Source organism: Corticium candelabrum, chromosome 2, assembly GCF_963422355.1.
Source record: "Corticium candelabrum chromosome 2, ooCorCand1.1, whole genome shotgun sequence".
NCBI classification, from domain to species: domain Eukaryota; kingdom Metazoa; phylum Porifera; class Homoscleromorpha; order Homosclerophorida; family Plakinidae; genus Corticium; species Corticium candelabrum.
In genome coordinates, this window is record NC_085086.1 from 8,066,127 (window position 1) to 8,138,215 (window position 72,089).

The 72,089-nt window shown below is 42.5% G+C and overlaps 5 protein-coding genes, 1 long non-coding RNA gene and 1 pseudogene across 6 annotated transcripts in view; 2 read left to right on the forward strand and 5 right to left on the reverse strand.

Moving 5' to 3' along the window:
* Positions 1 to 23,940: 23,940 nt before the first annotated feature.
* LOC134176454 (uncharacterized) lies at positions 23,941 to 24,636 on the reverse strand (annotated as a pseudogene).
* A 1,445-nt stretch (positions 24,637 to 26,081) lies between these two features.
* Positions 26,082 to 28,121, reverse strand: LOC134198499 (jerky protein homolog-like). The gene has a single exon (XM_062667911.1). It carries the CDS (start codon positions 27,968 to 27,970, stop codon positions 26,288 to 26,290), a length of 1,683 nt encoding a protein of 560 aa, XP_062523895.1. The 5' UTR covers positions 27,971 to 28,121; the 3' UTR covers positions 26,082 to 26,287.
* A 6,662-nt stretch (positions 28,122 to 34,783) lies between these two features.
* Positions 34,784 to 35,471, reverse strand: LOC134176261 (uncharacterized). The gene is made up of 2 exons (XM_062642939.1): positions 34,969 to 35,471; positions 34,784 to 34,907 (listed from the first exon to the last, which is right to left on the reverse strand). Exons 1-2 carry the CDS (start codon positions 35,299 to 35,301, stop codon positions 34,872 to 34,874), a joined length of 369 nt encoding a protein of 122 aa, XP_062498923.1. The 5' UTR covers positions 35,302 to 35,471; the 3' UTR covers positions 34,784 to 34,871.
* A 3,270-nt stretch (positions 35,472 to 38,741) lies between these two features.
* On the forward strand, positions 38,742 to 40,248 carry LOC134176147 (uncharacterized). The gene is made up of 4 exons (XM_062642824.1): positions 38,742 to 39,033; positions 39,096 to 39,240; positions 39,310 to 39,386; positions 39,454 to 40,248. The coding sequence occupies exons 2-4, from the start codon at positions 39,216 to 39,218 to the stop codon at positions 40,000 to 40,002; spliced, it is 651 nt and encodes a 216-aa protein (XP_062498808.1). The 5' UTR covers positions 38,742 to 39,033; positions 39,096 to 39,215; the 3' UTR covers positions 40,003 to 40,248.
* Positions 40,249 to 42,368: 2,120 nt separating this feature from the next.
* On the reverse strand, positions 42,369 to 51,908 carry LOC134198080 (thioredoxin-related transmembrane protein 1-like). The gene is made up of 7 exons (XM_062667413.1): positions 51,742 to 51,908; positions 51,326 to 51,441; positions 49,813 to 49,858; positions 49,623 to 49,751; positions 49,508 to 49,553; positions 42,814 to 42,915; positions 42,369 to 42,757 (listed from the first exon to the last, which is right to left on the reverse strand). The coding sequence occupies exons 1-7, from the start codon at positions 51,894 to 51,896 to the stop codon at positions 42,575 to 42,577; spliced, it is 777 nt and encodes a 258-aa protein (XP_062523397.1). The 5' UTR covers positions 51,897 to 51,908; the 3' UTR covers positions 42,369 to 42,574.
* Positions 51,909 to 51,927: 19 nt separating this feature from the next.
* LOC134198081 (uncharacterized) lies at positions 51,928 to 52,495 on the forward strand. The gene is made up of 3 exons (XR_009972765.1): positions 51,928 to 52,033; positions 52,097 to 52,184; positions 52,242 to 52,495. It is a non-coding gene; the product is annotated as an uncharacterized LOC134198081 (long non-coding RNA).
* A 14,920-nt stretch (positions 52,496 to 67,415) lies between these two features.
* Positions 67,416 to 72,089, reverse strand: part of LOC134198079 (soluble scavenger receptor cysteine-rich domain-containing protein SSC5D-like) — an 8,852-nt gene continuing 4,178 nt past the window's right edge. The window contains exons 5-8 of the mRNA XM_062667412.1: positions 70,091 to 70,417; positions 69,314 to 69,382; positions 68,887 to 69,252; positions 67,416 to 68,824 (exon numbers count right to left, since the gene is read on the reverse strand). Coding sequence (XP_062523396.1) covers positions 67,830 to 68,824; positions 68,887 to 69,252; positions 69,314 to 69,382; positions 70,091 to 70,417 — 1,757 coding nt within the window. The 3' untranslated portion in view covers positions 67,416 to 67,829. The remainder of the gene's footprint in view (positions 68,825 to 68,886; positions 69,253 to 69,313; positions 69,383 to 70,090; positions 70,418 to 72,089) is intronic.

A 72,089-nucleotide genomic window follows, 5' to 3' on the forward strand; every position in this document is an offset into this window, starting at 1 on the left:
GATTTCGCCGTACCTGCTGAGTCGCTGGTTTGCTTCCTTCTTGAGCATCGGAACTCATTAAAAGTCATACTGATGACATGCTCGGAGGAGTGGAACAGCAGGTTATAGACCTCTACCGATCTCAGTCCTTCTGTGTTGGTAAAATTGATGGTAATGCTGCCCCTTTATTGACCTCGGGGCAGGTCGATCGTCACAAGGCGTGAATAACACGTACATGTCCAGCGTGAGGTTGGCAGGGAGTAGGTAGCGGTGCTCCACGGCGATTACAAAAATAAATGGCCCTTTTTTCAAGAAGGATACGTCTCAATAGTTATGGGAGTAGCCGCTTCTCTGTGCTGTGCACGTTGAATCTCGTGGTTGAAGGTGATGAATTTGTCTGTCTTCTCCTTTTGACCGAAGTTGGTCAGGCGTAGGAATGGCACGTTGAGGTGGAGAAAGCATTCGACAAATAGTTGGGTGGGGGCAGGGTTTGTAATCCCTAAGGTCAGGTAGTCCTTGTCCCCTTCTGAATGCACACACATATGCCCCTGAAATGAAAAGAAATGACAAACATCTTCCTTCAGTGCGTGCCTTTTTTAGTCTCCAGTATGGCTTGGTTGTCGGCCAAGATCGATGGTTCAAAGTTACTTCCCGGTATATCGATCGGTCGCACTTATGATGACGGTCTGTCCGCAGAGACGTTGTCGAATTTCCGACAACCCCTGATTCACTTCAAGAGTGAAGGAATAGTAGTCACCAGTCCAGTTCACTTAGCTCGCAGAGAGCTTTGAATTCGTTGATGTCGTACGCATCCATCAGTTTTGGCTGTCGCTTTGAATTTCCTTGCTCAATTTCTACTGTTGAATTTTTGTCGAGCCTGTCTGCTAATTAGCATTTGTTACCTACCAATCCAAATATTGATTTACACACGCGCGTTCACACACATCCACCAACTCACACACAGCACCTGCAATCCATGAAAGCATGAGGACCAAAGAGACCAGACTGTTACGCCACACCCTTGCCAGAGTGGGTGGATCAAGCCTAGTTCAGCTCCATTTGATCCTCAATCAGGCTTGCTTTCGTTGCAAAGGAAAGCGTACGGTGAAAGTCATTATCCTTTATTACTCTGAGAAGGCTAATACGTAGATGTGCTTTGTGAGATGTTGGGCAAAACGTTTGGTTGTGCAGGTTTCTACCAGTAGTAGTTCATAATTTTGTACATGATAGACTTAGTTACCATTGCAAGTGCACAGTGTACACGTTTGTATGCGAATATAACGTTGAACCACAGTTGTGGCACTGCTGAGAAGTACAGCTACGCAAGGTATGTTTTAGACCGGATCACAGCGTCTGTGCATTTGCATGGTCTCAGAACTGCATGGTACTTAACAATCACCAGTCGTCATCGTCGTCATGTACGAACTATGGCACACGTTGTCTTGATGGCCAGTCGTGACACGGATCTTTCGTGTGTAGAAATCTTTGCGTATAACTGGTAAATGAAGCTGTGTTTACACTGTCGCTTCAGAGGTACGCGCGCGCGCGCGCGTGTGTGTGTGTTTGTGTTTGTGTGTGTATGTGTTTGTGTTTGTGTGTGTGTGTGTGTGTGTGGGGGGGGGGGGTTCCGTGATGAAATACCTCCGAAGTGGTGAACCTTGGCCGTATGCGATGTGCAACGTCATAATTTGTAATATGTATTATTTCACTAACAGTAGTTACAGAATCAATATAAACAAACACACACACACTAATTAAAAATGCAAAGTAATATTCGTGGCGTAAAAATAGTTACTAACGTTGCCTTTTCCTTTTCCGTTTCCTCCTCCTGTCGTGCTGCCATTGGAAGCTCTTCTCGGTGGCTTTCCTATATCTCCCTTTGGTGTTGGTCCAGGCCGCCATCTTTTGGAGGATGTCGTCATTGAAGTAGAGGGAAAAGAGGTCGAGAGGTGTAGGGTGGTTGTCAGGAAGGTTGCTGGATAGATGGACACCGACGGGACGTGTGGGTAGACATATGGGAGGGGTGACGACGACATGCTCACAGTCATGGTAGTGAGTATCCAGTGCCAGTAGTCTCCTACAAAATGCATGTATTTATTGTTACCTCGCCAGCCAACTCTATTATCTGATTATTCCTACACCTCTTCTCTTCAGGTTTGGATTGTGGTGACGTATATTTACAACGTTCACTGTTTCTATGAAGTGCGGTATGAAGTGCAGTATACAATAGTAAAACATCCTTTCTCTCACTCACTCTCTCTCTCTCTCTCTCTCTCACACACACACACACACACACACACACACACACACACGCACACACACACACACACACACACACACACAACAGCAACAACAAACAACAGTCCGATGTGTTTACTTCCTCTTCATACCACTTTTTACCTTTCTCGTCCTTTACCGTCCAACCTCTGTAACTCCATCCACACCTTCACTGCCTTTTGTGCTCTTAAACCTACCAACACGCTCTCTGTCCCTCGCAAACTGATTACTGTCTCCCCCATTTCTTTGGTCTCACATCAACACTCACTTCAACATGTCGACAGCACATACACTCATCCACGTCCCCTGTTAGTGTCGTCTCCTCCAACTCCAACAACTCTCCAGTCTAGCTTCTTCTGGCTTTGTCAGGACCATTTCATCGGTCCCTTGTGATACGTTTGCTCTTGTTTCTTTGGTTGTTTAGGGATCTTGTTTTTCGAATGCTATTGAATGGTTTGGGACGTTTGCAGTACATCCTTTCTTTAATAAAATTTGTATAATGGAATTGAAGCCTTTATGCAGTTCACCAATTTTGGGATTTCGAGAGTCAACAAGAAATATTGTCTTATTGGAGGTTTAGAGTAACTATAACGCAAACCGAGCGTGAGCTTGGTGTCAAGGTGCGCTTTCGCGTATTGAAGCTGAAAGCTATAAATCTTTTTCCTCGTATGTTTCATTAAGTTCGCCAGTACTTGGTTGACTTTAGGCGGTCGTGCATTCGTGATATTACTTTACCACAGCGAAATTATATACAGTACACACAAGCACAGAAATTCAGATTAGAAATAATCATCCGAATGGCAATTTTATGAAAATTGTTCCATGCAGCACAGCTAGCCTTTCTACTGGCAAGCAATCTCGTCGGTCTTTCTCCGACTCACGCTACATCTGCGTAGCCCTTCCTTCAAATAGAGCTCGAATGGCATATGCAGCTGTCCTGTAGTACTTTGCTTTCGCAAAACAAAATCTGCAATACATTTATTATGTAACTGAATAGTAAACAATCAATCTGGGTTATTTGGCAATGCGATTGTCAATGTTAATGAATGTACATGTTTATGCTTTTTGATTTGACATTTCAAAGTTAGCTACACTTAGCTACATGAAGCATGCCGTAAAACTGGCCACAGATGTTACTCAACCGCATTGTTCCCAATTACATATATGATTGTAAAGCAAACAGAATTGTACAAGTTTATCAAATAAGCTGTATAATACGTTTGCCGGATTGTATTATCGTTAGTTTACTTTATATTAACGTCTTGTAGTAGGTGGAGCATCTGTGAGGGATATGTAATGTCACATATATGTATAGTAAGCTGCCATGAGTAGAACAATACTTGTAGCCAACATCTCTCCACCATTTCCTTTGCCAATACCATGCCTTCGCCAACTATTAGAGTATAATCTTCTTCACCAGACAGAGAAACAAGTAGCGATGGCGCCACCAAAATTTTAGTCATCAAGATGGAATCCGAGAGAGACGTGACTACGGCAGATGCTACATAGGGGAACGTGGCGTGTGCTTGGTTGTCGAATTTTACCGAAATTGCAGTGTAGCAACCTCAGTTTGTGGTTTTAGAAGTAAAATTCCGTGAACTACGTCTAAAAAGCTTAGAATTTGGCTACCAGAGTCACGGTCTAACGCAACGTCATCTTGCAACGTCTTGATCGTTCCAATTCAGGCTATAGAGAGACTTCAGTTACTTTGCCTTCAGTGCAAATATGAGCCTCTAAGTCGTCGCTCGCGGTTACTGAGTGTTCGAAAAAGTGCACTCTTTTCAAAGGGATACAGTGCGCAAGTCTGAGCGTGACCCTGCACCTTAGCAATGCCTAATACTGCGAACGAAGGTTTGTCTTTGTATAAACACTTAGTCAAAGCAGTAGAGGATGCTGAATCCTGTCAGTGATGATGAATTTTCTTTGTCTTTTAACTTCTGTATTAATTTCTGCTATGAGTCTCCTGGGTCAATTTCTATGACATCATCATCTATACTGACTGAAAAAAAGGGCAATTGGCTTTTGTGGAAGTATTGAATTACTGGCTTGATTTTCATCTGTACTTGTCTCTTTTATGGGTAGCTCGATTAATACCTGCAACGTATATGAATGTAGCAACTGATCTCACATTTAAGTAGTTATTGCATGTAACCCACCTTTGCTATCCATGTTCTAGCAAGAGGTATGTGTGACTAATCAAGACACGAATAAGCAAATATAGACATGAGACACAAAAATAGTTTGATACTTGATGAAAGTTGTAGGGGATTCCCAGCATTTGATATAATGAATACTATTAACATACAAGCCTTTAAGTGACACTTTGGAACAAAGATTGATGAATTCCTCACCAAACATACAAAGACTCCGCAGTCCCATCCGTTGCTTTGGGTAGGAAAATTCTGTTTATAGTAAGTTTATCGTATTAACATGGGAGAGGACATGTACAACATAAGCTACTACATTGAAACCTGTCTAAATGGAACACCTTGGAGTATTACAGTTAGTGTTTCATTGACAGAAGTGTTCCAATTACAGAGTTTTGGGTTCCATATAACGTTCTAATGTCTTCTATAACAAAACCGGATTAGTAGTTTTTGCTTACCATGCACACTGTAATCTAGTGCAAGTGGATGATAATGAGCACTTGTTTAGTGTTTTGTAGTTATTAGAGACTGAAAAGAGTCAAGCAACAGTGCAGTACAACACTCTAATAGCTTTACATGATCATGAAAGAGCTTTGAAGTTCTTGCTGCTGAAGGTGAAGGTATCCCAAAATTTGAAGTTGGCAGGGAACCACAAATACTGTTCCACTTAGAGAGGTGTTTCAATGACAGAGGTTTTCCGTGTCACAGGTTTCACTGTATGTGAGTGTGAGTGTCAATAAACAAACCTTCAAGTTTGCATGGAATTTGGTCACTAAAAACCACTCACCATCTTTTTGCTTCGTGCTTGATGAACTCTCTGGTCAAGAATATTGCAGTGTGAATTACTTGACAACTGTATTCTGAATATATACCTAATTCGCAATACAACTTTCTTATTCTGTGTATCTGGGCTTAGTGAATCCAAATACAGCAGTTCCAAAATCTGCCTCAAAAGTCGAAGTAATTAGAAGCGAATTACAGTGATGCAAATTAATATGATACACTTATAGCAACTGTCCAATGAACTGATGAATGAATAAGAAATATGACAATGTTATACTCAAACATGTTAGTCAACTGTAACAACCACACATGAAACAAAACAATTGAAACAGTTCCTATCATTTAATGACGGATACCTAAATTAAGTTGCATCACACTTCTTGCAAAGTTATTGAATAATGCATGTCATTCCAAGTGTAACTGCAAGCTTACAGGTATTACTGTTTAATATTTGTCTGTGTGGTTGGGTGTTATTAAAGTCTCCGTGTAAACTGTTATTGAGCAGGGGCGTAGGGTGTCATGGGCTAGATCACGCTATAGCCCCAGAATTTGTAGGCATGGTCTTGAATTTTACAGACTATACTGCTACAACACTATACGTAATGCTTGGAAATGCGTGGCGGGTATCAGTTCAACTAATAAAGTGGGCATGTTTCTAGTTTGTGAAGTCTATTCCCCTCATTTGTGGAGGTCACGCTATGCCCCTGTATTGAGCTGTGTGTGAAAATGTTACAGCAAATATTTCATTAACTCAAAGGAGGAGAGTATTTAGTTCTAAAATTGACTAACATATCTATTCATGCTGAAATCTGGTAGGGGTCTTACTCGTTTCCAGTGCCATGAAGTTGTTGGATGTTGCTTTTTCAAGCGATCCAGAGATGTGTAAAAATGTACTATATGCTATTACCTCCCTCCCCCCCTACACAATTATCAACAAAGGCAATAGAAACAATTGTAATTGGGGAGGCTAGGTACATTGATTCACTTGTTTACTGATAGTAGCAGTAATAATTGCCTAGAAACAATTGATTACCTTTGTAACATAACAATTAGATTGTGTTTAGTCAAGCAAAATGGAAACTTACTGCGCTATTAAGCCAAACGCCCTTGCAACAATGTCGAGATATCTTTATTGGTCAGGTATTGACCGTCAGGTGTGCAGCGAGTAACAGAACTTTCATCAGCAGATGTTAACATGGCTTTAATCTTGGAGACATAAAGAATCAGTTGACATAGATACATTCTTAATTAGCACCCTAAACTATTGAACCTAGTCCCTATCATGGCTGCTTACTGCCATCCAGGAAAGTTTATAACTATTGTTGGCTTAAAGGATAAATGTACTATTAGTAATTCTCGTCAGGGATTAGGAACCAATAGTACATACTATAATCATGATCAGCCACTGTGCCTATCACGAAGAATTTTCATTAAGTTTAAACAAACAACAAGCAAATCGTAATCACATTTACCTTTTGCAAATACCTTGAGTACTATCTCCATATCTGATGTAGAATGCTCTTGGATTGATTCTATGACAGTCATTATTTGTTTCAAAGAAAGTACATGTGTGTGGACAAGTGTGTGTGTGTGTGTGTGTGTGTGTGTGTGTGTGTGTGTGTGTGTGTGTGTGTGCGCGCGCGCAAGTGTTCTAATACCATAGTTGTGGCTAGTCCCAAAATGCTCTGACAATGACATTCGATCCTGCGCAACAGCACAACATGAAAAAAAGGAAAACAGCCTTTGAAAACTTACCGAATTATTAGAAGAAACTGACACATAATGACTCTCCCCAATGTGACCACTGTAGATGTCTGAAGTTGATGGTTTTCCGTTTATTGGAGACACCTGACTGCAGTCGTAGTGGAGAGAAGACTCGACAACCCATATTCGTGTACTATAGACGTTTGCATGTGCATCTAATGTCAAGTGGTCACCCCAGTTACCCAATGTTGACATGTCTTCAACATAATTATGGTAACCAGTAGTCATGAAGGGTTTATATCTAGCACAGCACCTATATAATGTTATGCCTCCAATGCAACTTCATCACAATACCACCCTGTGGTATCACCTCTTTCGAAACTTGTCCATGTATTAGACGGCCTGTTTACGAACTATATTGTGATAGATATATGGTGTCTCCAAAGATTTGATGCGAAACCGATTGAAACTGGCAGTTTCCATTGCCTTCTACATCAACAGGTGTTAAACCTAACGAGTGAAGTCTCTTCTGTAAACGTCTTTTGTCATCATCACAGGGCTGTGTCTGCTGTAGCAGTGTATTTGGCTGACGTTTCAGCACTAACTGTTGGCAAGACATAGAAGAGATGTCGATGCGACCTATAAGTAGATGATAGTCAACAAAACAAGACATCTTCATAACAGCATTTTAGAATTACGTTCAGAAATTTTTTTAGGCAGTTTGAAACTAATGGCTCGTACGACTTGTCATTCTCTAGTAATGCAGTGTCATCTCTTTGTACATTGATACTTTTCTGATTCTGATTAGCGCGTTGTATAGCTATGGGGCAGGCCATTGCTTATCCAAGAGAAAAGCGTTCAAAACGAACCTCTCCTCAATTAATTTCGTCTTGAGTAACTGTCGTGGCACACTGTCGCAGCGAGGATCGGATAGCAATATTACTTGCTTACAAACAGACGAAACAGCCTTGCTAGTACCCGAAGACTGTGAACGTCGAGCTGCTCTTTTTTTCTTCCACTGCATTGCCAAGAACGGGAGCGACTGCGTCCAAGGCGATCGCAGATCTGAATGATACCTGTAGCTCTCACCCTCGCCCAAAGTCGGACGAGATTTCTTGTTCGGGCATGTTGAATGGCGACCTTCGACGAGCTGGTGATGTGTAACTGGCATCCGAACCACTGGTTTCAGAGGTAGTGGCCGATGCATTTCGATCTCTGTCATGCTGTCGAGCGACGGATTCGTCCAAGGCCGAGCGAAACTGTGGGTGGTTGACGATATTCCTGACTAATTCGGCAACATCCACGTCGCGTGGGTCGACTCTATCCGCCATATCGCGATCAGGAGGCAAGATCGCTCTAACAGATGGCAAAGAGCGTCGAATGCTGTGCTGTGGAATGCCACCGATGTGTACTCAGGTGCCCCATACATAACAGCTTATACCTTGATCACGTGTTGCGTCACCTGACTCGTTGTTCACGTCCATGTCCGCTGCTTGTAGCCCTCAGTCTATAATAAATTGAGATGATTCATACACATACACCACGAAATGCAGATGGCATTTGCAGTCTACTACCATCCAAAATACGGTAAAATTCTACCTTGTACTTGGTTGGAAGGTTGAGTTGGCACGTGCATCTACGCACCAGCACCAGAAACGTCGGCTTCATCAGCCAAACTAGAGTCGAACTTGTCGATGTTCTCGTTCGTACCAAGACCAATTTCGTCGATTTCGCCGTCAGAGTTACAAAAACCGCCGTGGCAACGCCATAATGAGATCACGTGACAACACACGGCAATCAATACAAGCAAAGAATGCATGAATCTTACCGTCTTGGGGTTTTCTATTATATAGTCTAATGTTAGTGTAAACCACTGCTATTTCGATGTTAGCGAAGGCGCACCAGTAGTGCGTACAGGAACATGTTTTTATTTCCGTTGACGCATAATGACCGCTCCCGAGCGATTCTTCCCATCACTTCTTGTTTCAATTACGTCAACCGTTGCGTACGTCATAAACTTACTAAGAAATAGAGCGTCGGAATTTATCTTATTGGTACTAATTCGGTTGCATTACGCAAAGTTCCGGTTCTGGCTTTCCAATATAGTACCAGTTAAAATTCCCGGATGCTGTTAGGCGAAACTAGATATCAATAGTATTCTATCCATAGCAATGCACATGGTAAATTTAGCTTGATTTTCCCGTATCAACGCGACAACACATGTACTGCGCGTGCTCAGAAGATGCGTCTGTTTGACCCCTTGGCTAATAAAGGGTTAAACATAATTATTGCTGGTAGCCAGAGGACACTTGTTTGACAATGAGTTTGTTGACATGGAGTCTGGTGCTCTCTCTGCATTGTTCTTTGGGCTGACAGTCTTTATTCGATTCGAGCGCACGTTAACTGGAGTCTTGGTCCGCTTCTTAGCAATAGACCACGCTGTCGGAGTTTTGTCCATTGTCAGGAACGTTGCTGAAAACACAGGCGCGTGCAGTTGGCTGATGGCATGGTGCTGCTTGACGCCGCCAGTTGCCTGAAGCACGCATCGCACAACAGCCAGTCTGTACCGCTGTGGCACTGAGCCTCGTGCCGTACTAAACGTAGATACATTCATTAAATGACGAAGGATAGCAGTGTGAATGCTGTGAAGGAGTGGATTGAGGGGATCCTACATGATAGGGCGCTCCAATTGCACCTTGGCTTTGTTGGAAGTAACTTCTGGCCTGATCTGACCCAACTGATGGTTCTTCGAGACAATGACTTCCTACATGCAGCTGAAAGTCTCCTTGTAACTGTCTGTTCGCCGCCTTCCTGTTAGGCAGTGCAAGACGTTCAAGTAAATGATCCTCCTTAGCTGATGTTGACCGTTCTTCTGCCTTTTCCCAACGTTTTCAACCATTTCTGCACTTTTCCATTAAACTTCCATACCAGGCTTGCAATTTCGCGATGAGACCAGCCTAACTGATGGAGAGCTCATATCTTGCATTTCTAGCGTGGACTGAGTTGTCGTTCGTTTGACTTTAAGAACTTTACGTAAGGGAATACGGCGGTAAAACTCGGCGGTAAAATACGGAGGGAATCAGCTCAAATTGACTTTGCAAGAAAGATCATGTGATTGGAGAGAACAGCTAACCGTTTCTCCTAGAGTTCGCATTACGATATGTCCAAACAGCTAATTACCACATTAGTTTACTCTTGCACATTAAAATGTAATCCGGTTCTCGTGACTTTTGATGCTAAATCTAAATTGATGATACCTCTGAGGAAAGTCACATCTGCATTAGCCTCGGAGCCAGACCGCTTTTGCATGTGATGGGAGGAAAGGGCGGGTAAGAGAGCTCTGAGGATAAAGCGGTCTGGGGACTACGCTATTTTAAATGAGTTCGGAAGTTGGCGCAACGACTTAATTTGTTGGATTTGGAAAGGTTTCTCAGTCGTCCGGACGCCATGTTCTGTGTTTACCGGACATCTACGCAAATCGGGCGGACATCCTTTACAGTTCCCCATAAGGGTATACTGGAAGCTAATCATTAGTGTGATTATCATACTGGCATTTGTGTGAGTATACGTGACTCTTGCGCACTTTTAATGATTTCCACATGTAATGATTACCACAACATACAGCTCTGGAAAAAATTATAAGACCACCCTTCAAATTTTGGGTTTAGGGTTACAAATGTACCACATTTTGTTGATACCAGGGCTATCACTGTCATTTATAACAGTTTGGTTCATATACTAAGATGCTGTAAGACATGCCTGTTTATATGCTTATATTAATCTGAAAATGTATCAACCAAAAATCTACCAAATTACATGACAATTTGTTAGAAGAAGATTTACTAAATAAATAAACATACAATAAGCAGTAAATAACAATAACCAACATTAACAGCAATATGCAACTACAAAAGTACGAAAAACACTCAATATTTTGTGGCAAAGCCCCTGTTTTTAATCACAGCCCGAATTCGACTTGGGATGCTTTCCACCAGCCTCTCACATTCATCTTGAGTGATCGTTTCCCACTCCAGGCGTAGAAAATCAAACAACTCTGCTTTGTTTGAAGGTTTGTGATTCTCCATTTTGCGTTTCATGGTATTCCACAGGTTTTCTATTGGGTTAATATCTGGAGATTGAGCTGGCCAAGTCAGGATCCTGATGTTCTTTTCTTCCATCCATGACTTTACAGACTTTGCTGTGTGGCATGGCGCATTGTCTTGTTGAAATATCCAGTCATCAGAGTTGGGGTATAACATCTGAGCTGATGGAAGTAGGTCTTCTTCGAGAACAACCCTGTACTTGGCTTGGTTCATGCGTCCTTCGCAGAGTCGGACTTTGCCAGTTCCTGACTTACTAAAACAACCCCATATCATCACCGATCCTCCGCCGTGTTTCACAGTTGGGGCAAGGCATTCTGGTCTATACGCTTCTCCTGACCTTCTACGAACCATCAAACGCCCTGGAGTGGGACAAAGCTGGAAATTGGATTCGTCAGAAAAGATTACTTTGCTCCAGTCATCAACAGTCCAATCCTTGTGGTCTTTTGCAAACTTGAGTCTTTGCTTTCTTTGTCTTTCATTAATGAACGGCTTCTTTCTTGCTCTGTGGGACTTCAGTCCTACTTGAAGGAGTCTGTTGCGAACAGTTCTGGCTGAACAGTTGACATTGCACCCAGATTTCCACTCTTTTTGGAGGTCACTTGAAGTCAGTCGTCTATTAGAGAGAGACTTTCGGATGAGGTAGCGGTCTTCCCTGGCACTAGAGAGACGTTTTCTGCCACGGCCTGGTTGCACTTCAGTTGCTCCAGTTGTTTTCTTTTTCTCCTTTGTCTGGTGAACAGCAGTTTTGGAAATCTTGAGTCTGGAAGCAACTTGTCGCTCGCTGTAGCCTTCCTTCAGCAGTACCAGGATAGCTGTCTTCGTTTTACAACTCAATTGCTTCTTCTTCGGCATGGTAGTATTAGTTAAAAATAGCATTTAACGTTACTCCATATATAGTACAGAAATGAAACTTAAATTGTGGGTTTTGCATAGCATGTAGTTATACTTAGTAAAACAATTTCAGACCAGGTAATGTCTCTGTAACTTCTTTTGCTAAAACGCTATTTTTATTGTTTTGTCTGCATTTCATTATCAAAAATGTAATGGTTAAATATTATAGATAATCATTATTGCTCAATCTGATTTGTCAAACCACTTACGTAGTCAAAATGCATCTGGTCTTATAATTTTTTCCAGAGATGTATATTAATTGCCAATGTCAGTTGTCTAGTGCCACTCGGTTGTTACAAAATCACAAGGAGATAAGGCAGTAGGACTTCGAGTGTCTTGATCCAGAGTGCTGGTGCTTTTCTCTGATCTAGACGCAGTCATGCATGCAGTATAACATTCACACGCTATAGTCCGCCTCAATTCACAGCAAGCTTTGTTGACTGCTGTCTTACCGTCTGCGTTTTTCTTTTCTCGTGCAAGTTGTTATGTGTTTCCTCAATTGAGAAAGAGGAAGAAGAGACTTGCAGTTTGATCAATTATTAACCAAACCTATATCTATTCATGCTTGATGCATGCAGATAGCCTTACTGTCCGTATAGAGTACTTTTTCATGTCCTCCTTTGTAATGTCTTTTTGCAGTGGCCGTATATACAACTTTGCTTGGTTCACAACGTCCTTAAGAAAAGGCACCGTCATCCCACTATCAGGCCCTTCTATTTCAATCATATGGTGGGAGTTTTCAACAAAACGCAAAGCGTATACCCCCACAAGCTTCAGTTTTTGGGAAAAGAACTTTTCCAGTAAGACGGTGAATGTGCTCCGCATCGCCATCTCTATCGAATAGCACTTTTCCTAAACCATCCCATCTTTGCTAGCTCAATCTTCTCTTCGGATGAAGGTTTCAGCAACGGCTCTTTATCGCAAAGGTAAATGCAATCCTTCTTCCACGTACTGATGCTGCACCTACGTCAGGCACCACGAACGTTATTGGTCCTCTTGCCTTTACCCGTTGCCGGACGATAGCCAAAAAGACGTCGGTGCTCTTCCATGCCAGCGCTTGCACCTTGACTAATTGCTTCTGCACATGTAGGTGTTTCAGCGCTTCCCAATCCCAAGGTAGCAAAGATATGACGTTTGATCGCTGAGGAGCTGCACGACTCTCGCGAAGATTCTTGTTTCGCTTTCTCGGCAAGCGATAACACGGCATCTACGGCCCCGATCAATAGGTTCTTCGCTCTGTCAAAATCAGACATACTTGCTAATCAGAGACTTGCATTTCAGACTTATATAGGTATGGCGTGATATATATGCGACCAACTACAGCAACTGGTCAGAAGTTTCAAGACATCCAGTTTTCAAAGTCTTCTACAAATGACATGTTCAGTGATATATGATTTGCTGTGATTGCCCTAAGCCCTAAGTTGTGTATAATGAGCTGCTGTGGCCTGATCTAGTAGTTGCTAATGAAACGATAGCTGGCACTAGAATCTACAAGAAGTTTAGTTGTGGGAAACACGTAAAGTATCTACGCAAACAACCGATAGTTGTACACAGTGCAACTGGACAATCAATACAGTCACTTTCAAAGTAGGATATAGAATGACAAAGATAATGAAAGCTCATTGTAAGCAGGATATGGTGAAGTTAGAGACAAGTGATACATCATTTGCAAAGTCATCTTGAGAACGTGGCCAACTAACATACCTATCGACACACCTACATGCAGCTGCCTCTAATTTTGGTAGAACAGCATGTATAATGAGGCTGCAGCTGGGGACAACTGTTAGCCCAGAAAACCGCGATTGGCTAACTTTGAGATAATTAATTAGGCGAAATCTTTTAAGTAAAATTAATTAACTAACAGCGCCTGGCGGGCGTATACCGCAATCTACCAGTAATGTCGTTCATGTTATGGATATCACGTATGGGTTCACCCCATGTCTCGTCTACCTACTTAGGAAGATCATTTTCAAGATGCAGAAAACAGGATGAGTCCACAACTTGCTGTGACTAGCAAGAAGCTATAACCAGATAGGTCCGGACACAATATCCGGCTATTCCGCTAGCAGTCGAACAAACGGCTTATTCAACCGGACATTGCCTGTAATTTCGAGCACCGGCAAAACTGTTGGTATCAATGCTGTCATTGCATTGATTGATGATGTTTTGTTCCGTGGTGATAGGGATCTTCTTTTTCAAGTGTCATTGAGCAGTTCTGAATTATTTGCGGCGTTCGCTGTTAATCCTATCTTCCTTAAACTTTAAACAATGTAATTCAATAGAAGATCAAAGTAATTGATTTACAGATCGTTTGCGCAAATTCAATGCGAACAGTGATTTTGACAATATTTCATTCTTGACAACATTTATCCAAGCTGACGTCGTTACCATGCCCCTCCATAAACATCACAGTTCCAACTATAAAGACTTGGATTCTAATAAATACTTGGAGCGACTAGTCGACGATCTTAGGGTCAGGATTAGAGATGGTTAAGCTATGTATTCGTTGTGGTGGGAGTGACCACTCAGCGATCTTAGTGTCAGAGTTAGGGAGGGTTAAGCTATGTATTCGTTGTGGTGGGAGTGACCACTCGGCGATCTTAGGGTCAGGGTTAGGGAGGGTTAAGCTATGTATTCGTTGTGGTGGGAGTGACCACTCGGCGATCTTAGGGTCAGGGTTAGGGAGGGTTAAGCTACGTATTCGTTGGGGTGGGAGTGACAATTACGGCGATCTTACGATCAGGGTTAGGGAGGGTTAGGGAGGGTTAGGCTATGTGTTCGTTGGGGTGGGAGTGACTATTCGGCGATCTTGGGGTGAAGGTAAAGCGTGGGGTTCTGTCGTGTGTTAGTGGATGGATCGAGGGACCGGTGGTACGGTGTCCGACGGTGTGTCGTCTGGTTAGATCTAATGGGTGTCTGTCTGATCGTTCAATCGGTTTATCGTCCAACTACCGGGTAGGGACAAATTATTTATTGTCTGTCCGATCATTCAATCGGTTTATCGTCTGACTAACGGGTATGGGAAATTATTTATCGACTGCCAGAGTCGGTGTCCCGTCTGTCTCACTATTCAGTCGGTCCACCGTCTGACTATCGGGTAGGGAAAATAATTTAATTTATCGACTGTAAGAGTCGATGTCCCGTCTGTCTAGCTATTCAGTCGGTCTATCGTCTGACTATCGGGTAGGGAAAATAATTTATCGACTGCCAGAGTCGATGTCCCGTCTGTCTAGCTATTCAGTCGGTCTATCGTCACTATCGGGTGGGGAAAATTGTTTATCGACTGTAAGAGTCGGTGTCTCGTCTGTCTCACTATTCAATTGGTCTATCGTCTGACTATCGGGTAGGGAGAATTATTTATCGACTGTAAGAGTCGGTGTCACGTCTGTCTTACTAATCAGTCGGTCTATCGTCTGACTAACGGGTGGGAAAATAATTTATCGACTGTAAGAGTCGGTGTCCCGTCTGTCTTACTATTCAGTCGGTTTATCGTCTGACTATCGGGTAGGGAAAATAATTTAATTTATCGACTGCCAGAGTCGGTGTCCCGTCTGTCTTACTATTCAGTCGGTTTGTCGTCTGACTATCGGGTAGGGAAAATAATTTATCGACTGTTAGAGTCGGTTTCCCGTCTGTCTCACTATTCAGTCGGTCTATCGTCTGAGTAACGGGTGAGGAAAATTGTTTATCGACTGTAAGAGTCGGTGTCCCGTCTGTCTTACTATTCAATCCGTCTATCGTCTGACTAACGGGTGGGAAAATAATTTATCGACTGTAAGAGTCGGTGTTCCGTCTGTCTCACTATTCAGTCGGTCTATCGTCTGACTATCGGGTAGGGAAAATAATTTATCGACTGCCAGAGTCTGTGTCCCGTCTGTCTCACTATTCAGTCGGTCTATCGTCTGACTAACGGGTGGGGAAAATTGTTTATCGACTGCCAGAGTCGGTGTCCCGTCTGTCTTACTATTCAATCGGTCTATCGTCTGACTAACGGGTATGGGAAATTATTTATTGACTGCCAGACTCGGTGTCCGGTCTGTCCGACCATTCTATATCGCCTATCCAACGAACAGGAAGACCGACGGCCCGTCGGGTGTAGAAAGTCGACGCGAGCCCTGTAATAGCGATCCAGGTGGGCTACTTTCCTATTGTGTGGGTTCCTACATGTATGTTATGAGTTGTGTGTTATGTTGTCATGGCGTGGTGTTTACTCGTGTGCGTTGCAAACGCATGCGCGGTGTATGTCAGTAAGGCGTGGTGTTTACTCGTGTGCGTTACATACGCATGCGCAGTGTCTGTCTGTGTGCGTGTGGTGTGGGAGCTCACCTCGTGTTCCATGGTGTCGGTGTGTCCTTCGTGTCTTGGTGGTGTCGGCGGCGGTGGTGCCGTCGTGGTGATGGTGTGGTCGTGGTGTTTCGATTCGGTGTGTTGGTGGGTCGTGTCGGGGTGTCGTGTCGATGTCGGTCGTCTGGTCGGATGGTGATCGTCCGTCTGTGTCCGGTGTGTCGATCTCTCTCTACCCGTGTGTGGGTGCGGGTATGTCTGTCTTTCATTCGTGTGTGTAGTAGTGTTGTATCGACTCTTTTGGGTACGTGTGTACGTGTGTGTTTTTTTTCTTCCAGGGCTCTGGGGCATCGCCAGGCCTCTGTCGGTATTCGTACCGTACGAGCGGAGTGTGGTGTCGATCTCGGTCGCGAGACGTGTCTCCAGCGTGGGAGGAGGAATTGTCGGAAGAGTCTGTTTGTTTGTTTGACTTTCGGACGTCATATTTCATATCTGTATCGAGTCGGTATCGTACATTGCGTATACGTATACATATATACAGCGGCGAGTAAATAGAGAGAGAGAGAGAGAGAGAGAGTGCGTTAGGCTCTCGTACGAAACTCAGGTGCGTGTGTGTACACGTCTCTGCGCATGCCTTCTATTCTCATCGGGTTTAGTGAGTCTATTCTGTCTTCGGTCGGTCTCGGACCGGTCCGGTGGTTGTGTGTACCGGAGTGACGGCGAGTCCACTGTCATCGGGCGGTGTCGCGGACTTGATCGTCGTACAATAGTGGCGGTCGTTGTCGATGGACGTCGGCGACTCGGAGGTCGTTTCGGTGGTTGTCGGCAGCGGCGGCGGCGGTACCGGCGCGGTGCCGCCGCCGTCAGCCGCGTGTCCGTTTGTGTTGCGAGCCGCCTTGTTCAGGCCGAAGCGACCCGTAGTCTTGAGTCGTCTAATCCAGTCGGCTTCGAGATCCAGTCTCCTGGCGTGGTCGGTCTCCTGTTGGTTCGGCGTGACGTGCCAGACTCCGTGGGGGTTGTGGTTTCTGTCGTTGCAGTGTGGGTAGATCTACTTTCGGTCCCACGACCGGAGCTTGTTGCGGTGGTGTCTCATTGCGCGCTCTGAGCGTGTCGCCCGTCTGTCCGACGTATTGTTTGTGGCATCCCGCAATGGCGCAGGTGATGACGTAGATCACGTTCTTCGATTTGCAGCTCAGGCGGTCTCGCCCTCGTCCGCCTATCGGGTGGGATCGGCGGGTGCTCGTACTGCGCACGGCGCAGCTGGTGGTCATGGATCTGCACGTCTCGCATTGTGCGTGTCCACACGCCGTCGTCTGTGGTGTGAACTCGAGAGGTGGCGGTGCCCTCGAGTCATCGTATACGTCCGTCTTTTCGGTCTCTACGGTAACGTCTTTCAGACGGGCACTGGTGATGTGGTCTCTAATGTTCTTTGCTCTCTTGTAGGCGATCATCGGTTCTCGACCGAGTGTGTGTCGGAGCACCGCGTCTTGCGAGAGCATCGTCTGCCACTCCGTGCGTACGATTTCGCCGGTGTCGGGAAACCACGGTGAGTAGGTCGTAACGAGTATCGATCTGTTTTCGTTCTCGTGGGCGTCGGCACCGTCGCCGTCATCGTCCACGGCGACGACGTCGTCGACACGATCGCGTTTGCGCTTTCGTTTCGGTCGGGTCTGTCCTCGTCTCTGTCTTTCTCGTTGTCGTGGCCGTCGTGTCTCGCATCCCTCCCGGGTCGCGCCGATTGCGGCGGCGGCGGCGGGATGGGTGCGTCGTTTATGCGGTAGTCGTGCGAGTAGGCTATCCGTCTGTCTACTCGGGTAGCCTTTGCGGGCGAGTCTGCGTCTGTGGTCCGTCAGGGTTTGATCGTACTCGATCGGATCCGACGTCGATCGGAGAAAGCGATTCGCCTCGCCCGACACGACGGCTCGCTTCGTGGCCGCGGTGTGGCACGAGCGTGGTCGAGGTACTGGAAGCGGTTTGTCGGTTTGAAGTGTGTCTTGGTGTCCAGTATACCCCCCGTGGCGCGGAAGCGGTCGCTCTGGTAGGCGTGTACGTCGAGAAATATCGCTTCCGTGTCGCTCTTGTCGTGTGTGAATTTAATCGTCGGGTGTGTCTGGTTGAGTCTCGCCAACATGGCGTCCAGGTGGGCGTCGGTGTCCTCCCACACGACGAATATGTCGTCGATGAAGCGCTTCCAGAGGCGCGGTTTGATCGGTTCGTCTTCGATGAAGCGATCCTCGAGTCGCGCCATGAATAGGTTGGCGAGCGTGGGCGCGACTCGCGTGCCCATGGCGACGCCGAAGCGTTGTCGGTAGATCTTACCGTCGAAGGCGAACACGTTGTCGGCGAGTATGTGGTGTAGGAAGACCTCTGCGATGCGGGCGAGAGCCGGGTCGTCGCCGTAGTGTCGTCCTAGCATGTCGACGCATGCACGAATGCCCTCGTCCTGGGGTATTTTCGTGTAGAGCGACGTGACGTCGATGGTGACCAGTGTGGCGTCGGGTGCGATTCGTGTGCTCTCGAGTGTTCGGATGAAGTCACCCGAGTCCCGTATGTAACTGTTCTGTTCGAGTACTATCGGCTTCAGTAGATGGTCGATGTACTGGGATATGGCTTCTGTGAGCCCCGAGCTTCCGGATACTATCGGTCGATAGGCCACCGTGTTCTTGTGTACTTTGCTCAGAAAGTAGAGCTGTTGTGTTCTGACGCGGCTCGGCGTCTTGATCAGGTGCCGGAGCGTGTCGCGGTCGAGGAGACCGTGCTCGTTTATGATCGAGATCGATCGATTGATTCGACTCGTTATGGCCGGTGTCGGGTCGTTGTCGAGTCGCTCGTACGTGCGGGCGTCGTCCACGTGCCCGAGGCCGTTTTCGACGTATACGCGTCGGTCTTCGACGACGATCATCGATCTCTTGTCCGCCTTCTTCATGACGACGTCGGTGCGTTTGCTCAGTCGCTCGAGGGCGGCGCGTTCGGACGCGTCCAGATTCTGGAAGATCTTGTCTCTCGGCCTAGACTCGGCCAGAGCTCGTCTCGTTCGCGTTATGTACGCCTCGAGGGCGGCGTTTTTCGTGGTCGGCGGCTGCCATTTCGAGACCGTTCTGAACGGCGGCGTGGGTAGTCGATAGGCGTGTTCGTTCGTGACGTCGTCCGGAGGCGTAGCGGTCGGTGTGACCGAGGCGTCTTCTCGGGTCTCCCATCTCTCCGCGTGTAGTCTCAGGCGGAGTTTGCGTGCGAAGGCGTCGAATTCGTGTAGCAACCTCTGTCGGTTCGGTCTCGTCTCTGTCGGGACGAAAGTGAGTCCTTTGTCGAGTACGCTCAACTCGGCGCGCGTGAATGTCGTGCCGCTTCTGTTGAAGACGAAGAAAGCACCGACGCGGTCGTCTAGGCGACGAGCGATAGTGGTGGTGGTGGTGGGCTTCTCGCGGGTGAGACTCCGAACTCGTTCGTGTGCTCGGTCGGTACGTCGTCTCGATGCACGGTCTCTATTGCATTACCATCGTCATTATTTTTGATATCATCTAGAACGTCGACATCGTGTTCACCGTAGGCGGTGGTGCTATTCGTGCAATCAAGGTAATTATCGTAATTATCGTGATAATCGTGTTCGACTCGCGGTCGGTGCGTTCTCGTAGTGTTCAGAGTACGTCGTCTAATTCTTTGCTTTCTTCGTCGTACGCTCGTTCGGCTCGACGTCGTCCTCGTCTTTAGCTGCGTCGACCTAGACGGTTCGGACACAGACAGAGATGCGTTATTATCGTTAGTGTGCGCATCCGGGGACTTCTTGTCGTCCCAGATACGGTCGCTTCTGTTTTTCTCGTTAAGCCGTCGCCTCGGGAGAGACGGAGGGAGGAGGAGGAGGAAGAGGAGGCGGCGAGTGGTCTTCTAGTCGAGAAGTAGTCGATGCGTTCTTTCCGAGTGGCGATGGCGCTCCCTTTGAGGATCGATCAACCGTGTCGTTCGCGTGGAGACGACGCGCGACAGGTGAGTGAATGGGACGTGTGCGAGCGAGACGTGTGCGTGGCGTTTTATGTCTGTGGCGTGTGTTAGGTGGCGGTGTGCTCGTCTGGTTGTGTTTAATCGGGTATGTAGATTGAGACGTCGACTAAATCTAGTGGTGTTAGTGGTGTATGTAGATTGGGACGTCGACTTTAATCCATCGTGTTAATATTTATATTTATTAACGTATTATTTATTAGAGTCCAATTAGAGTCCAAACAATACTTGCTTATGCAAGCAAGCTAATATTTCTTTGTCTCTATTGTTCTTGTGCTATCATGACAAGTCGAGGCAGTTTTGCAAGAGTGCACAAGTCCTCGCTCGCTGTTACCGAGTGTTTGAAAAAGATACAGCTCAGTCATTGAATTGGGCAGTAGTCATATTTACTGCTGTCTTTATCGTTCTTTAGCCATAAAACTTATGCTTTGGCACATGATTCCAGATCATTCCATTGATTGACTCGTTATGACTGTTAACCTTCCGTACATTTTGCTAGCAACTATTCGTCTGCCAGTTTGTCAAAAGTCGGATTTAGTTCATCAAAGAAAATATGAGGAAATTCTAGGAAATTTTCTTTTCATAATCCGATTTACCCATTGCTTGGTTCTTCTGCCACTTACAACATTATTCTTCATCTGCAGGAAAGTATTGGTGCGGTTCCCTTGTCGTCTCAAGGCGGTGTTCGTCGTCTCCACGCTTTCGTTTGCTGTCGCTGCGTTGCGCTTTCCTCCGGGAAAAGGAAACAGTTGCTTTTTGGTATTGTGTCCCATCGTATGAAGAGAATCAAAAAGACAACACAGCGCGAAAACTGTGAAAGGATATGATCGCTTCACATTTGCAATGTACGTCATTGGGTGGACGTACATACTTGTTGAGTGGTTGTTGCTATAGTAATCGAGACCACGTGATAACATCTAACCAGTCCTTGTGCTCATCATGTTTGACTGCTTCTCTTCTGCTCTAACGGCTCTGCCAATTACCGGTTACGTGAGTGACTTGACTTGAGACACGACAGCCTGCTATGAACGTTATGGTAGACGCGATACTTTGACAGCAGACGTAGTGTTGTAGACGCGATACTTTAATTAACAGCAGACTTAGTGTTGTAGACGTGATACTTGATACGTGATACAAGTTGTTCTACTGCTGTGTCTGACACAGTGACAATGCTTATTCGAATACCAATGAGCATTCTGTTAGCCGAAATCGTTCAAAAGTATAGATAATAATAATAATAACCTGACGTCGTACTCATTATATTAATGGTGCAAAAAACAGAAACAAACAAACAAGTAATATAACTGCTGTGGCATCAATCTACTGAAAACAAGTCTTCTAGTACTGATTTACTACTTCTAGCTGGTTCAAACAACCAATGGTATGCCAAGCTTGCAGCCTCGCGCCTAGACTCACATAGAGATAAATCAACGTTCTTCAAAATCTTTGAGCAATTGGCTGTCTCGACAGTACCCTGGTGTGGCTTTGGCAGTAATGCAATTCCCATTCCCGGCATGTAGTAAAAAAGGACGAAGTAGAAAATGGCAAACTTTAGATCCCAGATTTTGGAGCAGTTTTCTAAAGTTTCAATCGTTGAAACTTGGCATGGTTTAAGTTCAAAGATCAAAATATTTTAAAAGAAACAATTGTACATTTGCAGTCCGTTGCATGCTGCGCTAAATAGCAATTCCAGATTACAGCTTTCTTTCCTTGTCCTATTAATGCTGCCTAGTAATGCTGATGTTAACAATGCTTGTTAGAGCAGCAGTCCAACTCTGAAGTTGCCTCCATTTTCAAGTCAGATGTGCATGAAGTCAACGAGATTCATGCTCTCACCTTCCAAGAGATAGCAACAGAAGCTCTGAAACAGGATGCGATTATCTTCAGTGTAGTTCATAATAACAAATTGTAGTAGTTAGAGCATCTGTGACGGATATCCAGTGTTGTCATGACTTTCGGATTCCGTTCAGGTCTACTTATCTGTATTTCGAGACTGTTAGACACTTAGCTGTCGATTCATCAGTTCTCTCATAGAATTAAATAGATTCTTTTTTGTTTGTTTTATTTGCGGACAAGAAGATTGGTGCTGCGAACAGGGTTGCGAAATTTACATTCTTTGACGTGTTTGACAAACCTGGGTGCTGCGTGACACCGCCAGCTGCAAACAACACAAGTGACGTGGTTGAAGATTCTTAATATGTTTCCAGCGTATGTCTCCTCTTGTTCAGTTGGGTCTTATGATGTTCCAATAACATTTTGTACTCTTCATTTACATAAGTAGTACGCCATAAGTATTGTTTTGGTTTTCGGTTGACCTTTTTTGCAGGTGGTCTCACATCATTATTACGTTTAGCACCATCTCCGTTATTATCACCAGTCTTTCGCCTGCTTCTAGTTCTGTCCATTCTTTTCTTTGCATGCATATTGTAATCAGATGCCACTGTAGAGCTTTCTTTGAAGGTTGATCTTTACCGATATCATCATGCGTGAATCTCTGTCAGTTTTGGCTGTTACTAATCCAAATATTTATTTACACGTGCGCGTTCACACACATCCACCAACTCACACAGCACCAGGAATCCATGAAAGCATGAGGAACAAATGGCCATGGAATTCCAGGGAAAATTCCTTGAAATTTTTGCAGTATTGTATTGAATCATGCCATGGAATTCTTGGAATCCTTATTTTCCATGGTGTAATGATTTCGATGCCTGAGCTGCACAAACAGCTTCGAATAGATTTTGTGTCTTGTGCCATACATGTAACTATCAACAGAGAAGTTGATATGTTACTAACGACTGCAGTTTATCACGTAATTTTTTGGGCTATGATATTTAGTGTGAGTAAATTACAAACACGACTACTCACGAAGCTGTATTAATGATTGTTATTACTTTCACTTACAGTTGACAGGCAATAACGGTGGAGATGAGGTCTTGACCGAAATATACATAAAAGGTAATTGATGAAATTGCAAGCACTCACACACCCTAACCCCTATAGCCGAGCTGACTCAATGGCTCCAGTAATGAGATCCTCGATTTTCTATTAATCCTCATGCTCAACAGGCCAGCAAAAACCCTGTACACTGTACAAGTCTGCAGAGGTTTCAGGGTAGTTCATAAATAGTTTGATATTCGTTTGTCTTATCGACCTGATATGTAAATATATTAAGAGATTATCTACATCATAATTAATCTAATCATATGTAAAAAATTAACAATTTCAAGACCAGGAACCATGGTCTTCCTCCGACTTGTAAACGTCCCCACACTCTCTCTGTTGGGTTCGATTCGCAATGAAACTTTGGAATAAACATGCAGTAATGTCCATGCTCAGAGATGTAATTGTCAATTAAAGACTTAAGACATTAACAAAATCGGGATGAGAAGAAAGTTTTTTATCGTTGAAGCCTTATTGTATTAGTGACATGTACATTACGCTCTACTAAAACTTGTTTTGATCCTTTTGGAATACCATTATCATCTACCGTTTTTCGAACTACATCATTGTAAATAATATCATGCATTTTTGGCTGTATTCCATCAGGATGCACGTTCATTTTATTGGCAACTAAAGCATCACAAGACTTTGCAGTATGGCTAGAACTCTGATCAAACAACCAAACAATATCAAACTGCACCCTAGGGTATTTAAATTCAGCAATGGCAACTGCATCCTTTACATTAGCAAAATTTATCATTTGTCCAATACCCAGCTCGGTTTTCTTCAAATTGTATGGTCTGCCCGGCTTCTTTTGGAATAGTAACATTACAATCTTATGCTTTTTCTACTTCAGTATCACTTAATCTTAGATAACCAGAAAATTCATCAATAAAATCGCTAACCATTCTACCAGAACCCCTGGATTTAGGTTTAATAGCAATCCGATCAAGCAAAGTCCATTCAAACTTTTGATCATCGTTAGTTTAAAAAGCTGATTCATCATGACAAATTATAACTAAGTGTTTTGATTCTGATGTGTTTCCTGTGGTGTATGGTTGGGGAACATGCACTGCATCTGTAGACAACGGCGGTGGAAGGTGACGCTTTTCAAGCTCGTGCAAATTACTTAATTAAAATTATATGTTTGTCCTGGACTACATCCTTTCTTTAATGCCAGTCTATATAACTGCCTTCTTACGCACGTCATTTGTCTGAAATCCTAAGTCTAGGAGAAACTTTCTAGCAGTCTCCAAGCTTATTTGTCTAGGAAAACCGGACGGCAACGACATGCTATGTAACGTCTCACAATAAACAAACCTGCAGTAGTTCGTTATGGTCATGTTCGGTTGTCCCTTTTCGCAGAGTTGTCGCACGCCCACGCTGCAGCTGTCCTCTTGCATTCCTTGTCGTAAATGATGCTCTGACGGCAACGTTACTGGCCCGCCTCTGTTTCCACTTTGAAAGAGCTTGCCCACTAATCTTGAAACATCTTGCTTGCAACCCCTACGCGAATGCTCAGGATGAGCCATAACTCGTAGTGCAAATGGGGACTGTTGCGAGGTTACGGCTAACATACTAACGTTTCTGGGGCGGAGTCAATTATGTCAGCCAATCAGCGATTATTCACGCCTATTTATTAGCCAATCAACACGCTGCATTTCTATCTTTCCAGAACGTTTCATAGGCTTATAATTAGATTACTAAAGAGCGTTCACGCTGAGGAACACGTGTTTCCGCGGCATTATTATATGACCTCGGAATTCCGCTGTAGGGCGCGTGAAAGTTATGGCCAGATATGCTTGGTGTCATCGTAGTACTAACAAGACAGCACGACCCAATATAGAGTCGTTGTGTAAGTGCTTTCACGACACGGGTGAATTTTCGCACACTCGAAGTCATGTTCGTCTCGCTGGTTTTGAATCAGAAGTTTTGTTACGCTTCGGCGTCTGACATGGCCGCACATAATTGCATCGTGAACGGACTTACACAGGGTCGTATTATGCCGCAAGCGGTTGCGATTATTGTCTCCGACGTAGCTTGCATCGTCTCAGCAACTCTAAGTTGTCTGGCGGAAGCCCGCCAAAGTCCATGTAATCATGTGCCTGGATTATACTGGCTGGTCGCGTCGAAATAGGAGTTGTTCCTTATTCTACTACGCGGTATTCCTCACCTCGTCCCATTTTCCCGTTTCTGCGCTAACGCTTTCCGTCAGACTTGACCCCAGTGTGGGCACGGTTGACAATTGAAGTATATTTACCTTGAATGGCGTACGCTCCCAGAAGATCCATGTGCCGCCTATGTTAAGTAAGTATATGTGACTGTGTACTTATCTAATTGTCCGCAACTGCGAAGCGTCAACATACATTCGCCGACCGCCTCAACATTAGTGTGCTTTGCACTTGGTGCGTTTTCTTTCCAAGTAGTTACCGTGTTGCGGAGGGCTGCCGAAATGCTATCAATTTAAGCCCCGCTGAATATGCGCTCGGATCGTTGTGGCTGAGCTACATCGGCATTTCTCGATGAGGGCACTTGTTGCAGTTACGTAGTGGCGTAGCCACACATGGGCCTTCCGTGGATCATACAGTCTTGCTTGTCTAGTAGGTAATTCGTGTTGGCTCTAGTATACTGTATAATGGAATGAATGCATTCTATTGTACAGTCGATGGTTTGTGCATTAATTGATTGTAATGATGTGGGTAAGTGCAACCTAAGTCACCTTTCTGCAGTCGTTGGTTTAGTGGTTTTAACCTGTCTTCAGCTTCTGCTTTGGTTACATGGAGCTGCTGCTCGACAGATAATTGTTTTGTGAAGCTTTCTTGTAGCTGCTGCTGGAGTTGTGCTATTTTGTGTCTTTGCCTGTCGTGTTGAAAGATGCAGCTTTTCCTGAAGCGTTGCAACCTCATGGTATATGGCTTGCAGCTGTTTTTGTAGAGATGAGATTTGCTGATACAGTAGAGCCTCGCTAATCCGAATAGCTCTGTACCAGACTCCGTTCTTACCTGTTCGGATTACTGAATTTGTTCGGATTATCAAAATACGAAGCCTTGGAGACCCAGACATAGCCTTGACAATCCAGACCGTTTGCGCATACATATGTCAACAATTACATGCCTACGCAGGGACAAGAATTCTTGCAACGCAACTAACTAAGTAGGTAACCCAACAACAAGCAAAAGCAACTCATTTCTCAAAGTAGTCCGTCACCCGCGTCTGTTCAAGAGTGCTTAGTCTCTTTTTAGCTGCAAGGTCACGTAGGCTCCGAAGAACACTCAAGCTGTATTGAGTTGCTTCTGTCTGTTCCCGAAACCATGTCAAACAATCAGAGAGCATTTGAAATGCACTGCCATGAGAGATGCCAGACTGGTTTGTGCTTGCATCATGATCAGAACTTTGCATTTGATCTTCATCTGCAGCAGTCTCTTCATCACGACCGTGAGCCAAGACTTCAGTGACAATTTCATCATCATCCAAATGAGTGTAACCAGGATCCAAATTGTCTACCATTAACCACTCCTCAATTTCTGTTGAAGTCATTTCATAACCCAAAGCAGAGAAGAGAGGGGTCAAATTAGAAGAAGGCTCTTCAAATGACTCTCCTGATTCTGTGATGCCAGCAGGTTCCTGACTGCCTTCGTCAGGATAAATGGGTAGAATCTTTCTCCAAGACAATCGAATTGTTCTAGGTGTAATTTCATCCCAACTAGCGGAAACTTTATCAGAAATTTCCATCATGTTGATTCCACAAACAAAGTCAATGATTGACACACCTCTATCATTTTGAAGAATAAGATCTTGAAGCATCTTTTTCCTGTATCGGCGTTTAATGGATACTAGCACACCTTGATCCATGGGTTGAATTAACGAAGTGACATTCGGTGGAAGGAACTTTGCGATCACTTTGCCATCTGCTGATATCAGGTCTTCTTCATTCGGATGAGCAGAACAGTTGTCAAGCAGAAGGACAGCTTTATCATCCAAACCCTTTTCCCTTAACGTTTCCTGCACTACAGGAACAAACTTATGATGGAACCAGTCAGAAAATATTCCTGTGTTCACCCAAGCATTAGACTGGTTGTAGTAACTCACTGGCAAGTGATCACGATTGACGTTTTTGAAACAACGAGGATTCTTGGATTTACCTATCAAGACCAAGGGTAGTTTTATGCTACCAGACGCGTTTGAGCAGGCACTGATGGTAACACGGTCCTTTTGAGTCTTGCGCCCATCAGCAGACCTCTCAAAGTGACCAGCAAGCGTTTTCTGAGGCAGCAGCTTATGGTACAAACCTGACTCGTCACAGTTGAATATTTGTTCAGTGCTGTAATCACTATCCTTGACAAAAGCTTGGAAACGTAACACAAACTGATCAGCAGCTGGTTTATCGGCAGACAGCTTTTCTCCTTGTAAGGCCAGCTGTCTAATGCAATGACGCTTACAAAATCTCCAAAGCCAACCAGACGAGGCAACAAAGTTGCCGAAATCCTCTTCTTGAGAAGACTCCTTCAATTTCTCGTGAAGCTGCAAGGCCTTTGCTTGTAGTAGTGGGCCTGATACAGGAATGCCTTTCTCGCGCGTCTGCCGAAACCACATGAAAACAGCCCTCTCCAGCTCCTCGTAAGTAGAAAGCTTCATTGTTTTGGCAAGTCGACTCGTTCCCATTTCGGTTAGCTTCCTTTCGTATTGCCTCAGTTCAGACTCTTTCCTCTTGATATCGCTAATGGTGCTTCGACCGATTCCATATCGTTCACACAGCACAGAATAGGAGGCACTTCCCAGTTCATCCAGTATTGCTACCTTCTGCTCTATTGTTAGAGTCTTGTGAGCCCGTTTTGTCTTCTTTGTTATATCTTTGTCTGACGACATGAGAACGTGTACCCGGATATGATCAGATGTTTGTTATTTCCCGGATATGAAAGGACGTTTGCACAAGGCCTCGGAATTCTAAATGCTCTCTGGAAACTCGAGGTCAAGCAGTTAGGGACATTCGGATTAGCGAGGGTTCGGATTAACGAGGTTCGGATTAGCGAGGCTCTACTGTATCTGTCGTCTATTTGTCTCTTGTATGCTGTCACTGGTTTTTGTCTATCCTCCTCTTGTCTTTGCAGCTCTGATGGTTTTTATGGCTGTCCCTCAGTTGCTGTCAGGAGTTGATGAAGGTCTTGCTGCACTGCTTGGCTATGCTCTTGTTCTGACTTCAACTTTCGTGTTTCTCGTAGCAGATCAGATTCCTGTTACTAAACTTTAATTTGGTGAACTTCCTGTTCTTCTTGTAGACATTGGCACTTAGCTGTTTGCTCGTTTAGGAGAGTTTCAAGTTTTTCACACTTGTTGTTTCTAGTAATCGAGCTTGCAAAGGATTTGACTTCACTCTGAGATGCATCTTGGACATGTACCAGACTGTCCTGGCTTCTAGAATACACCTTGATCTTTAGGCCAAATATTTGTAAATTTTCCCTGGAAAGCGAGGGAGTGAATTCGCTAGAAATCACAGGTATTTGGTGGCAAGTTGTCGTCGCATTCACGCATAATCTGCCTCCAGTTCACCGCCTAGTTCTTTGTCAAATCACAGCGAACTCATACCATACTCAGTGAGAATTTACGTAGAATTTTTGAAGGTCTTTGTGATCAGTGTATCGTAGGATTCGCTGAGTACTCATGGAGAATTCGCATACGCTTCATGGGTATAGACTGCATATTCACGCCGAATTCGTGTAGGGTTCACACGAATGGAGTGTGGACTCACCGTATTTGGCGTGAGTTCGTACTGATGGAGAACTGACGTACACACAATCCGGTTTCACTGAACGCATGTATTTCAATTAGAAATTGTTACTCATGCACATACACAATCCCAAAATGTTAGACGGTTTTTTTTGCTCGCTGATAACGGCACTTGCCACCTATCAGCTTGTTCAATTTCTGGTGGACGCTCTTCAGCGTTTCCCTTCTCTGGAGAGGGAATGCAGTGACACTGTGGCCTATAATTATATTCACATATGTAAGCATACATGTTATGACAGATTTCTAATGCCAGATATACAAACTCTAGCAAACTCATAAATTCACCTCAGCGCACAAGACCTTCTCAAGTTTCCAAAAGTGGCAGTGAAGCTTACTTAATGCTAACTATTGCCCACACAACTGATCTCAAATTTCTAGTGAACTGTGCATCTGCGTTAGCTTTTTGAAAGAAACTCAAAATACGCAGTGTATGCAAGTGCTAGTGCAATAGCTTGAAGGAATAGGATATTAATGATGTCTACACCAAAGTTACTTCAGCCCCTACCGGTTTCTGGAAAACCCCTATAGCATTGTCATCCCCTTTCAAGTTTTGTTAGCCTCCTTTTCTGTGTAAAAGCATTGATATCTTCTATTAGGTCTGTAGCAAGTCAGTTTGACACTGAACAATTCCAACATGCTCCAGGTTTCAACATCCAACAAACCAAGCACATTATAATACGACAGATTCGGATGCATTCTTCTTAAAACAGCCGCCAAACAGATACAGTTCTATACTATTTATACATCATGCACTGTATTATCTAAAGCTTACTCAGCAGTAAACGATGGATTTGCTATTTTGCGAAATGTAAGTTACTAATGTAGATAGCTTACTTCTCAAAGCATCCACCTTTGGCTGATCGAGCAGCCTGTGATTAGCTCTGTTGCCAACACCGGATACAGCTTGTTCTTCTTTGGTAAACAGAACATCAAATAGTGCCCTCGCCAGCTTCACTCGAGAGGAAGTTGCTTCAGCTGCCCTCACACTTGTAAATATAGCTGTCATACTACATCTCTCATTACCAACAAAGACTATATATACCAAGTGAAACACCAGTAACCTTCTACAGTACATCACTTTATTAGTACTTGTCACCTGTAGAAGGCTGTCCTGCTGGTATGCCATCAGACAATGGGGCAGATATATATCGATTGCGATACTAAACTGTTCGCAAATGGTTTAAACCGTTTGCGAATTCGTATTTGGTTATATTCGGTTAGACCGTTTCTGATATTGGGAACGCGAATGATTTGGCTGTCGTATAAGGTTTCTATTCATTTGGTTTACAAGAATATTCTCTTAGCTTTGCTTGTTTAATTATTATAGAAAACTGTTTGCGCACCTCAAAGATGTAGACTTTTGCCAAGTACGCCATACCTGGATCGATCCATGCTTGAGAGTTGTTTGTCTCTTATATGGAGGACAAGTTCATAATCTCCTAGCAATTACCATCTCGAATGTCACGCCTATAGTTAGGTCAACTGTTGTCACCTTGTGTAATTGGTATATTTTGATTTACAAGTTTTAATTAAATTCATATTTGTATAATTAGATGGTGGATTTGCATACGATGGTGACAGTGATGTCAGTATAGCTTGTGTGTTGTTTTTAAATATTTATTTCGTTTCATACTCGTTTTGAATTTTAAGATAACTCTGAACATCGCCAAACATAGGTATGGCAGGTGTTAGTACTTAGTAACTAATTGTAATAGCAACACTTACTATACTTTTGATGCGCTAATTAAGTTAGAAGGAACTCTAAGAACCACATGTCCGAGACTTAGCCGTCACAGCGCAAAAGTTGCATGACCACATGCAGCGTCAGAGGAAGAAAGTCGCCTGCTAATCTGGACGCCAGGCCACCATTGCCATCAAGAAAGCTAGAAATACTGCACTGTAATTAAGCAAATTTGAGTGTTTCTGGTATTCAAATATTTGTGAAGTTAAACTGTTCTTTTTGTTTAGGACTGGTAAAATATTTTCCAAATAGTAAAGCCAGTGAAATAGATCAATGTGTGGCAGAAGAACCAGTGACAAACAATAATGACTATTATTCGAGTCGTAATCAATTCTACACTGCATGCTTGTTTCATTAAAACAATTATTTTACTTGAACGTAACCTTACAACAGCGATTCGTGATTGTGTCTTCGTTCATAACTGATTGACATAGGAAAAGAGCTCACATGATCATGGTAACCATGGCTTCCATGAATCCATAGAAAGCCATGCATGCACATTGTCTTTAGGTATGGAATTCTTTTCTCACATGCTTTCGAAACTTGTGTTTTCCTAGTAAAAGTAACAAGTTCCATGGAAATACCGTGGTTTTCCGTACTTTGTTTGATTAAAGTGCAGCACGCGTGTTATATAGTATGTTTGCAATACTCAAGATGTACGTATTAAATCAGATTTCACAATTCTTTATACTTTGTCTCTTTCCTCATTCCTATTCAGGGGCGGTGGAGCCGGTACGGCATTACGGCGATCGCCGTACTACTGGAGCCGCGGCCAGAAGTTCCGTCGTGTGTCATAGGTGTTAGGCAGATCGAATTGCTCCAGGAACTTCTGGTATCAAGCCTCCCTGTCCTACTCGCTGGACGGTGCTTGTGCAGTCGCTGATAGCTTTTTTTTGTCCATATGATGTTATTCGAATAACCGTAGAAAAAAATCACGGAAGAATACAGCGGAAAGATCGATGTCACAGCAGCAGCAAGAGGTATCGTTAGTGGACACATTCAATTCCTATTTGGTATAGTGATATCTGAAAACTTTTCTTAACCATTGATGTCTTAATTGAGTAATACAAGTAACCTTGTTGACCTTTGTCACAGCTGGGCTTTACTGGACTGCACGGGCAAATTAAGAACAGTGATTAATGGTGACTAGTAACTTGTACTTGTTCCTGTCAACTAACACATGTCTGTTACTTAGTCCTTCCTGTACAATTTCCACACATGCCTGTACTGTACCTACGTCAACTTATCCACACTATTTCTTCTCATCTCCGTATGCTTTGATGAGTCTTGTAGTGTCACCACAGCCGCCCCCCACCACAACCACTCTGGCCAGCTGCAATGGCGGAACAGCCACCAATGCCAGTTGCAATACTACCACAACCACCAGCTGCCACCACCAATGTCAGTTGCAATCGCGAGACTGCCACCAGCAGCAGCTACAATCGCAAGAGTGCCATTACCACTAGCTGCAATCGAAAAGACCCACACTACCAGCTGCAGTTGTTATACCACCACCTCAGGCAGCTGCAGTCGCAATACCACCACCACAGCCAGCTGCAGGCGTAATACCACCAACACATGAGCCAGCTGCAGTTGCAATACCACCACCACAGCCAGCTGCAGTCGCAATACCACCACCTCCACAGCCAGCTGCAGTAGCAATACCACCACAACCACAGCCAGCTGCAGTCGTAATACTACCACCACCACAGCCAGCTGCATTCGCAATAATACCACCACCACAGCCAGCTGTAGTTGCAATACTACCATCACAGTCAGCTGCAGTAGCAATACCACCGCCACAGCCAGCTGCAGTCGCAATATTGCCACCACCACCAGCTGCAGTCGCAATAATACCACCACCACAGCCAGCTGCAGTAGCAATACCACTACCACAGCCAGCTACAGTCGCAATATCACCACCACAGCCAGCTGCAGTAGCAAAACCACCACAGCCAGCTGCTAGTTAATTAACCAGCTGTTAAAGTGTGGAAAATTAAGAGGTTGGTGAGTAGCTAATGAACATGATGTTATTAGAGTGTAGTAAATAGAATAAATGAGACACACTTGAAAGGCTTGTGTGCATTTAACAGCATCAGTCAAGGGACTTTCCCAATAGATAGGGTGATAGACAAAGCAAAACACACTAAGAACTTAAAGTATTTGAATTTTTGAGGTATGAGCATAGTACTTTATCCTGCTAATATTCTTTTTATCTGTTATCAAATTTTAGCGTGCATATCAGTACAAGATATACAAATTACCAGAAGTTTTATTGTACCATTTGCTATACCATTGTTTCTGAAATCCTTAGCGTTTGCTCTTTGCAAAATCGACATCTACAGAAACTACTCTCCAGCATTTAGCAGATCAGATGCATTTGACCTCTCACCACCGCGAGAAGGTAGCTGGAGTTTGGCCTCCCCAGCACCTTAACCAGACAGCAATTGTGATCGATGGATCTGTCCTCGCGATCGAGATGTGTACCTTCACCCAAACATATCTACCAAATCTAGGTCTGCAGCTAGGCAATTCGACAAGGCAGCCGCAGCAGCAAGGGCTCGTACAAGCAGACCGTTGTACGCAGGAAAGGAAGATCCCGGGTGACACAATCTTTTCTAGATAGCGAATTCCATATGTGCTGAAAGTTTTTACTAATTTGCCCTTTTTTGCCCAGCAACGCTGACGGCACGAACGCCCGATATGAAACGGCAAAAACCATTAATATGCTAATGTTAGCTGTAAACTCGCGCACTAGTGTTGTGAGTCTTTGAGGCTACAATATAATATATTTAATTATATATTACGGCTCTGATTTAACCTCTAAAATGATATAAAAATCTTTACCATAGGTACAAAAAACCCATATCGAGTGTCGAAACCACCAAGAGGAACATACTGCTCATGGGACGCCCAAAAATGGATTCAACACAGCTGCGAGTGTTGTGAGAAGTTTGTGCTCTCTTTCAAGAACCCGGAACAACGTCGCAACGTTATAAAGTGCCTTCGACATCGGCAGCTATGCCGCGCAGCTCCTCTAACTCCGCCAGACTTTTGGGACTTGGTGTTCCTGGACGTTCCTGTAGTGGATGGAGGTCCAAGGCCACCCAAAGTAAGGAAGATTGAGCTTTCAGAAACACCCGGAGAAGAAATGGGTTGGGACTCTGACTAAATTTTGAGTAGTAGTGCTAGGCAACGTCCAGTAAGTAACTGTTATCAGTAGATAACTCCTTCAAATCTGCTATCAACAATAGAATAGATGCTTGTGTGCAAATACTACTCGATGAGTATACATAAAGCTGCTGTCTTCGCAAGAAATGAAGAGATAGGCAGCCTTAGTAAATATACATCAACATTACAAGTGAAAAATTTTCAGCTAGGCAATGCTTCATGTATGACAGAATTTATGTAAAAGCCACCAGTTTTTACAATAGATTGACAGACAGATAGACGTACGAACAGATAGACAGTCAAACATGCCTACAAAAAAAAAACAGCTATAACTTACTAATTGTCAGCAATCCACTGTTTGTAATCATCACTCCATTTTCCCTGAGCGACGCCAACTACACTGTTCATGTGAACCTCATCAATTCTATTGAAATCCCTCTTGTAGTGCTTTGGACATCGACTTTCAGCATAGAAATTAACACGCACAGGCTTGCTCCTGTCTGTAGGATTATTGGCCACCACTCTACCATACCATAGTTCATTTTGGTCACCCATTATCAATACCATGTCATTGACCACCACATAAACTGGTCCAACAACTGCTGTTGAGTCAGTCACAGGAAATGGTCGCATGAAATCAAGCAACCAGAAATACTTCCCAGCAAGCCGCTGTCCCACTACCGGCATCAGAATTGCTTTTTGCAGCAGTTTCTCTGCCAAAATATGTACTCTTGACCGATTGGCAACACAGTAGTGCAGCCAGTGGCTTGGTACATGCCAACTTGTCGATACAAATCACTTTCTACAACTGCTGTGTACGCTTCTCCAACACGCACAGACAATAATCTGCGAATATCGATGACAGACTCTCTCTCACCCCAAATACATGATATAACTGCATCATCCCGTGATTGAAATGTCAAATTAGGAGAAATCCAAGGTACAATTACCTTTCCTGCAATTGCCATACCCAACCTCCTCGGATTCGATCTGAATGCTTGTGTACAACGAAACAAGACATCAGTCAGTTAAGAATGTCTCCTTCAACTTGTATGGAGTGCAAGGAACCAATCAGAATTGGAGACTTGCTTGTGTCTTGGCCCACAACTAAAACCAAATGCAAATAGATTAATTTAGAATCAAACTCCAACATAATACAGAAGCTGACCAATCTATTTGTGTCTCTCAGTACATCTGGTTCAAGAGTGGAATCAGGGAGCTGTCTAGAGTGACTTGACAAAAATTCTCTCTGTACTTCAAAATGTGGCAAAGTGTGCTCAATGTTCTTGCAGTTGTGTGGAGTCTTGGTGTACCGTTGAACTGCTCTCTCAAAAACATAGCACCAATAATTGTCTAGGCTGCCAAAGCGGTGAACGCAGTCCTTCAAATGAATCAAATTGTGCACAACTACCGTACATGCCCGCAGACCGTAACTTTCTTCCAGCAAAATGTTGTGTCGTAAACAAAATCGATGTCTGCATTCGCCGCCTCTTCTGTCCATCCATCACGTCCAGAACGAAATATGTACTCAACAATTCGTGCAATGCACTGCCATATTGCAAAGTCTGCTGTTGAGACAATATCATGTAGCAGCACTTCTGACACAGGGAAAGAAAACTTCTGCCATTCTTGAGCTGCAAAGTATTAACATTTAAGACTCTGATGCTTTTGGTATACCCACGCATGCCACCTTTCCAAAATCCAGCATGCAGTACATTTGTTGGTATTCGAGATGCCTTCATCTGTATAACATTACAAAATATCAATTAGACATTACAAATTAACAATAATTGGTAATTTAACAAAAGCCTCAATACCAACAGTTCATGGGAACAAAGCTAATTTCTCAGACAGAATTTTCAACTTCTGAGCGCAAGTTGCATTCATGGGATCAACTGCTTTCTCTTCATCGATCATCAAATGAATGTTGTGTTTAACAACACCCAATGGAAGGCAATGTTGAGCATTGATAACAAAATCTCTCGTGAAGTCAAACCCATACAAGTAAAAGCTGGTGAGAAATGGTGGTTCCTTTAAAACCCAACTCCTTTCCATAACTTTGTCTGACAGTTTGCCTTTCTTCCTGATCAACACTTTCAAGAGATGATAACAACTCCTTACAAAGTTGCCTCTTCTCAGCAGGGTACCGAGCCAATTTGCAATAATTGCCATAATAATAGTGACTACTTCCCGATGGCATCTTTCCTAAAACAAGAAAAATTGATATCTAGTCTAGTAGTTTTAAAACTATATCACAAAAGACTAATTAGAACCTTCTATACTGCAAAATCGACATGGTCGTTGTCCAAAAAAATTGCCTTTGAGATCTCACATTGGGCAACATGATCTCCAGTCTACAACAGCATCAAGTGACGAAGTTTTAGCTGGTCCTAGTGGTAGTCCTGGTAAGGATAAGGAATATTGGACATCAATGCCTACAATTACAAAACGTAACTGCAGCAACCATTTTGCAGATATTTTAAGACAATTGTAACCAACCGTCAATGAAACCATCCAAAATCTCATCACAAAGCGGAGATAGAAATGGATCTAATGATATTGCTCTCTTCTTGGGAGTAGGTAAGTGGGTACGAAGCCAACAACATAAACTTCGCTGGTATGGCTTCTGCCTGTCTTGGAAATTGTAGCTATAGTAACCGAGATTGTGCCTAGGAAAGAATTAATGTCAACATAGAACACGTAATCTTGATTACACACAAACGACCATACTACTTTGTACATGATCAGATGACATAAGAAAAGAGAATATGCACAGACAACTTACATATTTCACTAACACTGACGCTTTACCAATATTGAATAGTATTAATTAATACTCAGTTATAGATATTTTGTTGTCAAATATTGGTTACCTTACCACAGCCATGAGATGGTTTATTGAAGGCTGCCACCCATCCCAATAGGTGTGCAACAAATATGCATGATGATACCAATACTTGACACATCATTTTCGACTGCTTGTTTACCAATATATGCTATGTTTCTTGGATCACCTCTTGTAGTGGACAACAAACTTGTCTGAAGTCTGAAGTTATGTCCACTGGTGATGCCAATATTTCTGCTGCAGACAATATGTTCTGACAGCCAATGGTCTCACATCTTAAAGGTAAAGGCCACTCCTACATGAATACAAGAAGGCAATAAATACAAGTAATGCTTCAACACAGAGCCACAATGCCGAACACCTTTTCATAATCCCAGAAAAATGAAAGCTCCTCAAACCTCACTCCATCCCAAACCTCCTTCTTACAAGGATATCCCCAGGAGTCTCTATTCGATTCATTCCTGTCACAATGAAGCCAATGATCACGTTCCTTCCAGTGTGCCAAATCTTCTCACACATCGCTTTCTGTTGAGTCCATGCTTTGACTTTACTGATCAAACTCAAATAGTAGTACTTCACAGAACCAGGTCTACTGCAGTGTCTGCACGATGCAATGTCACTATCCGAATTGTCATAGTGGCATGGGTGATCTTCGTGAAGGCAAATGTTGTAAACTCTCTGTGGAATACAACCAGCATCTCCTAAAACCTTCTGTACAGCAGACCACGATTCAGGTAGTTGAGATCTCTCATCAAGTATTTGTCTGTTGAACCATTTTAAAATGTCTTCAAGACATTTGTTGGACATTTTGTGTTTATCCTTTAAACTCAAAAGTTCCAGAAGTGTTTCATACCTACCAAGATTTTCAAGTTTATCTTCACCTATGTCAATATTGGAAACACTATCACTTGCATCACTATCAGGAATGCTTCCATTAGACGCCACAGCTATCTCATCCTCTTGCACACTACCTTCATTGAGAGAGCTACAAGCATTATCATCCAAACGTTCCTGATCAATGTTACATAAATGCCTATGTGCAGTAGTCCTTGACACTGGTTTAAAGTTGCAAATGGAACATGGACAATGACAGTGCTGTTTAGGAGCATCACTTGCATCACAAGTTATTGGGAGCATATTCACACTCCGGTCACTACAAATACGTTTTGCACTAGAAGTTCTTTTAAAACCAATGCAGACATGTACAAGTTACACAATGCACCTGACAGAGCATAGTACCAACTGAAACTGACTCTCATGGTTCCTTTCATGGGCACTCATGTCTTTAGACACAAGAAGTCTGAATCAAACAAAACTGCAACCATCTGCCTCCAAACTATCAATGTGTATAGCCTACAGGCAACAGCCAAAACCTACTTACCCCCTCAGACAGAGTATGTTCCCTCAGGTCTCTTATCAACCTATTAAACTATTACGTTTGTTCTAAATTGCCAGCTACTATTACAACAACCAATCACGACTGACTACTAAAGAAGGGCACGAGACAAGAGCATGCACCACATGAGGACCCAAATCTCACCTATCAACATGAGGATCCAAATTCCACCAATCAGCAGTGTGGCTTTAAGGCTCCCGTTCAGGTCCGTGCTAGCCATTATCAACTTGGACCAATCAGCAAGCTTAGCCCAGCAGAAATCCCACCAATCAGCAACAGGCAAACCAGAAGTAAAATGCAAAAGCGGGAAACTCAAAGCATAGTTCATCTTTGCAAGAGAGATCGATCTGTAGCTACATCTTGAGCAAATACATCAGCACATGCAGCCAAGCTGACCCATTGAATAACAGTGAGTGTACAGACGTAGATCTACACCTGAACAAGTTATTGGAAAAGACAACTACAAACACAGGTATGAGAATCAATTGCAAGATGAACGTGTACATGTACAAATTCTTTCTGAATAATCTTCAGACTTCACAACCTTGACAGTAGAAGAGACAGCACAGTGGCTGCGTAGCACTGGCTGCTCAGAAGACACTACAGCAAACTTTACTGGTACGTCAATACTAAACTTGTTTGTAGAAAATGAGAGCTTTACTAACTAACCGGATGTCACAGATGAAAAGATTGACAGAGAAGCACTCCAAAGCATGGCAAATGAGTCAAGGCTAAGCACCATTGGCGTAAAAAAGATGAGCAGTAGACTCAAAATTTGCCATCAAATCAAGGAACTCTAGAAGAAAACAACAAGTCTACAATGGCTTCGATCTACCCATACTCCAGTACACCACAGCACAACCTGAGCACTATGACCAAGGATGTTCCTGCTGCTATTAATGTACACCTCACACCTGCTGTGGAAGTCTCCGAAGCAGGACAAGCCTTTTTGAAAGCACATCATCCATGGATGCACACACAGTACATGCATGGTAAGAATGTCACACTAATCAGTCTGTTGAACAAACACTAACATGCATCTTTACAAATACAGGGAAGCGTCTCATAAGAAAACTGCAAGAGAATTCTTTAGTTCTGCCAAGAACTTAAGAATTTAGATGGTGATCAGACTAGACGAGACGAAGCTGTCCGAGACCTCTTGCCAAAGTGTTCCATGCCAGAGATTGGATTCGGGGAAGGTAATACCAAAAGTTATATAATACAACGTACAAATTACCAATGCGTCAACAGCTTCTGATCTGTGGCAGCTGGAATCCGTAGTCATCTAATGGACAGTATGAGGGAACACAGAAGACGAATCGCCAGTCTTTCCATGCGTCCAAAGGTATTCTAGCTACGTGTGTAGGTGTTTTCAAACCCTAACTCACCGACCATCTTTGTGTTCTTTGCAGGAAGCTGATGAGCCCTCCCCAACCGCAACTGCAACCAAGCCCAAGACTCTGACGGAAAGAAACATCTGCTTCGACGACCACAACGCAGCTGCAGACGCCGATGTGTCGGCACGTGAAATCGAAGTCGAAGATGAAGACTGCAGTCCACAACTCGATCTCCATAGCGCACTTTCGACACCAATAATCACAGCTCCATTTCCATTTCCCGCTTCCCGAAAAAGACTAGCTGCAGCAGCGTCAGCATCTCTCGTAGGCACCGAAGCTGCCTCTCATTGTCAGTTAGGTCGCGGAGAAAGAGCGAAACGACTCTCACTGGAGAACCTAGGTGTCGCTCCAGCCAACTGCAGTCGAGAACATCACGAGGCGAACGTTAACGATACGGCTCTTGATACAGCGATTGCCCAAGATGAAAGTAAATGTATCCGTGATATTATCAGTATACGCCCCCTAATTGTACGCTTTGGCAGATCACGAGTTATCGCAGAGAAGCAGCAATGCTGTTGTAGCAGCCGTACTGAAGATGCCAAACATTTCAGTGGCACTTCTTAATAAGCATTTAAGACCGATGGCAAAGCTTCTTGGCGTGCAACGCTACTCGGGCAAAGACAAAAACTGGTTCGTTGTAGAGTTGGCGCACGAGCTAGTAGCCAGGAAGTGGGTCGATGTCAATGGAGACAGAAGACTGCTCTCTAGCGATAACATAGTAGTTGCTAGGTACTTTTAGATATAATTAGACTAGCTACGTAGTTTGCAGTGCCAAAGTGTAAATTGTTGCGAAAGTCTAGCTAATAAAGACGATTGAATTCAATCAAAAAGTCTATATATAGCAAACTCGACAGAAACCAAAATGGCGCGGGCATTTTAATTAGAAATCAAAATGGCGGAGCCTCTAATAAAAGCGTTTCCCATAGTGGATTTCGCAGGTTAATGTATGGGTTTTCTTAATTAATTTTACAAAACCCTCAAGGTGGGTTATGGTGGGTGAAGGTAGGTTTCTTACGGTTTTACGTGGTTTTTGTGTCTTTTTTTTGTAAAGTTTCTGTGGGTTAGAAAACCCACATGTGCGTATTTGTTTCACAAACCCACCCATGGGTTTGCCTCCTTTCCCACGGAATTCCTCATGAAAACACACACAAAAAGACATGTGGGTTTTTTCTCACATTCCCTGTGGATATCTGTGGGGTAAATGGAGCGGACGGTTTCGTCTCATTTCATGGTGCTTGTTACGTCTGACTAGTAGAATAGTTACAGCTACCTCACCTGTTGCTAAAACAATGATGTCTTGTGAGATCATTGGCCATCGGATGACGTGTAACCGCAGAGATCATCTCTTTCACCTGCTTGTTTGAACTATTATGCCAATTGTTGCATGGATAGGACTCCAGAAAACAGCAGCAATGGTTTAAACAAGAAACGACTAAGAGGCAGTTTATATGTTGCATTAGAAGTGTAAGTAGTGCCTGCGTGCATGCAAGGTCTTTCACTTAGTGACGTCAGTGGGTGGTCTGAAACCAGTCAGGATTGACAATCCGGGGAATGCCGAGGGCGGAGAGAGACTGGGTCGAGTCTAGTCTACAATCATCTTGCTTCAGAAGGATTTGCAACCCAGGTGCCACATACAGGTAATTTTGTACCAAACCATGGGTTGTGAAGCTAACCTAAAAATAGCTTAAAGGCGAAGCTGATCATGAAACATTGGGCCCCTCCCTCTGCCTCTACTCCAGCGTGACAGTCAAAATCAGGCACGTTGATTCAATGAAGTGGAAAGTAAGTATTGAAATTACTTACATGGTGTGTATTGTTTAACCCTCTGAAAAATGCGATATTGTAGCCTCAGCCACTTCCAGCACAAAACCAGAACCACATCCAGCCGCAATTCTAGTACTCCGTTGCATTCAACTTGGAAAACGAACGCATACGCACTGACTTTATTGACTATAGAACGGTTGTTAATTAATACTGTTTAATAACAACAAGAAAACATGCTTTCAATGTGGATCCCAAACTGATCTGGACCACTGCAGAGTATATGATGACACGAATAGATGATTACATGGAATGGTTTGAAACAAGCTGAAGGATATCTGTTCCAGGTCTGTCACTGTGCTGGGCAATGCTGGACAACGCTCATTACCACAACACAAAGTCCCTACAAAGTCAAGCTTACAGTCTAGTTGACCCTCAACAGTGAGACTAACTTAAATGCAAATCTACTTGCTAACATTCAACAGCCTGTGGCAACAGGAAACTGGTCAAGAGACATGAATTTGCTACCACTTGAACAGTTGTCATTTGATGTCCTGTGGCCCACTGTGAGCTCAATCCAATAGAGTTGGTGTGGTCTAAGGTCAAGTGAGTGACTCCTGAAATGTGGATAGGGTTGCCTATATAATTTGCTACGACCCGTACAAGCAATAGAATTGAAAGTTTAGAAATTCTATTGCATACATTCGAATTTCATAGCAATTTGCAAATACTGTTACTATTGTGTTTTAGTACTAAAATAAAGCGATGAAAACAAGTCATACTAGAAACATTCAGTCGATGCCTACATAGACAAGTGGGTAGATGCACACAAATATTAACAGTTTTGCTCGTCCTGCCACACTAGCTGCTGACGAGTTCAACTCATCACATGCACTCACACAAATGGAACCACACACACTCTCACACTCTCACTCACTCACTCGCTCACTCACTCTCTCACTCACTCACTCTCTCTCTCTCTCTCTCTCTCACACACACACACACACACACACACACACACAGACAGACAGACACACACAGACACACACACACAGACACACACACACACACACACAACAACAACAACAACAACAACACCTTCACCCAAAATGCTACAATCACAGACATTCAAACCATTTTATATATGGATACCACACTGTAGGTAGTTTCACCATGGTTTATTCACTTTGTCCATGTCAAAACCACATGATGTGCAATAAAGTATCAATCAAATCTCCTTTACAATCAGCAAGATAAACATGCCACAAATTCAGCACAACAACAGAACAAAATTCGTTGCTAACCACTACGTGTTTACAACGGTTAGACACAACCGAACACAAACTATAGAGAATGGCCTACATACCAATGCGTCTCAATCTGTCGCCGTCGTCTTTTTCCTCCGCATTACAGAAGTCGCAGCAGCATCATCATCTGCTGCTTGATTGTCACTACTCTTCTCAGTACTATCAATTAATGAAGTCTGTTCACTAAATTCTACAGCATCTTTGGAGCTCCGTTGTCTGCCTAGCACCATATCAGCCATGAAGACAATCAACTAGAGAAGATTGATAGATAGTAAGGTATGACATAGAAGGAGAAGTGATGACTTACTGCGCCGATAATTACACCGATTGCAATTGTGCAGACTGCGAAAAGACTATATGCAGCCCAAGTTGGAAACCCGTAATCCTCGATCATCATACGGTGGACATCCTGGTGGAAAACAAGAGAAAATAGTATGCTACCACATATTGTAATACAAAGTCACTGACAACTTTGCAACGACACAAGCATGTGCATGCAGACGTCCGCGTGAGTGCGTACACACACACACACACACACACACACACACACACACACACACACACACACACACACACACACACACACTGACAGATAGACAGACACACAAAAAAAAAAAGTTTAAGCCCCCATGTCATTGGCATTCAATGTCAACCTTAAGGTCAGTTGCAGAGATAGCTCTCCCTGCCTCTAGAGACAGGGCCTCCATGCGCTACTTGGAGGCTTAGGGCCAATGCTACAATCCACCTGGAGCTTGGTCGGAATCATCCAGGTGCACTGACTATGGCGCAGCTCTGGAACTGGACACCAAAAGCCCACAAGTACCCATCTCCTGCATGATGTTACTTGCATGCCAAGCAAGGTCATGTCCACACCCAATCAATGACCAGGTACTCATTTATACTCTTGGGTCGAGACAAGCAATTTTGTGTAAGTTTCTTGCTTAAAGACATTATGCCTTAGATCGTCATCACTGTGACTTGAAGCCGCAACCCTGCAACGTGCTGGATGTTTTCATTCTCCAAATGCACTCTCTAACCAATTGAGCTATGCACCACACACAACACACACACACACACACACACACACACACACACACACACACACACACTGACAGACCAACAGACAGACAGACCAACAGACAGACAGACACACCGACAGACAGACAGACACAGACAGACAGACACAGACAGACAGACACAGACAGACAGATGTTTATCAATAGCTTTACAAAGATGCAATGCTAATGTTTTATGTAAAAAATTAGGAAGAGTAGTACGATCAAAGGACTCAACTGAACCGTGTTTTGCTAATTAGATAGATTGATAAAGTAGCCCATTATGGGCTCTTAGACTTTGTGATTTTAGTTCTAATTGTCTTAGACTGTAATAGCGATGATGTGTGAAAATATATGTATTGACAGACAGACAGACAGACAGACAGACAGACAGACAGACAGACACACACACACACACACACACACACACACACACACACACACACACACACACACTGACAGACAGACAGACACACAAAATGGACAAATTTCATGCCCTCCATGTCATTCGACGTCAACCTTAAGGTCAGTTGCGGAGATAGGTCTCCCTGCCTCTAGAGACACGGCCTCCATGCGCTACTTGGAGGCTTAGGGCCAACGCTACAATCCACATGGAGCTTGGTCAGAGTCATCCTGGTGCACTGAATATGACGCAGCTCTGGAACTGGACACCAAAAGCCCACAAGTACCCGTCTGCTGCATGATGTAGACAAACACACACACACACACACACACACACACACACACACACACACACACACACACACACACAGAAAGACAGACAGACAGACAAACCGACAGACAGACAGACAAACCGACAGACAGACAAACAAACACTGACAGACCGACAGACATACACATGCATGCATGCACACGCATGCACGCACATGCACACACACACACACACACACACACACACACACACACACACACACTGACAGACAGACAAACATGTTGACAGATCATAAAAGTCGTAATGATTTGTTCTTGCCTCGCTGTGGGAGAGTGATGAATGAGGGAGAAAGCTCGGCCAGTGATCACGAGCTGTCTACATTTCCTAAACCTCCAAACATCTGCCATAACTGTACTACCTTGAAGCAAAAGTATGTAATAAAGTATGACTTGGTTTTAGACTTGGTGTTTGTCAGCATACAGATACCTATACCTACCAGGTTCACCATGATATCCTAGATACTGGTATCGTATATGACTATAAGGGTCAGTAGTAGTACAATTGAGACAACTACAACAATAATCTCTCACTCTCCAATATCTGTCTCTAATAATCCCCTTTTCTGGCCATGGTTGAAACAATTAACCCCGGGGATACATATTTCTTCCAATAGTGGCCGCAGCCTCTATTTTAAACGAGGTTACAGAACTAAACGAGTGTGGCTTGTATTCGAGTGTGACCTTCATTGTAAGTCTCTACTTCACACTGTGACACGTTGGTACTTGAACGCCACATTTCTTTCTGTTGACATAATTGGACATTGAAGGTAGGTTTAGCTGTGAATGCCATGACTATTATGTTACAGTAATAGGATGCCTTCCAGATACATATTGCTGTACGTCGTATTTCGAGGTAGTACTGTAGTCAGAGAATGGATTTACCAAACATAAACCAAAATAGGCTTGCTTGACATACCCATTCACACAAACACACCGCTAGAGCCATGCTGGCCTGGCCTACCACAGCTTGTCATGCCAACCCGGGATGGCCAGGGTCAGCTCTGGCTTTAAATCGCCGAGTGAATGTGAGGCAAGCCACTGAAGGCTGCCCATGCTTACTAGCTACTAAGATAGCAAGCATGGACGGACACGAAACCTTGTGTCTCATTTCTTTGTGGGGTGAAGACAGCATACAGTTTCAAATCAAAGGTTGTGCAAGAAATACAGAAGTCTACCGAAATTATTCTAATTAAAGCACCTCTAAGTAATAATTACCAATCTAAATGGCTCTCCAATTAGAGTGCAAAAATTATTATGCAAGGACGTAGCCATTCGGTCCAGTGAAACCGAACCACACTTTTCAATATTTGTGCTTTCACCAAGGGGTCATTCCCGGCAACTTTCGGAATAGGGCATAGCTGATTAAATAATTTTTTTCTTAATCAATCTGAGACAGCCTCATACCAAGTGCCGGCAGACCTGCAGATCAGCACGCACGCATACAGATTGTATAACTGTTCATTCTGGTTTAGAATAGCAGATAGTAAGTGGAACCATGCAGATGGCGTTGCTTCTGTCACCTCCCTCTCATGCCTCATGACTGTATGAACTCTTTTGTTTCCTACGAGATCCTTCTGGGAGTGTAAGAATAACTCTGTGCTGCATCATACTTTGCATAAACCTAATGCGTGGTTTTATAGCTGGCCGCCTTTTCACAAGGACGTCAATAACGCTCACGACGTTCCATTCTGTCACTACATTACTATGTAACACAAGAGAAAAATATCTTTTTGTCTGTCTGCGCATGCACATCTGTGCGTCGACCCGACCACTTCCAAATTGCCAGCTATGTCCCTGTTATTGCTCTACAAGATGACCCACTTATGAGGGGTGCTTAGGTATTAGAGTCATAAACCTCATTTTAGAACGTAAGATACTACACTACTATGAAAAAAGGAAGACATGTTTGGTGCACCCTAGCCTGAGCTCTGTAAATCATTAAATAAAGTTGCTCCTCGAATTACAATATAGAAAATGTTACAGGATACAGCAGTGAGGCGCCATTTGGGCAATCAATCAAGACATATTGTTACTTCTTTTGCAACGATTCTAATTTGTTTTAAGTGCCTTCAAAAATAATTTTATTTCTATAAGGTGCTCTAATTGGAGACTAAAATACTTGTGACTCCAAAGGGTGCTTCCATAAGGGAGGTGCTTCAATTAGAATAATTATGGTAGGCAAAGTTAGTAGAACAAATGAAAAAGGATTATGATGTCTATGCATGGAACTTCTCAATATTTCACATTAGCCCTAGCGAGAAGTAAGCACGGGCAGCTTGTTCCATGAGGAGATCTCTCTAGCTAGTGTGCTGATGTGTACCAAGTGACACGCCTACTAACAATCAGCTGGCTTCCTTTGTCAGAAACACGTGTGAACAAGGGCTGGCTCCCTCTATTAGCCCAGGCTGGCTAGGCAGTTTGGACCTGTGCTAGTGTCAATGGGGTACTAGATAATAAAGTGACTATTTTGGAGTTCATATAGGAATGTAGTCAAACGACACTGTGGTGTAGTTAGCACGCTGACATTGCTGCCTATTATACAAAACTTATGATAGACATACACATGCGCCACTACTTATGCATCGTTCCTATTTCTATCAACAAATCCCGAGGGTTTCTCACATACTAAACGCTGCTATAGTTCCACAGTTAGTTCCATATGAACTAGGTAGTTTCAGTTAGCCAAAGCGGCTCCAAATAAAGCCATTTAGTGTCATTATTTATAGAGACTCTCCTTCAGGCCCCATTGAAGTGGTTTCACCTAACAATACCCACTTATCAAACCAAACAGTCTAGAAGATATGAAAACATCTCGATCCTCAGCCAGACATCGCCACTCACTAAACGTTTGAAGAATCCCTAACCGCACTATCACACAGTGAGCAACACACGTCAGTCCCCTCTTATCAACTTGGTCTGCTCTTAATTAAGTTTTGAGCAGGTAAGAGAAAGAGAAACCAGCAATGGTAAGGGTCAAGGAGACACCACATCCTGCGAACAGAGAAACGTATCAAAGATACCACATTGCTCCTTACTTGAGTGTTCTGATATTAAGTAAAAGCCACACCCCACTTGGTTCAAATTTAGCACAATCTTTGAGTACTTACACTAACATCCTTGGAAATAGAGCATACAGACACAATGGTGTCGAATTGAATTTACCGGCCAATGTGTCTAGGGATCCAATAAGATATTGGCATGTGTCTGTTGCTGTATATTGGTCACGACTCTAACTTTCAAAGTTGGCTATGAAAATTTTTTCTGATGTAAAGTCATCGTAGATGCACAGAAAGTTAGGAAATAAGGAATAATTGCTTCAATTCTGTGTGGGATCATAGATATTGTAACATGAATGCTCACTCTTGCTCACACACTGACTCACTCACATGTGCACACACACACACACACACACACACAGCATGAAATAACGACCGGCCAATGAGAAGATTGCACAGCCATTTGACATGATAATTGTTTGACATAATAATCGATAAGGACATTGTGGCATTAGATATGGTATAGCAATTTAGATAAATATAAAGATTGCATGCAGTTTGCATGTTCTCAACAAGGCCAGATCCAAGATGATGAGATGATCCATATTGAAGAGATTTTTCAAAATGAGTGTCTAGCTACAACCAGATTATGGACATATTCCAACATGTGGCATTAGAAATTGCATGCAACATGCATAGCGTCTACCCCAACGTTGCCTCATGCCAGGAATCAGGTCTGTACTGAATACAGTTGCACATCCCAGGATTGCTGTTGTTTCCAAATAGATTGATTACACTTTGGAATATGGATTCCCAATCATTTTCTGCCATGTGTTGCCATGTTGTAATTAAATCAGGTGGGTAGAGTTTGAAGAGGTCTGTCCCCAACCCAATGAAGACAAATTGCCATTGCCTAAATATTATTCACTGTACAGTGTACCACCAGTGAGACTGTCCACAAATGATCGTAACAGACTACAGTTACTACAGTTAGTCCATACACATTACAGGGCATTCGCACAATTAGGCCTCTGATATAGGTATACTCTACAATAGAGATACATAGCTATAGCTGAGCTGATGAAATATTTTTGTGAAATCACACTGTTCAGCATAAACATATCCAGCTTAGAAGACACAACACATCACACGAACACTTCTGAGTCATGATATGCATCAGACTCAAAGAAGAGTTATGTAATTAATCATTTGTTTTTCAAAATGGCGGCTGCAACAGGACCGCTTCAAAATTGCGGCTACAGCTCTGACCAAGTGGCTGATCAATGTAAATCCTTATGTCAGGGTATGCACACACACACACACACACACACACACACACACACACACACACACACACACACACACACACACACACACACACACACACAACACACACACACACACACACACACCACAAACACACACACACACACACACACACACACACACACACACACACCACAAACACACACACACACACACACACACACACACACACACACCACACACACACACACACACACACACACACACACACACACACACACACACACACACACGGTGGAGTGAGTGGTCAACATGACCAAACTCATTTATGGCTTGCTTGTGTCTCCAATGTCGTGCAGGAGCATCATAGATAAAGGCACAGACAAAACAAGTCACCATAAAGGAACCTGCACAGAACTGATTCCACTCTCTCCTCCAGTACGTGCTATATGTTGACAGGTGTAAGACTACGACAAGCCAAACAACATGTATGGACGCAGTAAGCTGACCAGAAAACTGAAACCCCAAACTAGTAAACTGCTCTTTAGAGCCAAAGTGACCACAGCTGCTTACATATACTGTGCTGAATTGCTTTGAATCAAATCAGACTTTGCAGCAACAACCAATTTATGGCGGCTGCACTCGCCAAGCCCAGTGTTGCCATAGAGAATCTGTGACATTTTATACAGATAACACTGCCACCTGTTATCCCATCACTCTCTGATAACACTGCCATCAGATTGTCCGCGACTGCTTATTCGTCAGGCAAGACCTGCTTATTTCACAGCTAACACTTATATCTAAGGGTTGTTCCACAATCCGCAACCTGTGGACACGCTCGGTAGCAGATGGTGCTGCTCCTGGAAAAAACCCATACACACACACACACACACACACACACACACACACACACACACACACACACACACTACTGCTATCACATTGTACTTACTCTAAGGGTCATTGATACTTTGAACGTTGTTCCTAGCAACACCATTCTAGCCACACCACAAAATTCAATTACTATGTCTGCCCATTCCCTACTATATCACACAAATATGCCATACATAACAGAAGAAGGCGACCGCCACCAGGGGACGACCTCGGCCTCTTGCCATTTCTCCTCCTTAACAAACGCCATCAAATCGTCCATCGCCCTACGACCAGCATACAGACGAAACACGTTGTCCTTGATGCTGCAAGCAAAAAGGATGTCATCTAATGTACACCACTTTACAAAATATTTGTATGTCTTACTGATATATTGTAGGCAGAGCAGTTACTAGAAATCGTCCACTGAGACCTAAGACAAAAGGACAGTAAGACAAGATACAAGATAGAGTAAGTTGATGTCAATAATCTGTTTATTTGCAAAGTTTCTTTAGTGTAAACATTGATAACTTATGAACAAAAGTCAAAATCATTAGAACAATTGAATATAGGCCAGTTGTAGTACCAAAGTATTCACACAGTACTGTATTCAATTAGGTAGTACAGATCAGCAGAGGACTATGATGGATTAAACCCATAGTGCACAACTCTTAATTGGACATTGGCATGCACTTAGTGCTTAGTTAATAAATACTGATTGACCAAGAGGTTGCATATCACTCACATTTTACTAAAGCATGACCTCACAGCATACACATGCACTCACACACTTGTGACAACAAATAGACAATCAGGCAGGCAGGCAGACCAACAGACCGATAGACAACCAGACACACAGAATGACAGACAAACGGACAGTGAGGCAAGCAGACACACAGACAAGCAAACACACAGAGAAGCAGACACACGGACAGACAGACGAGCAGACAAAGAGGCAGACGAACAGATGGACAGGAATACAAGTTGATAAACCAACAGACTGGATTGTTTTAATTTCAACTCTTGATTGCTAGATCTAAACTTTAAATCTTTAATGACCTAACAAGACAAGAGTTAAGAGTCAAATTACCATCAAATTCTACATCCAATGCATTCACAGCAGACTAGACGTTCATATCGATTGATACCAAATTTACTATTATAAACGAGATATTGGTGGCAATGATTGTATGTGTACCTGCTATCACATAAAACCATCCCAATAGCGCAGAGCTAGCTTCGCTGTCTGACTGTCTGTCTTTCTTTGCATCTGTCTGTCTGTCTGTCTGTCTGTCTATTCATATATTTCTTATACAAGATATTATTACAAACTACAACACACAAGAAAGTCTGTCCGTTTGTCTGTCTTATCCATATCATTTCATAAATGAATGCAATTACTGTCCATCTGTCTGTCTGTCTGTCTGTCTGTCTGCCGTTCTTTCTTTCTGTTTGTCTTTCTTTGTGTCTGTCTTTCTGTCTGTTTGTCTGTCTGTGTGTCTGTCAACACGTATATATCTTATACAAGACAATATTACAGACTACAACACACAACAACAACTGTCTGTCTGTTTGTCTGTCTTTTACATATATTATCATAAAGGAATGCTAATACTGTCTGTTTGTCTGCCGTTCTTTCTCTTTGTTTGTCCTTCTTTCTATGTATACGTTTCTCTGCCTGTCTGGATGTGTTTTCTTCTTGTTGTCTGTCTGTCTCTGTCTGTCTTTGTCTGCAAACAAATGCAAATACATCCAAGGAACAGTTCACAACTAAACCATGGTAACACAATGTGACGCAGTACTTAGTTATTGAATAGCATCAACTGACTGCCGGAAAATCACGGAGGTCAACGTACCATGACAACACCATGCTTCACATATCTGTTATTTCCATAATTACCTGATTCCGCTGTGACATCGACTTTGGCCACGTGAACGTTCAACTCGTTCGCCCACTCTCCGAACTCGCTCCAAACGGGCTCGAACTTCTTACAAGCGGGACACCAAGGCGCGTAGCTACGACACACACACACACTCACACACACCTCACAACAGAGTGCCGATGAATGAATCCCTGTCGAAGCAGCAAAGCAGAACCACGACGGTTCTACTGAAACATCACAAATGCCAGCCACTTGTGCTGCTCACTGACAACGCGTCGGATGAAGCGCGACAACTGGGAATCCTACACGTTCCGTACGTGTGCAGACACACAATCACATACTTCGTTCCCACATTCAACAAACAACCGCGGAGTAACAATTTCTTGAGAGACACGAGAAGCGTAGAATGCGTGGGACGTACGTATGCACTTACAATTCGACCATCCATTCTCCGGCTAGAATGACTGAGGCGTTTGACTCGGAGATCACGTGAACGCGCTGCTCGTTGACCGACTCAACCGGCAGAATGATTAAAGATACAGACACTAGCAGAGCGACACAGAGCGCTCTGTAACCGTGACCGAACATCAGCGTGTCGAGTGGCTCTTTAACGCATGCGCATATGACGACTTCATTTTCGACACGCCTCGTACAAACACGCCTGGCTGTGATGGTAACTTGTCGTACCAGCTACCAGGACTCAGATGGTCATATTTAGTCACAAGGTCATATTTCAGGCTTCCGTTTCATTTGTATAAACATTAGTTGGAGTTGGCTTGGGGAAATAGAATACGACCTTTACACGTGGGCGTGGCAATGCCTGTACCCTCATGGCAAGCTCAGCGACGATTGCGTTTCGACGGAAAAGCTTGAGAGGTACTAGAAGAATTGAATGTAGAAGAATTGAAAAGTAGCAAAGCGTATTTCGTGCAGAACAACCGACGTTTGAAGTCACTTGCTGATTGGAGGGCGTGGATGTTTGGTTGTCGTCGTCATGAGAACAGAGCAACACAACAACCTCACGACGTGGTAATTAAAATCAATTGCAGCTAGACCTTCAATACGGATTCATTTGACATCAACCGACAATATGGCTATTTAATTAATTAAATAAAACTTTCTAGTACATATACTCAGTATTACATGTTAAATAATTAATTAAGGTAATTAACTAATTGTATAATATACTGTACTATAGAACTATAATTCTATGTTTCTGAGTTCTCTGCAATACTGTTATTAATTAATTAGCTACTAAAGATAGTTGTAATAACAGATTGAACCCTGGGTGTGTAGGTGTTAGAGTACGTTAGGGCCATCCTGAAAAGTTGAGTAAGCATGCAAGTATTTTGCAAATTAGCTTACTAATGTATGTGTAAGTAGCTATGCACATTGTATATTTACATAGTCCTAATGACGCGCGCGCGCGCGCGCGCGTGTGTGTGTGTGTGTGTTTGTACAGACAGCACTAGCTGTTGTGTGCAAATTAGGGCTACGGAATCAGATCTACAGAAACCCTTCTTACTAATTATATTGCTAGACATGCGAGACACGCTGGCTAGAAACACTTTGTCCAATGTGTTTAATAAATTTATTCATCTAGACTTCTCTTTTGAACTCTGACCTATTAATAGACTTATATTTTTAGAAATATAATATAATAAACAGGCTCCAATCAGGGTGTACGGGCCCAGACCCCCAGCTTCAATTCGCTCTAATGATGCTTTAAGCATGTACTTTTTGTAAGCTACATGGCTTGAATTATAGGTACAGGTTAATTAAACTAGTTGAAAGTATAATCATGTCTAAGTCTGCTGTAATTTTTAGTTTAGAAGAAAATGTTATTCGACTTATAATAATTGGCCATCTGACCAAAACCACTTCAATAAGTTGTTCTTGTTTACTGTTGTTCAAATTGGATCAACAACACAAATATTGATTTTATCAGATTAAACAAAACAATTTAGATATTTATTTTTACGGCATATACTGAGCATTACAATCAAACAATGCAAAACACAGCTGCATACAACAGGTAAAAACTCGACATAAAAGCAATTATTTTACATGCAGTATTTCATTACCTTAATTGGTCTTCTGTCCGAGTACAACGATGTCATTCGATGCTTTCTGCAGAAACCTTTTTCTTCGTCAACTTCAGAGAACTCTGTATTCTCCCACTCATCATGTAAGTGCATCCCTTTTGAGGGAGTCCAGGCCTTTAGGGCACACACAGTGGCTTCACGCTAATTTTGAGTAAGAGGCGTAGATAGACATATTTCCGCGTTGCCCACAAACTCCCTCCTAGTTAGGCGTATTGGGCTATATATATATATATATATATATATATATATATATATATATATATATATATATATATATATATATATATATATATATATATATATACATACAAATATATATGTGTGTTCTATATAATTAAAAAAATATTATATATATATATATATATATATATATATATATATATATATATATTTACTTCAACAACTTTCTTTTAGTCTTTGGCGGTATAGTCTTAAACTGATCTTGGACATACTAGCCATCTGTAATGTTGACAATGTTATGTGGGAGTATGTGTTATTTGTTTGCCCACTGCTAGTGGGTAATATATATATATATATATATATATATATATATATATATATATATATTCGGAAAGAAGGATGAAGGCTTGCTACGTTAATTCGGCAGTAGATGTTCTTCACGACTGAATGAAGGCAGCAAAATGTGATGGTAATGGTAGGAATGGTACAGGTGTGACTGAAGATTCCTTCCATTTCTATCTCATTGTCCTAATTAATTCAGGCGTCCTCATTTTGGGACCATCAATGCTGCTGATTTCTACCAAAAAAGATATGTCAGATGAAGTTAGGTATCTCAGAGTGTGCTTAGGAGAGTTTTTCGCCCTGACAACTAGCAGCTATCACTATCCATCTCAGGAAGACTAATTAGGTAAGGGAAATCTAGAGCTTTTAAGTCTGTTTGGCTAGAGTACGTCCTCCAGTTGGCTATCCTACTTTCCGTCTCTGAAAGTAGGATTCTGTGTGCCTTGCGTACTCTTTTCTCTTTCTGAGCAATCAAGAGGCCATTTAACTACACCATGGCATTCCATTATTCGACCAGGACTTGCTAGAATCTAACATGCCAATCAAGTTAGCCATATTTCTTTATTGGAAATGCTGCTGTATTTATGAACCATTGGAGGGTAGAACATTGCAAGTGAACTCGCAGGTTGTCACAGGTAGAGCCAAACAATTTTGAAAACGAGGAAGGATAGCCTCAATAGTCCAGAACATCTTCTTATAAGCAGAATTGTTTTGGTAGTGTCCCATTATACATGCTGCCAGATTCTTAATTTAACTGTTTGTACTCACACTGATAAGGATAGGTGTGATTGCGTGGTCATGCAGTGGGTATGTATAATTATTATTTGGAAAACCCTCCAACATTATATATATAATTACTTTTTGAAAACCCTCCAACAGAGTGTCTATCTACGCCCCTGTTGGGTAACCGCCAGTTTGACCTGCGGAAAAACGTCCACCAAAATCTAAAGACAAATTTCGACTCGAGAAATTCTTCCTTTAATTAAGCAAAAACGAATAATTATGTTGTTGTCTGTTTGCTCCACAAACTAACACTAAACCGCGCCATCTATATTGATTGTATAAAAGTGACGTTTGTAACTGCGATATAAATTAGGAAACAATAGAATCATGATTATTAATTAATTTGTTACAGAGCACAAGAACACAGATCAACATGCGCAAAACTAGATTTGCGCATCAGCCACTATGTATCCACACAGATTACAGTAGAGAAACAAAAATAACATCACATGGACAATTCTGTTGTCATGATGATGCTTATCAAATAAACGTCGCGTGCGCATGTTCAGCAATACCACACATGTTGACGTTACGCTCAATCAAGAAATATCCTCCATTGCCCCAATCTTCTCCCCAAGAATTTCTTGCGATCCAATACGGAATACCAGCACGACTCACCCCAAACCCTGTCAGGACAACGCAATGAGTGGTGTCTCTGTGGTTGCCTCCGCAGTAGCTCAAAATGGCATGCGAATAGAACTGAAGGTTTCCAGCATTCAGACACACCGTGATCGGTCCACGTCGATAGAGATAGACCATCATGTCGTATTCATCATCCGCTGTCGGATTTCTCTTTGTAACCTGCAACCAACCTGTAACACTGGCGTGAAACACAGTCGAATTAGGAGTACAGTTTCTCGTCTGATCGTCCAATCCTGAGACGTACGGGTAGCTGCTCTCCGTTTGTATGCCACCAGTCTGTGTGACGTAGTTCATCGCACGAACTGGCCAACCTCCATTACAACCATAGGATGCGCTATCACACGAGACAACCTGTTGGGTGGACAACTCGGTGAGTGGCTCGTGACCTTGTATGGCCCATACGCTTTCAATCTGAGCAACCGCTGCGAATGCCCAGCACGAGGCACATTTTCCTTGATCCTTAACTTTTGTAACGACCGGAGGAGAGCGATCTCTCCAATCAAAACATTTAGGAATTGGACCGGTCCAGTCCATCGAATCTGTCAGTGATCGCACGTGCCTCCGTCCTTGCTCAAGTGTGGAGCTAACAGCAACACCAAACATCAAATGTGCCTTTGCAAATTGAGTTTCCAACATATCAAAGAATTTCGTAATTCCGTAAGGCGAAAATCGATCTGCAAAGTTGAGATTTCCCAGTCTTTTCAAGTTTGAGTAAAAAATCCTGGCTCTCTGACGGCGTTCTTTCCCTGAGTAATATACCTTTCGGAACTCTTCCGTGAAAGCAATAAACTGCTGAAAACCTACATCACGAGCTGGCATGCACACAAATTGATATCAATACTCAAACATGAACTTTACAAAAATCAGAGGTGGCCAAGTTCGGATAAGACTGGTACTACAAGTGTTGTGGCACTAGGAACGCAACCTGGTGCCCAACGGAAATGACACGCTCATGTAGACACACATTGGCGAGACTGGTTTGAGGCTAGCTACCTACCTAGCTATACTACATTACGTATTACCCCGCCTGGAAGGGCAGTGGCTCCTATTAGAACATTTGAAACTATGTGCCTTTGTACAGTGTGGTTAGAGAATAGGGTATAGATGACATGGAATTCCCTAGAAGATATAAACGTTTGCAGAATTTCTAACTGATGCACAGAGCAGTTGCCACTGAAAATTCATTTGTGAAGGAAGCAACCAAATCATAATGAAATATATGGTTATCACTGATGTCTTCTTGCGTCTGCAATCCTCCAAGGAATTCATGGCTTCTACTCTATTCTCTATAACCACACTGTACAAAGGCATATAACTAAATGTTCTAATAATAGCCTCTGCCCTTCTAGGCGGGGTTATATTCTACGTGCATACATGCATACATATATACATAAATACATAGATACATACATACATACATACTCATGTATATATCATCATCATCATGATGCCTTGTGTTGACGTAATCACCACTCTCATACAGTCACAGTCGTGCATGACCTCACTATCTGCTGAGTGGCTTTTTCTTTACGTGCTTAGTGCCCATGCAAGACCAGCCGCTGGTGGCACCACAGCGCCAGTTGGCCACCCCTGAAAATCTATAATTATTAATAGACTTACGGAAGCATATAACTCCAACATCATTGACATGAGAGCAAGTATTATTGACGCCTGACGACAGCACACATGATGTGAATGTGGGCGTGGTTGACAACAAACACTCGACATTGACAACACGAATGAGTCCTCTTCCTTTACCAAAATAAGCGTGATGAAACGTTTCCATGGCTCCACCAAATCCAAGAATATTGCACACTGTATTTGCGATATCTACGTTCCAGCCAAGATTACACACTGTATTCCATTTGCCACCAATTCGGATTTCAACACGCCCTTCTGACGATCGGTAGCCATTTACAAGCCTAAGCTTTTTCGAAACATTTCTTTCCTGATACACAGATCGTCTCTTCACTATAGGTCACAAGGTGACTGTATGCCCTACTTTAATAGCATGAAATTCTAAATTGTTTACCGTTTCTTCGACCTCTTTTAGGGTCATGAGCCTTATATACTTCATAGTAGTCGTACGCCTCTGAGTCACCTGAGAAAAGACACCAAAACTGTCATATGATATTATGATTTGTAAGTTTACAACGGCTGTGATGCATTCGTGTGGTAAAATTGGTTTCTGAAATTTTAGTTTTTCTAAAGAATCCACTTATTTTGTAGTAACCTGCACTATAAATGAGCCATATTAATATATTTAGGTTCAAGTTTTAATTAAAATTGTATAATGCATGTTTTAAGAGTATAAATTTATTTATTTAATTGTTTCTGTTCGTTTAGTAATAATGATGATGATGATTGTTTATTGCGCACCAAACGCACTGTACAAAGTGCAAAACTTGAAACAATTTATTGTTATTTGTTAATTAATAAAATAGTTAATAAAGAAGTGCTAACCCTTGGCTGCTGGCTTACCAACGTACGAGTTGTGGGTATACAAGGATGCCAATACGTCATGTGATACAATGTCACGTGGACTACACAACACATGTACACAGCACATGCCAAGACATGTCTAGTTAGCGAGAAATCAGGTAGTCTACTGCTGTGTTGTGTTGTTGATAGAAACACTAGAGTACTGTACATGCTCGTCTCTAATCATCCGTGCGTTATTGCAACACCTAGATAATTGGCGGCACCAGCTCCTGTGATGAACGCATGCGCGGTAGGTGTGGCCAATCGTCGAGTCGGTTACTGGACAGGCGTTATTGTACGTCTCGGCTAATAACTTGCTGCATACAATAATTCTTACTTGTAGGAAAGCATTCGACTCCAGCGTCTTCAAGATGTGTGCAGTCGTGTACTCCCCATCCATGAAACGAGCAATCCTGCAGCCGTTTCTCATGACCCTGGCATTCTACGTCGTCCATCCAGACATGATAATGTTCACTCTGTCCAAACCATGCGGATGTTCGATAGGCCGTCGCATAGGGGAATCCCAGTTGACGACAAACAACTCCGGCGTCATTCCAGCCCCAACCGTCGTCACAAACCGAGCCCCACAATCCATTAACAAATATCTCCACTCTTCCTTTGTGAGCAGCACCTCCGGCAGCCAATCGTACTGCATGAGTTTTATCTATCCAATTATAGTAGCAAATTCAGTAAACGCAAAAATTAAAAATTAAAATTTTCAATTTAAAAATTTAAAAATTAAAAATAATAAAAATTTAGTAAACGGTTAATAATCTGTTGAGCACACATACTTGATGACTCGCAAATGAGTCCGACGTCTTCGGTGTGAGTGCAGTTCTGTTGACCCCAAAAGGTACCTGCACTGAAAGGAATTTTGGTTCCCTTTTTGAAGCAATCGGCAAGACGAGTAAATATTTTCGGTTGTTCACGTTCCATCTCAGTGTCTGGACAATGTACGTCACCCATCCAAATTGGATCCGAAGAGAGACCGAATTGGGATGAATAGCTAGAGTATCCCGTATATCCCAGTTGACTGCATGCTACAAGAGCCTCTGATGACCCGAAGTGGTTTCTACACACCGTTCCCCATCGATTATGAACGAATATTTCCAACCTTCCTATGTGTGGCTTATCTCCATCAACCAATCTCACTGGAAACTGACCTAATCAATAGGAGTAAACAATAACAAATGTTAATAAATTAATGTATATATGTACTTAGTAAATACTTAAGTTTGAGCTTTATATATTACATTACATTACTAATATACATACATACATATATATATATATATATATATATATATATATATATATATATAATCAAATAGTGTTGTTATGTAGATGTAAAAACATTATTAATTACTTATAACTTACTATGCTAAACATACTTTTTTCAATTTCTGGGCTTTTGTCTTCTCTACATGAAATGCATGGATCGCAGACAACTCCTACGTCTTCCGAATGAGAGCAGTCGTGCGTTCCCCATTCGTTGAATCGACAGTCTTGAAGATTAGTCTCAGCTCCCGTGCAATGCAAGTTGTCCATATGTATTGACTCTGTGCCCACTCCGTATCTTAACGTTTCTGCTCGCCCAAAAGTTTGAGCTCTTTGGTAACCAAGCTGATGACATGCGACGTGAGCGTCCTTTAGGTCGAAGTAGTCATCACAAATAGTTCCCCAAACATTTCGATACAACAGTTCGACTCTTCCTTCTGATTTAGATATGCCCCCAACTAATCGTATGGCAACAGTACGAGCTATAACAAAGACGTTACAAATTCAATGCCACACTTGATGTTTAGTTAATTTAATATGTTCAAACAAAAAATTATGTATACAGGTTTGACGTTTACAACTTCTGTACTTACAGAACCAGCTCGATCAGTTACAACGGAGAACATTGGTTTATCATATTTAGAATATAGACAAGTTTTAAACACAGCGGTCAGATTATGCTAAAAATTCCTTCCGACCACTAAAAACCATAAGCAATTTAATTACATATTTTCTTTGTCTATTTGTGTGTGCATGTACACGCGTATGACTGCAGTCCTAATCTATAGTTAAGCACCACTAGCTGCATGCTTCTTGCATATTAAAGCTTTTTATCCTGTTTAAGGTTCATCTAATTTCTTTCCAATGAAACAGAGGAATCAATGAGGTGTGGGAAGAGATGTGTGTGACTTCAGACAGAAGGTCATTTCTGCAGGTAATAGCCAGTCTGTTGTTAACACAAATAGCACGAGAGCTACTCTACTAAACAATGCCTGCATGCCTCTCAATCCCCATCTATCTGTCTATGAAATTCTGAAAGTGTGATTCAAAAAAATTGTTATCATTCAATAGTTACATCAGCAAGTTTTTGCTGTAACCTTCCAAATATACATGTACAGTTGCTCTATATCTGTCTGTATCTCGAGTATATAGCCCCATCAAACAGTTGATTATCTACACTAAAAACCTCCCTAGCTATAAATAGTAATATCAATTTGTTAATTTGTTAGTTTCAACTGTTCAGTAGGCTTATTTGTGATTCATGAACAGCAACTGTTCATTTATAGCTATACCTGGCCGTTGCATGTGGTAGATGATTATTTCACAAATAGACACATCAACTGGTACAATTAAATCAACGGCTTTGCTTTCACTTTTAGAACAAAGATAAGTGCTTTCTTTAACACTTGACTGAGGCGGTCTACTGCATTTCCGTGGCACACTTTGATTTCCTAGACAGAGATCCATCTGCTGGACAAATACTTCTGGAGTAGAAGACAACGCTGTCTCTCCAAAATTTATTTTAACAGAAGTTACAGTAAGACATTTGCCAAAGTTGGCTCTCATTGTCATTGTGGAATAATTCATCTGAAGTCGCGTGCACGTTTTAGGATCTCCATCGGATAGGAAACGCAACTTCTTCTGCGTGAAGTTTCTTCCTCTGCTCGGAAAGAGGGCCAACGTAGCATCAGAAGTGTCAAAAATTATAGCAGCTATTATATAGACAGACTCAACAAGAATACACATGCATGATTGCCATACTGCATGATCTCACTTTCAGAGGCAAGTTGTTCTGCAAGACATTGTGGTAGCCTCGTACAGTAATGACAGCAAAAAAGGTACAGTAGCCAACATCGACTTGTCAACATTACAAGTGAGCTCTAGAGATCGATTTCCTACGCTGCAATGTAGCCTACAAATGTTGCTATTATCTAACGGACACTAGAGCGAGAGAAGGACTATGCAAACATGCAGTTGCTAACCAAAGATTTATGTAACGCCGTAGGCGATTATCCACTGACGTCGTCTAGTGACTATACTATGATGGTGATACAACACCAACTTGTCAAATTGTCGTCGCTCGACGTTGTCAAGCCTCGCGTAGCCAGACCTTACCGTCGCGTAGCGGGAAATGTCTGTATACTTGAGACAATACGTGTTGTGAACTAAAAACGTCTGACGGTCTCGATGCTAGAAGAGCACATCATTCTTTTTTCAAAACAAAGTTATAAGATTGGTTGGCTTTGTAATGTTAGCTAGAGATGTATGTGTCACGTGTCTAGGAATGTCTAAAAAATTAGTGTAGTTATCAATGCGTAGAATTGACCCTACGGACTCCGGCTAGGGGCGTGATAAAATAATGTAGCCAACAGCCGCTCTTCCAGCTGAGCAGCCTGTGTTTCTACCGACCAAGAAAATTAAAACAGTACTACACTGTACACAGTAGAGAAGTAAAAGTATCCCGTATTAGGGTAATATTAATTCCCGGATGTATTTCGTAGACGCCTCCACCAGAATAAGACCTCGATGGGACGTTCGGACGGCAACTCAAAGGTTGTTCATGCAAAATTTATGGCGCTAAAACAGCAACATGAGCATTTCGGTTGCTGAACCTCAAAAGGGGCCCTGTCTAAGCGATTTTTTTAAAATCAAAAAGGAAGTTTGCATTGGGATGTGGAATGCGATTTCTTGTGTGGTATCGTGAACGGACAGACAGACAGGCAGACAGAAAATAAATCTAGATATTTGTAATAGAAAGTGTAAGCTCTATTGTCCAAGTGGGTCTTTTGATAGGCAGGTTGAAATTCCAGTGGTAATTGATGGCACAGAAATACTATAAACACCAATTGGAAGTCCAATTTATGTGGAGTCAAACTATGTTGAGATTTCTAAGTCTGGCCAAGATCAATGCACAAAGTTGACTGAATTGGATGATTCACAAAGTGCACTACTACTTTTACGACATTGTCATGTACCAAGGATGAACCACCTAGCTAGATTAGTTCTTCCTTTTTGTCTTCAACCTGCTGCAAAGATCCATGATGAATTGACTAGAACTACATTTAACGATATTTTGAAGTTAGAGTCAATTGATGAGTGCAAGTGGAGACAAGCTACTCTAAATATCATGCATGGAGGTTTTGGGTTGGTATCAACGGAAGAATCATCAAACATTGCCTTTGTAGCAAGTTGGGATCACCGTATTTATGAGTTACCTCTTCGCTTCTCAAGCTTGCAAGAATCTGTTGATACTATTCGCTCAACAGACCTAGAACTACCATCTCAATCACTTGCATATTACTTAAACTCAGCTTTTTGTCCTTACCTTTTTCTTCATCTTTGAATGACAATTTGGGAATGCTCCAAAGCTTTGTGATTTGTCTTTAAATCCTGTGAAGCTTCAGCAACGAATTACTCAAGGAATCGACAAATTAAGGGCAGATTTGATCTTAGATGATGCAAAAGGTGCTAGAGATGCTGTCCGGTTACGATCTCTACAAGGTAGAGGTGCACGAGCTTGGTTAGAATCAGTCCCTACTTTAGAAAAGTTTGCAATGAATGAGAATGAATTTTAGATAGCGGATTTTCTGAGACTAGGACAACCGTTGCCATTCAATTCTTGTGTAACACATTGTAACTGTGGCAGAAACTTGATGCTGATGGTTACCATCTCGTCACTTGTAAGCTTGGTGAAGGCCCTGTGTGGGAACACAATAATCTTGTGGCAGAGTGGCGTCATTGTCTCAGAGACTAGCAACTGCATCACAAAAAAATGAACCAAAGAATCAATATATAGACAGTGGAGACAGACCAGACATCATGGTATATGATACAGAAATAGGTGCCAATGTTGAACTCGCTTTCTCTCTGGCACACCCATTTAGTAGCGGCACAGTGGTAAGAGCATCGAAAGAGGACAGATTTGTAGCTGCAAAAAGAGAAAAGAAATAAATAAATAAATGTTCAAATCAACAGCATCCAGGGTCATGCAAAGATACCTTCACTCCATTGATTTTTGAACATTTTGTTTGTTGGGGAGAAAAAGCAGACAATTATTTGAACCAGCTGGCCAAGAGATCGAGAGATGTAGAAAGTGGATCAAGTGAAGCACAGTTTAGAAGAGAATGGAGAAAGAGAGAGATCAATATGCCTTCAGCGTCCAATTCCAATGTAATATTGAGAAAACTTAGAAGAATTGCAGAGGGAAATGAAGAATTGGACGACAATGAAAGAGACATTCAGAACATCATTTATTAGAATTTTAGTAGTATTCGATCTGTATGTCTCAGCATATGGACATTTAGGTTAGCAGTTTTACCTATTGTGTTCTTGTAAAATTTTGCTTTTTGTGTTCAATAGTGAAAGAAGACAAACAGACAGACGTGTAGACAGACAGACAGACAGACAGAGAAGCAGACAGACAGACAGCTATATGTATATAATACATGTAGTGGACAAACAGACAGACAGACGGACGGACAGACGGACAGATTACAGTGGCGGATTCAGGCTGTGTCTATGGGGTCTATAGACCCCTCTTTGAGCTGAGCATAAATGTTTCAGATTCGATTTTTCATTATAATACAAAAATACCTGTTCTTTGGTACTGTGTTACTGTATGAACTGAGATACTCAACAGTATATTTAATTAAAGACAGCTAGCTAAGTTTCGAAACTACCAGGTCCACGGTCCAGTTCTTTCGCCGGGTTGCCGAGATCGTGTTGCTGTAGGCTTGTTGTAAGCGCGAAAAATGGACGGTAGATCGAGGCCGTAAGATCTGCTCATGCTCAGAGAACTTCATTCTGCAATCCCACGCATCTACTGATTCCGTGAAGTCGTCAACAAATACTTCAAAATGAAGAGACATGCTGCTACACCTATCACTTCATTCTTCTCCAAAAGAAGCAGAAAAGGTAAATGCAGATGACAAATTTGCATCTTATACTATATATAATAGCGTTTGACAAAATTCAATGGATTACCATTTACTGACTATTTCCTTTACTACAGAGTCTGAGGGAGAGTCACACTCAAGTGCAGATATAGGTTCGCCATCACAAAACTGTGTAACAGAAAATCCTTGTTAGGCCACAGATGCTTCTGGTAAGTAGATTATAAACAGTATTAATCTTAAATTCAAATATTAAGTTACATACATGTAGCTGCAAATAGAATACAAACAAACTATCACAACACCGATTAATTTTAATGTTTACATGTCCAAGTCGAATGTCACCCAGTGCCACCACTCTGTCCCAAGTTGAGTTGAGCACTGCTTTCCCTTCTGACAATATTGGAGCACTGTTGAAAGCAAACCAGAAGTTAAATGACTTGGATCCGACACGTAAATACCGATTGCTTACATCTGAGCCAACTCTTGATCCTTCATATTACCCAAAGACTTACTGTGCTGTTTCTAAGTAATATCGCCACTTTACACCAAGCTCGTTTAAGAAATATCCTTGGCTCTATTACAGTCGTGCAGAGGATGGGGCATTCTGCCGAGCCTGTGAATTTTTCTCTGGAGTTACCTGGTGGACATTCTACAGGTCAGTTCGCGACTGAATCTTTTAGCACATGGCGAAAACTATCTGACAGGTCGCTAGCTCATTTACAAGCTTGATTACCATCTTGCTTCTCTGGCAAAGATGAGTGCATTCTTGGATTGTTATAGTAATTCATCACAAGCTATTGACACAGTGCTTGTATCCGAGGCTCGGAAGCGGATGGAGGCTAACAAGAAAGTGATTTCGTCTCTGTTAAAATAGTTTTGCTGTGTCGAAAACAAGGCATAGCGTTTCGTGGTCATCGTGATGATTGTTTCAACTGGGAGGATACTGAGTATGAACACTCAAACCCAGGGAATTTCATTGAGCTTGTATGCTTTAGGGCTGAAACTGACAATGTTCTCTCTGAACATCTCATGAACTCTCCAAGAAATGCTAGATACACATCCAAAACGATTCAAAACGAATTGATTGAAGTGGTTGGCAAGTACATCTGCAACGAAATCATAGCAGAGGTAAAGAAGAGCAAATACTACACTGTTTTTGTTGATGAAGTCACTGATATTTCAAACAAAGAGCAGCTCTCAATTTCCCTTCGCTACGTTTATTACGGTACTGTGAAGGAAGTATTCATTGCCTTTGTCTCAGTAGAAAGGATCACAGGAAAGAATATTGCTGCAGCAATTTTAAACTGAATACAGACAGTTGGATTGTCACCAAGTGATGTGCGAGGGCAGTGCTACGATGGAGCCAGAACCATTTCTGGAGCAAGATCAGGGTGTAGTGCTGTGATTCAACAGCAAGCTCCAAAGGCTGCCTATTTCCACTGTGCTGCTCATCGATTGAATCTTGCTGTAGTGTCTGCATGTAAGATCCAAGCATTTCATGAATGTTGAGGGCATATATTGGAGAAATTGCAAGGTTCTTCGAGTTCTCTCCCAAAAGGCAACGACTGTTTGATAAGACAATGGATAAATTCCTTCCAGAAGCCAAAGCCCGAAAGCTCAAAGACGCCTGTAGAACAAGGTGGGTTCAACGTATTGATTCGTACACAGTCTCTCTTGAGTTGTTACGACACTTCACACATCTCTGCAAGCTATGGTTTCTCCAGGACAAAACAAAGACTTTGGTACTGATTGGGGCTGGGATGGCAATACAATCCCAAAGGCGAATGGCTATCTGTATCAGCTTCAGTCGCCTTCTTTCTTAGTTTGCTTCAAGATTCTCCTTGAAATCTTGCATATCTCAAAGGCCTCACAGTCAAGCTTCAAATGCAATCATCTGATGTCATGTATGCCTACAAGCAGGTTCATTCAGTACGTTTAATCCTACAGAAAATGAGAGCGGACTGCGTCCAAAAATTCAATAAAATTTTTGCTGAAAGTCTTAAGTTAGGACAAGATCTCCATGGTGAAGATTTTGAGTTGACCAAACCGCGCATTGCAAGGCTAAAGTCTCATCGAAGCAACATTGAAACATGCAGTGCAGATTAGTATTAATGTGTAACCATGTACAATGAGTTCCTACCTCATGTCATAAGGGAGCTTGACAACAGATTTTCTGGAAACCAGTACTTGGTTCGCGGCTTGCTTCATTTCGTTCCAAGTAAGGTTGCTTCTGAATCTCATAATGACTTTCCAGAAACACTCTGTCAAGCTGCTGATTATTTCAAAGACGACTTGCCTCATCACGACATGCTTTCCATTGAGTATCGAATATGAGTCCGGAAATGGAAGTGTTCAGATGAAGTTCCAACAAAGCTTGTTGATGCACTCAAATCATGTGATGAGATCCAGTTTCCTAACATATTCGTTTTGTTGAAGTTGACTTTAACGCTTCCAGTCACCACTTGCGAGTGTGAGAGAAGCTTTAGTCAACTAAAACTGATTAAAACCTGCAGAAGATCTACAATGACAGATGATCGATTAAATGGATTGGCAATCATGAAAATAAACAGTGATCAATGTGAAAGAATTCGGAAATCTCCAGAAGCACTAAATCTACTTGTGAACTCACTTGCATCATTACATCCTAGGAGAATGAAGATTGCTTTTGTTCTAGCTGATCAATAATTTCAAGTTTTTAACATGTAAAATCCTTTAATTCCACTGTGTACATTGTACTAAACATTATGTCTTAATTAATGTATATAGTATTATATTTATGGCATATATAAATAGCCTTAGCTGCTATAACCCTAGGTTGAGATAGCTAGCTTGCTGCTACCAGCTGGTGCAGCTAGTTCTTGTTTCCGCTGGGAAATTATTTGGAACTGTTTTTTACGCCCAAGGGAGACAGCTCAGAAGTTCTTAATTATTAAAGTGACTGAAACCTAACATAAGTAGGCGAAGTAGGCGTGGTTAAAAATTTGTTTTTATAGACCCCTCCTTTCTCAATTTCTGAATCCGCCACTGCATTACCATTTTATACGTATGAATTATTATCTAGAGTAAAGCTGCGGGAGTGGATCTGGCAGTATACAAGTTGGTAAAACTGAGGTCTTTTCCGCATTCGCCAATCCTTGGTAATGCAGTTGATTGACATGTTCAGCTCTGTATATACAGTTAGATACGTAATAACATTGTTGTACATTTTTACACTCCTAGAGTAACATTTGCTGTATTGGACTCATGTTTTATTATCTCCTCTACTCTTGGCGGCACAAATCGACTTTCAAGTAAGTTACAATGTATGTGGAGCAGTAGCTTTTAAGAGTTATGTTCACGTGATAGGATGCTAAGTAAAAAGTAAATTTTGTTTTTGCAATTAGGAAATATTGATGCGTGATAGGCAAGGTAAACTGTTCCATTCAAAGTTATTTAATATACTAAAGCAAACAATTTGGAATGACAACACAACACCAGAGGAAGTAAAATAAGTAGTGCAGATAGGTAACAGCAAATACATTAGCAAGGTATTATATGTTGACATAGTGCGGCAAATACATACTTAATTAGCGTGGTTTATGATATACGTATACTCTCCATCATTTGGCTACGTAATTAGAATGAAGAAAATTCAGATTGACGAAAGAGAAAATGAAAACATCAAATTTGCTCAGAGTTTCTATTTGAACGACAGAGACATGTACTGACGTGACAGGGGAAAGTACATTGAAGGAAAATGAATGGACCTTAAACTCATGCCAAACACAAAAATGTCATTTGAGCAAACAAAATCGATGTTCGGATAGCTTTCTGGCTCACTTCTGAACAAACGCTGCAAACCCCCATTCGGCTATGCCGCACATGTTGACGTTGCGTTCAATAAGAAAATATCCTTCATCACCCCAATCGTCACCCCACGAATTTCTCGCAATCCAATAGGGAATCCCGGATTCAGTGACTCCAAATCCTGTGAGTACAACACAATGAGTGATGCGTCTGTGGTTGCTCCCGCAGTAGCTCAGTACTGTATGCGAGTAGAATTGAAGGTTTCCGGCGTTTAGGCACGCCGTTATCGGTCCATTGCGATAGAGATAGACCATCATGTCGTATTCGTCGTCTGCAGTAGGTTGAGTGGATATCGTGATATGAAAAGAACCAGTAATACTTGCGTGAATTCGAGTGCGATTAAAAGAGCAGCTCCTTTTTTGATTATCTGTTCCTGAAAGGTAAGGATATCGACCCTCGGTCTGTATGCCACGTGCATCTAGGACGTAGTCCATTGCCTTATATGGCATACCTCCATTGCAACCGTCCGATTTTCGATCACATGACACAACCTGTTGCGTCGAGAGCTCGATGAGCGGTTTGCGAGCTTGCAGAGCAAAAGCACTTTCCATCTGAGCGACAGCAGCGAATGCCCAGGACGAGCTACATTTTCCCTGATCTTTGACTTTGGAAACGATTTGAGGAGACCGTTGTCTCCAATCGAAACATTTCGGTATCGGACCGGTCCAGTCGATTGGATTGGAGTAGGATCTTTTGTGTCTTTCTCCTCTTTCATGTGTTGACTTTCTTACGTCTTCAGTCGCAGCACTAGGCATCAAGTAAGTATTTGCAAACTCATCTTCTGATATGTCAAAAAATTTGTTGATTCCGTAAGGAGCAAATCTATCAGCAAAGTTTAGAGTTTTGATCTTCTTCAAGTTTTTATGAAAGATGGCCGCTCTTCTATTACGTTCTTCTGAGGAAGAATAGACTTTGTTGTACTCTTGGGCAAAATCTATAAACTGCTGCATATCGTTATCATGAGCTGACACACAAATTTATATTAGTTACCACAAAATTATTTACAAATCTGTTTTCAATGCTTACGAAAACATATTATTCCCACATCGTTGGCGTGTGAGCAATCTCTTTTTACTTTTGACTTCAAAGAACAAGACCCGGATGTGAAGTTGCCGGAAAGTATGCAACTATTGTCAAGTATGTGAATGCGTCCTTTTCCTTCTCCAAAGTAGGAGTATGAATATGATTCAACAGCTCCACTGTAACCAAGGTGATTGCAAATTGCGTTTGCGCTTTCTATGCCCCAATTGTCATCACAAATTGTACTCCATGATCCATCAATTTTTATCTCTACGCGACCTTCAGAGGAGCTGTATCCGTTTGCAAGCCTAAAAACTTTACTACTCGTTTCTCGTTGCTCCAAAGACGGGCTCGTTAAATTTGAGTCGTTTGCTGTGGATTGTAAGAACTTCAGCAACTGCACTGTAATGTAATGCTAAGTGACAATATTTACCATTTCGTCTACCTCTCGCGGGATCATGACCTCTGGATACTCTATAAGTGTCATAGGCCAATGAGTTATCTAGTAATACAAAAAATATTGTAAACGTGATATTAGTCAGAAATTTAATTGTTTAGATCGTAATTTGCTTGCTCTCTGTTTTGAGTTGACGAGAATGGCATTGCATGAAGGTTTACGTTAGGCCCTTAATTGTTGCATGTCTGATTCACATCACCCGCCGCTATCCGAATGACAGGGCCGCACTGATTTCACCATTACCCCATTACCCCATTATTCATGGAATGCGCATGTGCAATACGACCGGAGCACGTGGCATACGTCTTGACATCTTCCGTGTCTCATTTCTTTGAATTGGGCTTTGTCTGCTCTTCTTAACTACACGGTTTACTTCAAGAATTGGTTACTTGTTGCCATGGAGGATTATCGGAATGGATCCCCCAAACCTGACTGATGACTTCCGGTGTCATATGTATATAACGAATAATGGTAATGGAACGCCCCTCCGCGTCAGTTTGAGAGACCGTGAGTGATGTCAAACAGACATGCAACAAATGGGGCCTTAGATAGACACGCTTTGTTTACATAACTAACACCTAATAACTTAATTAATAGATTATGGAGAGATGGAATTGTGCATTTGCGTAGGTCTGTGAATGTCATATTTAAAGTAATTTGTTTGCATTTCATTGCAGATACTTGTAGTGTTGTGTTGTTGTTTTGTAAACATTGGTGACATAATAATATCAAATTGAAATAGAAAAGACTCACTCGTCGGATAGCATACGGCGCCAGCGTCTTGTTCGTGCTTGCAATTATGGACTCCCCAACCAGCGAAAGGACAATCCTGCAGCCTCTTCTCGGTGCCTTGACACGCAAGATGCGCCATCCAAATATGGTAGTGTCTACTCTGCCCGAACCATGCAGCTTTTCGATAAGCCGATGCACTGGTGTATCCTAGTTGACGGCAAACGACATTCGCGTCGTTCCAACTCCACCAATCGTCGCAAACGGAACCCCATAGTCCGTTGATAAATATCTCCACTCTGCCGCTGTGAGCAGTTCTTCCGTCAACCAAGCGAACAGGAAGAGTCTTGGCTAGGAGTAAAAATAATAAAAACTATGACAAGGAATGCAAAAACGGGAAAAATCCATAAACAATGTAAATAAAGTGCTTAATTATCGGTCGGCGCCATAAGTGCAGTCGACTTGTAATCAACATTCATGAGTTCCTGGTGTGTCTTTACATATGCACGTAAGAGTGTTGCATGCACCGGCGTAGCGTCGGGGGTGGGGGGAGCTAGGGAGGCTACAGCCCCAAACATTTTGGGCGTGTCACTTTGCTTCAAGCAGAGCTCTAATTTTAAGTTACTAAACACTGACAGTCCGCTTAATCACAGAGTAGTATGTTGATGATCGACGACGTTAATTTAACCTTATCTCTTTGACAATATACGCATCATCATGTCAGTATGATAAAATCAGTGTCGAGAAGTCGTGGACACGTAAAGTGCGTATGACCATCACCTATTTGAGATTTCAATGGCAGAGTCAAATAAGACCGCATCAAATAGGCATGCAAAAGCCTATTCATCAATTATTATTGTTTAAGTAAGTCTAGTTAATTAAGGTTGACAATCCGATTGACCGGAGAATGAATCTCCTACAGCTCCGCTACCTAGTGATTTGCTTGCACCCCACAGTACTTTCTCCACAAGTTATTCTAGCTAACTAGCTAGACCTATATTGCTTGCTATATTACGAAATGCTAAAATTGGACAGCGCGGTTTGCGCTAAATTCGTCTTCTAGATTGTATTGTCATCGAGATGCCATTTTATTTGATGAGCCATAAAAATCTTTTAGGCGCAGACAGTACCAGTGTTTTCACTCTTTTATACGCACACTGACGGCACTCAGTCCAGCAGTTTATTTGTAACCTGAAATTGATACTACGATATTAAACTTAGATGTCTACAAACTGCAAGCAAGAAAAGCAGAAAATGGGCGTGGCTTTGCGTGTGAGAAATGAGCGTGGTTTGTGGTCTAATTTATTAGTGCCTAAACTTGAGGACCATGCTACGCCATTGCTCTGCGTATTATATAGAAAATTTGTTTCTTAAATGCTACGTTCAGGACTTTGTCGAACGCAGCAAATTGAGTCAATTGAAATGTGTCGCGTTTTAAGACTTACATGTGTTGCAAATTGCGGCTTAGAGCGACTGGTCAGATAATTAATTGAAAGCATGAATTGGACAACTTGGCAAACCGACGTAAAGACAGACAACGGACAAACAGAGAGGATTTTAGTGTAGACTATAATAATGCTTTGTATAAGAATATATGTATTGACAAACAGACAGACAAACAGACAGACAGAAAAACAGACGAAGAAACAGACGGACAGACAGATAGACAGAGCAATTTCAACTAAATGTCAATCACCTTTACTTGAAGTTGAACTCAGTATAGTCTTCCTTCTTTCAGTGCTAGAGATGTGAGTAGATTGTGTGTTTCAATAACACAGACAGACAGACAGACAGAAAGAAAGAAACTTTGTTAAATTTGAAAGCTTACTCTCCCAATAGCAATCAAAAAACAGACAGACAGACAGACAAGTAGACAGATACCAATCACAATGGGCGGTTCGGAATTTTTGTCAGTACTAGCTTTGTTGCATCCTGGGCGAATGCTTTTACAGAGCTGCTATTCTGATTCCCTGTTTTACGACCTATCATCGACAGTCTCTTAAGCTCTTCAATCTCTCCAGGG

What these genes read in the sequence shown, in the direction of transcription:
- LOC134198080 (XM_062667413.1), bottom strand. Translation starts at nt 51,896, where the DNA reads ATGTTCGGTCACGGTTACAGAGCGCTCTGTGTCGCTCTGCTAGTGTCT. An exon ending in GGAGAATGGATGGTCGAATT is followed by an intron (nt 51,442 to 51,741) that starts GTAAGTGCATAC and finishes TGTGTGTCGTAG; the next exon opens with CTACGCGCCTTGGTGTCCCG. An exon ending in CGGTCGCCTTCTTCTGTTAT is followed by an intron (nt 49,554 to 49,622) that starts GTATGGCATATT and finishes TGGTGTGGCTAG; the next exon opens with AATGGTGTTGCTAGGAACAA.
- LOC134198499 (XM_062667911.1), bottom strand. Translation starts at nt 27,970, where the DNA reads ATGTCGTCAGACAAAGATATAACAAAGAAGACAAAACGGGCTCACAAG.
- LOC134176261 (XM_062642939.1), bottom strand. Translation starts at nt 35,301, where the DNA reads ATGGACAGAAGAGGCGGCGAATGCAGACATCGATTTTGTTTACGACAC. An exon ending in TGAGAGACACAAATAGATTG is followed by an intron (nt 34,908 to 34,968) that starts GTCAGCTTCTGT and finishes ATTTGGTTTTAG; the next exon opens with TTGTGGGCCAAGACACAAGC.
- LOC134176147 (XM_062642824.1), top strand. Translation starts at nt 39,216, where the DNA reads ATGCCAGAGATTGGATTCGGGGAAG. An exon ending in AGAGATTGGATTCGGGGAAG is followed by an intron (nt 39,241 to 39,309) that starts GTAATACCAAAA and finishes GATCTGTGGCAG; the next exon opens with CTGGAATCCGTAGTCATCTA. An exon ending in GTCTTTCCATGCGTCCAAAG is followed by an intron (nt 39,387 to 39,453) that starts GTATTCTAGCTA and finishes TGTTCTTTGCAG; the next exon opens with GAAGCTGATGAGCCCTCCCC.